The sequence below is a fragment of the Phyllobates terribilis genome, unplaced genomic scaffold, assembly GCF_046119375.1.
Source record: "Phyllobates terribilis strain yellow unplaced genomic scaffold, ASM4611937v1 Scaffold_3__8_contigs__length_932513732, whole genome shotgun sequence".
NCBI lineage: Eukaryota > Metazoa > Chordata > Amphibia > Anura > Dendrobatidae > Phyllobates > Phyllobates terribilis.
This window is the reverse complement of record NW_027362763.1, coordinates 659963437-660035525: the sequence shown is the minus strand read 5'-3', so window position 1 is coordinate 660035525 and position 72089 is coordinate 659963437. Positions and strand designations below refer to the sequence as shown.

At 48.7% G+C, this 72089-nt stretch overlaps 1 protein-coding gene across 1 annotated transcript; it reads left to right on the top strand.

Moving 5' to 3' along the window:
- The first annotated feature begins 14381 nt into the window (after positions 1 to 14381).
- Positions 14382 to 41275, top strand: KCNK5 (potassium two pore domain channel subfamily K member 5). Its single transcript, XM_073671714.1, has 5 exons — positions 14382 to 14914; positions 32991 to 33102; positions 33315 to 33481; positions 35045 to 35213; positions 35899 to 41275. The coding sequence occupies exons 1-5, from the start codon at positions 14729 to 14731 to the stop codon at positions 36693 to 36695; spliced, it is 1431 nt and encodes a 476-aa protein (XP_073527815.1). The 5' UTR covers positions 14382 to 14728; the 3' UTR covers positions 36696 to 41275.
- Positions 41276 to 72089: the final 30814 nt, after the last annotated feature.

Here is a 72089-nt window from a genome sequence, read left to right as displayed (position 1 = left end):
ATATATATATATATATATACACACACACGATACTGTTAAAGTAAAAGTATTGTAGTCCGTGACCCAGCGAGGGCAGGGTCCGCTCCCCTCGGCTCCGTTTGTCACTGCAGTGTATATCTGTATTTTGTATGTCACCTCCTCACATGTACAGAACCGGGAAGCAATGGCGCTCGAAGAATAAATATAATTAATTGTTATCTATGTTGGTCTATAGAGAGACGCTCTCTAATCGAGGGGTCTTATTAGGAGACCCCTTCTTCCTTTACTCTGAATCACACTTCTCTTATCTCTGTCACCTGCTTCTCACTTACACTTTGGATCTAATGAGTTTCCTGTGGATCTCAGCAGTAACACATTATCTTGTCCAAATCATTTCCTTCCTTCCCATTGTGTGGGCGGCAGGGACCCCCCTCGGGGGCATCTTTGGGGGGTCATTGTCCGGCTTGAAGTCAAGTGTCACTGATCACATACTATAGTTACCGTTTTATAAAATGTATCGAAAGTTGGAAAATAAAGAACAACCATTATGTGACAATGTACATTTACAGTGCTCATTTGGGCTACAGAGTATCACTAATATCTGCTCCACCTGCGCACCTCGACATCCAGTATAGAACATAATCTTCCTTTATGGGCAGAATTACCAATGTCCAACCAATCTGGGTGTTAACGGTCCTAATGGAAAGGACTTGGGGAAAGGGTTAAACCACCTTCCTTCTCATCTCAGCCAATCCCAGTCTATAAGGATGATTGAGACGCTGTAAGGATTTACTGGAAATAAAGCTTCATGAAATGTTCTAGAACTTTGTATTATATTCATCTCTCTCTTGCTCCTGTTGATGGGAATTTCTTGTTCTCTTCCATTATCAGAATTCTCAAAGCTGAGGATGTGTTACAGTGGTGGCCAAAAGTATTGGCACCCCTGCAATTCTGTCAGATAATACTCAGTTTCTTCCTGAAAATGATTGCAATCACAAATTCTTTGGTCTTATTATCTTCATTTAATTTGTCTTCAATGAAAAAAACACAAAAAGAATTGTCCTAAAGCCAAATTGGATACAATTCCACACCAAACCTAAAAAAGGGGGTGGACAAAAGTATTGGCACTGTTTGAAAAATCATGTGATGCTTCTGTAATTGGTGTAATTAACAGCACCTGTAACTTACCTGTGGCACCTAACAGGTGTTGGCAATAACTAAATCACACTTGCAGCCAGTTAACATGGATTAAAGTTGACTCAACCTCTGTCCTGTGTCCTTGTGTGACCACATTGAGCATGGAGAAAAGAAAGAAGACCAAAGAACTGTCTGAGGACTTGAGAAACCAAATTGTGAGGAAGCATGAGCAATCTCAAGGCTACAAGTCCATCTCCAAAGACCTGAATGTTCCTGTGTCTTCCGTGCGCAGTGTCATCAAGAAGTGTAAAGCCCATGGCACTGTGGCTAACCTCCCTAGATGTGGACGGAAAAGAAAGACTGACGAGAGATTTCAACGCAAGATTGTGCGGATGGTGGATAAAGAACCTCGACTAACATCCAAACAAGTTCAAGCTGCCCTGCAGTCCGAGGGTACAACAGTGTCAACCCGTACTATCCATCGGCGTCTGAATGAAAAGGGACTGTATGGTAGGATACCCAGGAAGACCCCACTTCTTACCCCGAGACATAAAAAAGCCAGGCTGGAGTTTGCCAAAACTTACCTGAGAAAGCCTAAAATGTTTTGGAAGAATGTTCTCTGGTCAGATGAGACAAAAGTAGAGTTTTTTGGGAAAAAGCATCAACATAGAGTGTACAGGAAAAAAAAAGAGGCATTCAAAGAAAAGAACACGGTCCCTACAGTCAAGCATGGCGGAGGTTCCCTGATGTTTTGGGGTTGCTTTGCTGCCTCTGGCACTGGACTGCTTGACCGTGTGCATGGCATTATGAAGTCTGAAGACTACCAACAAATTTTGCAGCATAATGTAGGGCCCAGTGTGAGAAAGCTGGGTCTCCCTCCAAGGTCATGGGTCTTCCAGCAGGACAATGACCCAAAACACACTTCCAAAAGCACTATAAAATGGTTTGAGAGAAAGCACTGGAGACTTCTAAGGTAGCCAGCAATGAGTCCAGACCTGAATCCCATAGAACACCTGTGGAGAGATCTCAAAATGGCAGTTTGGAGAAGGCACCCTTCAAATATCAGGGACCTGGAGCAGTTTGCCAAAGAAGAATGGTCTACAATTCCAGCAGAGCATTGTAAGAAACTCATTGATGGTTACCGGAAGCGGTTGTTCGCAGTTATTTTGGCTAAAGGTTGTGCAACCAAGTATTAGGCTGAGGGTGCCAATACTTTTGTCCGGCCCTTTTTTGGAGTTTTGTGTGAAATGATCAATGATTTGATTTTTGCTTCATTCTCTTTTGTGTTTTTTCCTTGCAAGCAAATTAAATGAAGAGAATAAGACCAAAGAATTTGTGATTGCAATCATTTTCAGGAAGAAACTGAGTAGTATCTGACAGAATTGCAGGGGTGCCAATACTTTTGGCCACCACTGTATAAGGATGATTGAGACGCTGAGTGATTCCCTGTAAGGAAATAAAGCTTCATGAAATGTTCTAGAACTTTGTATTGTATTCATCTCTCTCTAATTATAAGATCTCCGCTTGCTCCTTTGGATGGGAACTTTCCTGTTCTCTTCCATTATCAGAATTCTCAAAGCTGAGGATGTGTTACAATTGCATCCTGCACTCCAGGCTGATACAATGTATCAATCCAGGTACAATGAGGGAAGATTTATGCTTCCTCACAGAGGATACAATGTTATTATTATTATTATTTATTATTATAGCGCCATTTATTCCATGGCACTTTACATGTGAAGAAGGGGTATACATACAAGAACAATTACAATGTTAACAAATCCTCTGCTGTAAGAAGAGTTAGGTCTATGCCCTGGATGTCTCATCTATTTCTTCATTCACTATTACCAAGCAGAGATCTTGAAACTATTTTAAACCAATCAAGTTTTGCATCAGAACTTTGATGCATTTGTTTATCTTTATTTATTCATAGACATTTTTTTTAAAGACGTGCTCCCATTTTTCAAGCATTTTGCACCAAATCAGTCACTTCTATGTTGAGCTTACCATAGAGGTGGGGCCCTGAGCCCCGGCCCCCCGGCATTTACACAGTTTTACTCATTTTTTTGAAATGTCACAAATCACTTCAGTAGTGATGAAGCATCAAAAAAAAAAATCCCCTCATCCAAAAATGAGTCAAATGTATCAAAGATTTTGTGACACTGATACATTTTGTGCAAATAACGATCAAGCAGCCCCAAGCAAAACGGAGTTTAAAAAGTCCACTCACAATCACTTCCACTCGCAGTCTATGAAAATTTTCAGATTTTCATTCTGAAACACGATGTACAATAAAAAAATTATATTGTGGTGCCGTGTTAGCCAGAAAAATCAATGTAAATACTTTTATGCTCAAAAATGACAGAAGTCTTCTACCAGTGATATCATTCTTCTCGTTAGTCAATAAAGGTATCGCTCCTAGAAGACATTTTTGTCATTTTTGGTCATAAAAGTATTTACAAGATTCTGAGACATCAACTGGAAACCCTCATCACCGAATCTATGACAGCTGCCTGGCCAGACGGCTCACCCTCTCCTCCACGACTTACGAGCCTTTTTCCATCAGGTTCATCATTTCCATTGCAGATGGAGTCAAGCGACAACCGGAAATAACTGATACAAAGTCAAAATGTAGAAACAAATATCACATAACTGCACAAACTGTGCCCCCTCTGCCAGTCAGGACCACGAGGGCCCATGTGATACCACATATACGTCCCATAAACCTATGAGTCCGGCAAGACTGGACAAGTGTGTATGACGCAGATGGTGGTGTGATGGCTTCTCCTTTATAGAAGACCAGACTGAGATGTTGAGACAAGAATACTTCACTTTTCTCTTTACTATTCCAGTGACACAAGTTCTTGATCTTGACAGTACAATTTGCCTTTGATGGGTGCTGCCATTTAGATTGGGCACAATGGCGGTTAGGTTCCACAGTAAATGGCTCTATACTTGGTGGTTGCCGCAGTCTAGGTGGCGGTGTACACTTGTTGGTTGCTGATCACACTTGGTGCTAGAGAACAATTCTGGATCTCAGTCTGAACCATTTTTCATACTTCTCTTAACTTTCCCTCCGGAGTGCCCAATATTACCGTCACAGAGACCACGGGTCCATGTTATCTCCACTCAGCACAAGTAAACTGGATGCCACAGAAACATTCACCAACTCCAGAAAGAGGGTCTCTCTCCTCATCGGGCTGCATTCCTCAGAGAGCTCCCTCGTCATGCTCCCATTCACTACACTACATTATAGGACAGGACTATGTAGGGCACTCTATTGGCCTCAGGACAGCCAATATTCCACTTTTTACCATTGTTCCTTTTGCTTGCGTTCCACACCACTTTTCCCTCACCCTAGTGTTGAATTCTTCCACAAGACAATCTCCTTTGGCTCGTCACCAGGCTAATGTGCCTCACAAGCCCCAGCAAACCTCCGAGGGTTGACTCCTCTCCGGGTGATACAATCATCTGCCTCTCACTATGCTACAAGATTATATTTGATAGAATCCTAGAATGTTCTCGTTGGAGGGGACCTCCAGGGTCCTCGTGTCCAAACCCCTGCTCCATGCAGGAGTCACTAAACCATCTCAGATGTCTGTCTAGCCTCTGTGTGAAGGCTTCCATTGAAGGAGACCTCACCACGTCTTGTGGCAGCCTGTTCCACTCATTGATCTCCTCACTGTCAAAAAGTTGTTTCTAATATCTAATCTGTATCTTCTCCCTTTCAGTTTTATCCCATTGACTCTCATGTTTTTATGTGTAAATGAGAATAAAGATGATCCCTCTACAGTGTGACAGCCCGTCAGATATTTGAATACAGCTATTAAGTCTCCTCTCAGTCTTCTCTTTTGCAGCTAAACATTCCCAGGTCCTTTAACCGTTCTTGCAGACTGCTCACCATCCTGGTCGCTCTTCTCTGAACTTGCTCCAGTTTTTCAATATCTTTGTTGGTGTCTAGAACTGGACATAGTATTCCAGATGTGGTCTGACCAAAGAGGAGTAGAGGGGGATAACTACTTCACGTGATCTAGACTCTATGCTTCTCTTAATGCATCCCATGTGGTTTCCTCAGTAAATCACCTTATGCCCCTCGTTGAAGTTGACCAAGCTTTGTGGGTGATTCCATGATGGCCAATCTCATCTAAAAGTCCCCCAGAAATACTACTATGAGATCCAGTCTTTAGGGCTTTCACATTCGCCTTAAGACCACAGTCTCTCTAGGGATGAACATAAGCCCTCTCCAGTCTCAAGAGATTACCATGAGCGGTCAAATTGGTGATTAGCCCCAAGAGATTACCATGAGCGGTCACACTGGTGACCAAGAGATTACCATGAGCGGTCAAATTGGTGATTACCCCCAAGAAATTACCACGAGAGGTCACACTGGTGACTACCCCCAAGAGATTACCATGAGGGGTCACACTGGTGACTACCCTCAAGAGATTACCATGAATGGTCAAATTGGTAATTACCCCCAAGAAATTACCACGAGAGGTCACACTGGTGACTACCCCCAAGAGATTTCCATGAGCGGTCAAATTGGTAATTACCCTCAAGAAATTACCACGAGAGGTCACACTGGTGACTACCCCCAAGAGATTACCATGAGGGGTCACACTGGTGATTACCCCCAAGAGATTACCATGATCGGTCACACTGGTGATTACCCCCAAGAGATTACCATAAGCGGTCACACTGGTGACTTCCTCGTTATAAGTACAAGTGGTCCGATTAGAAAAGATGGAACTAATTACATATAAGTGCAAGAGACATTGGCCCAAAGCACCTAATGGTACGAAGGGTTCACTGCAGGTGAATGTAGCCACTGAGCCACCTTCCTAGATCCTTCATGTAAATGATCCATACAAAAACCAGGAGTCGTGGAAAAGACTTACCATAAGTCTGATGTTCCTCCTCCATCTTTCCAAGGTTTAAGCCCTGTAATTTCCCCAAGAAGCGGGGCTGATAACATTCTGCAGATGACCAAACTTACGAAACCATTTCCTAAATCTGCATAAACAGAATAACAAATAAGCCAGGTCATTATAGATGACGGCTGGAAATGGCCTCATCGCAGCTGAATGAATGCTGGGCGAGGCGGCTCCAGGCCGAGGTCACTTTTGGCTTTGTCATCGCCCTGCACATTCGTAAGCGTTCGGGGAGTGGTCGCTTGGAGCGATGGACAAGAAATCAGAAGATGATCTCTCTGGCAGGAACAGTCACTGTCCTCGCGTCTAATCAATGTGTTTGGTCTCAGGTGACAATGATGGATTTGGCAAGGCGACATCTTCAGCGAGGAGCTTGATTAAGACGTCTTCAAGACATTCTGAGATGAAAATGAGAACAAAAAATAGAAGAGTGAAGAGTCTAAGAAGATTGAATGATATTCCATGTCCTGAGATGGAAACCACCTACAAGGCAGAACTGTTCACAAAATATGGAGCGCTCCACAAGGCTCCATAGAGGGAGCATGAGATCTGCAAAGGGGACCACTTACCGGAGGAGCCTGGCCCAGGTGTCCTTCGGTACCGGAGGGGCCTGGGGCAGGTGTCTTTTGGTCCCGGAGGGGCCTGGGGCAGGTGTCTTTCGGTCCCAGAGGGGCCTGGGGCAGGTGTCTTTCGGTCCCGGAGGGGCCTGGGGCAGGTGTCTTTCGGTCCCGGAGGGGCCTGGGGCAGGTATCCTTCAGTCCCGGAAGGTCCTGGGGCAGGTGTCTTTCAGTCCCAGAGGGGCCTGGGGCAAGTGTCCTTCAGTCACGGACGGAGGGGTCTGAGTCAAGTGTCCTTCAGTCCCGGAAGGGCTTGGACTAGGTGTCCTTCGGTCCCGGAGGGGCTTGGACTAGGTGCCCTTCGGTCCCGGAGGGGCCTGGGGCAGGTGTCCTTCGGTCCCGGAGGGGCCTGGGGCACGTGTCCTTCGGTCCCTAAGGGGCCTGGGGCAGGTGTCCTTCGGTCCCTAAGGAGCCTGGGGCAGGTGTCCTTCGGTCCCTAAGGAGCCTGGGGCAGGTGTCCTTCGGTCCCGAAGGGGCCTGGGTCAGGTGTACTTCGGTTCCGGAGGGGCCATATGTGAAGACACGGGGTCTCCCATGGGCAGAATACTACTCAGACATCACAGGGTGAGGGTAAAACAGTGTGGCAATATTTTATTGAACCACCAAACAGACAATATAACAGATAGAACAGTCCCAGCAAATACCCAAGATGGTGCAAAATTGCAGAGTCTCACCCTTCCACTGACTCTCCAGAATTAAAGCCGCTGTGACTTCAGGGCTTCCAGGGCCGACTACTCCCACCAGTGGTACCCCGCTTTTGACGGGCCCCACAGAGAGGAGGCAACAACAAGCTTAGGAAGCTGACAGTCCATTGAGGTACGTGGCCAGGAGCTCCGAGAGTTCCAACCTGGCTTCTCCGAACATATCCATGGAACCAGGTGACCAGATGGTCCCAGACTGGCTTTCTCTGAACGTATCCATGGGATCAGGCGACTGGAGGGTCCCACACTGGTTTCCCCAAATGTATCTGTGAAGACACCGGGTCTTCCGTGGGAATTATACTACTCAGACAACACAGGGTGAGGATAAAACAGTGTGGCAATATTTTATTGAACCACCAAACAGACAATAAACAGATAGAACAGTCCCAGCAAATATCCAAGATGGTGCAAAATTACACAGTCTCACCCTTCCGCTGGCCCGCCGGGAATAGATCAGCTGCGACTTTGGGACTTCGAGGGCCAACTACCTCAACAAGTGGCACCCCGCTTTGGGCGGACACCCACGGAGAGACGATAGTGGCAAGCTTAGGAAGCTGACAGTCCATTGAGGTACAAGGCCAGGAGACCCGAGGGTCCCAACCTGGCCTCTCAGAACAACTCCATGGATTCCAGGTGACCTCATTGTCCCAACCTGGCTTTCTCCGAGTGTCTCCATGCAACCAGATGGTCCCAACCTGGCAATCCCAAACAACATATCCATGGTGCCAGGTGACCTCATTGTCCCAAACTGGTTTCCCCAAATGTATCCATGGGTTCTCTGATGCTCAATGGAGCAGTTCTGTATCCTTCCAGCCAGGGTCGTGTAACCTTAGGCTGGAATCCTGTAGAATTTAAATCTGTGTCTCTCTGGATGAAACCATGTTACCAAACTATGGTCCTGAAGAGTCTCTCTGATTCTCCTTGCAGCACGATAGAAATTCCTTTTTATATTTTTCTGTGGCTTGGGTCATCATTCACAGGTCAAGGGGAAAGGTGCAGGGCTTAGGTCTCATTGTTTGAGCATTTAATCTCAATTTGCATAACTTATACTCCTGTGCTTTGAGAGTCACCAAGGCACAGGGTCCACACAATGGTTAAAAAAGCATATTTAGCAAACATTCATTGTTCACACACCAAGAGAAGTCAACATTCAGGGTTATACAAATACTAGTCTGTCCTTCTTGACCTACCAAAGAAAAACACATACATTCAAAAGTCAACACAAACACAATAGTGTATTTCTCTTGGCCTAACAAATCTAGATGTCTGGCTAATTAAGATTAGAAGTTGTATCATCACAGTATCCATGGGTTCTGTGATAGTCAATTGAGCAGATCTGTATTCCTCCAGCAAGGAACGTGGTCCCTTAAGCTGGCATCCTGTAGGGGGCCTGGGGCAGGTGTCCTCATTGCCCGGGGGGGGCCTGGGGCAGGTGTCCTTGGTCTCGGGGGGGGGGCCTGGGGCAGGTGTCCTCAGTCCCAGGGGGGGGCCTGGGGCAGGTGTCCTGGTCCCCGGGGAGGGGGCCTGGGGCAGGTGTCCTCGGTCCTGGGGGGGGCCTAGGGCAGATGACCACACCTCCTAGATGGTAACCGGCATTCAAATATACCAGCTTTTTATGAAGGAGTCCGACCCAAGGTTTCCTCATCTTCCATTTCCTTCATGATATGGGAACGTTGGATGGACACGTTTTGGAATGATCTGTCCTGGTTTTGGTTATGTGAAGCACTGGGGGGCTTTAGGCTGTTTACTTTGTAACCAGCGGTGAATATAACAAAGGGGGCCCAAAGAAAAACCTGACCAACCAACAAGTACCTGAATTATCCCATATTGACCAATGGTCCAGTTTTCTGTAGTTGCCGAGGCCATCACAACAGCATCTCCAGCTCCAGCACCAACACACAGGAGCCCTTGCTGTTCACATCTTATATATTCTTAGATTTCTAAATTTGGAGATTTTCTTGGAATTTGGGGTTATATTTTACTGGATTTTGGATGAGCAGTAATCCCTGCAGGATCCCAGAAAGAGATATATATCCATTGATTTCAGGATAGTTCCAAATTCTAGACGCTGCAGCCGCCATTTCTATGGCTGGGATCTAAATTTGCTCATTCAGGATAAGAATGACAGATACTGAGGCCGCTTGCACACAATCCTGTCACATATCCATGTTGGACCAGACTATAATATGCCGTTGTGGACACTTCTACCTCATCTTTGCTAATGGGTTTGCCATGGTCTCGAGTTGTGTTGTAGGTGGAGAGGCGGCAATGTGTCTGCCATCTTGGGTCTGTGGAAAACTAATTGGTAACAGGATGATAACCCAGGGACGAGCACTGACACATTAACTGATACATTTGCTTCCATGTTAAGTCGATACATAAGACCCTCCATCACCAGCTGTCAGATCTATTAGATTGTAAGCTCTGCGGGCCCCGAGGTCAGGGGAATGTCACAGTAATTTTCCCATCTGTACAGCACAGCCGGATCCCAGCTGTGATAATATTAATACTTCTGATGCTTCATCTTTCCAATGTAAACCATCGAATTGTGGAAAAACACAGGAGACTTGTCGGTACAGCGTACGGACGACGCTTGGAGGACGCTCACAATGCACAAGGGGCGGACGGCAGAATTTTAGCACCTGAGGCACAAGACACTTCATTACTTCCCCATAAACACAACAACAAGCGGAAAGCAATGATTGCTACAATCGTATGGAAATCCGGAGTATTTCAGGTGTAAACACAGCTCGGGGGCCCTGCGACTGAAGAGATGGATTTAAGGTCTCATTGTATTAGACTTATGGGATAAATGAATCATATAAGTCTTATTATCGGAACTTGCCTGGGATAAAGGAATAACCCGACCCCAAGGATCAGCGTAAAGTATCCCAAAATCCCACATGATGTCCCAGAAAATGATGGTCTAGTGTGTGAATATGGACTAATGGAAATAAGATTGTGATACTTTAATGGGGCCAGGAAAGATGGTTTAGGTAGAAAGCGGGATTATATCTGAACATCACAGTGGTAAAGCATTACCATAGGAAAGAGAACAACTGTGAGATGGCAGCTCCTCCTGGACTAAAGGATGATCTAAAGGCAGAGAAAACTTCATGTGATCAGCAAAGGGGTGAAATGCAGCATGGACAGGTGACAGAATACAGGGCATCAAACTAAAGGACACCCGGAACAAGAGCACTAAACCAGAGGACACCCGGAGCAAGGGCACCAAACCAATGGGCAAATGGAGCAAAAGCACTAAACCCAAAGACACCCAGAGCAAGAGCACCAAACCACTGGGAAGATGGAGTAAGGGCACAAGACCACTGGACATACAAGGACACCCAGAGCAAGGGCACCAAACCACTGCGCAAACAGAGCAAGAGCACTAAATCCAAGGACACCCGGAGCAAGGGCACCAAACCACTGGGCACCCGGAGCAAGAGCACTAAACCCGAGGACACCCGGAGCAAGGGCACCGAACCACAGGGCAAATGGAGTGAGGGCACAAAACCACTAGGCACCTGGAGCAAGGTCACTAAACCCGAGGACACCTGGAACAAGTGCACCAAACCACAGGGCTGACGGAACAAGGGCACCAAACCACAGAGCAGACGGAGCAAGGGCAACAAACCACAGGGAAGATGGAGCAAGGGCATCAAATCACTGGACACCCGAAGCAACAGCACTAAACCCGAGGACCCCCAGAGCAAGGGCACCAAACCCGAGGACACACGGAACAAGGGCACCAAACCACATGGCACCTGAAGCAAGGGCATCAAACCACAGGGCAGACGGAGCAAGGGCACAAAACCACAGGGCAGACTAAGCAAGTGCACCAAACCACACGGCAAACGGAGCATGGGCACTAAACACGAGGACACCCTGAACAAGGGCACCAAACCACAGAGCAGATGGACCAAGGGCACCAAACCACAGGGCAGACGGAGTAAGGGCACCAAACGATAGGGAAGATGGAGCAAGGGCACCAAACCACAGGGCAGACGGAGCAAGGGCACCAAACCACAGGGAAACCTGAACAAGGGTATCAAACTGAGGGCAACCTCAACATGGGCAGCAAACTAAAGCCACGTGGAGATAGGGCATCAGACCAGAGGGCACCAGTTCGCAGGGCTCGTGATCGGCAGCCATGGAGCTCTGATCGGCTGCTGATTCAGGGTCCGGAGAATCAATTCGCACATTTCTAGTATCAAAAGTATCAAACTATCAGGACAGGAGAGGTTTAAACTGATTATGGCCTCAATTCAACACAGCAATTACACCAGAATTCTGTCATAAATCGCTTTGAAGTCGTAAAACTCAGCGTTGGGCAATTTTTTTTTGCCAATTTTTGGCATTTTCATGACGGTTTCACCCAACTCTTCCAAGATGGGAGGAATGAGGGCACAACATCTCTGACTGGAGTAAGATCTGTGGCGAGATGCACACCACTTGTCAGAAGCTCCCGACTCACGAAGCGACGTGCGCCTGTTAATGAATCAGGAGCGTCTGACTCCTCGCTACCCGTCTTCATGAATTGGGGTCCAAGTTTTAACCTCGGCTGTGAGCAGTTTTAGGTCTGGTTGTAATCGAGGATATGTCCATACAGTGACAGCAAGCAGACATATTGAAAATGGTGCGGAAAGGATCGTGTGCCTCCTTGTGCAGTAAGAAGGGGGTTTTTTTTAGATAAAACTTGGAAAACTTTCTAACTTTCTGCTGCTAAAATCACAAGTCCAGAACATTAACCCCCCCCACCCCTCCCGAGACATAAGGACTAGACATTACTGCGCAGGGTTAATAATAGAGATATAAAATTATTAGAAGACGAGAACAGCAACAGTGACACCAAGCGGGAACGTGAACGCCATCGACGAGCAAAGCCGAGATCCAAGGGAGGAAATCCCACAACTGCTGACGGATGGTGCACGAGGGGCAGGGGGGCACTTACTTCTACCAATTATATTATGTCATTGTGTTATACAGAGTTCTAATGATCAGTTGGGGAACTACAACTCTCAGCATGCCCTGCTGATCAAACTGCACACAGAGGATTATATTTCCCCCTTCTATTACTCCTCATCTAAATTCTTGCTACTAGTCCCAACATGCCTGCCGCCCCTGAAGACCACCCCGCAGCTAGGAATCCGCAAACTAATGAATCCCCTCCCCCGTAATCCTAATACCAAAGGCAAAATGTCTCTGCAGGGAAGATGCAAGTAACCCCTCACCCCCAGCAGCCATCTGAGACCCCCAGAGTCAGCTATATCCAATGTTTGCCAGAAGCAGCCCCCAACTATACTATAAGCTGAGCCCACTATTGATCGACACACTATCAGCTAGAAGTCAGTTTTGTGGGACCCCTTATACACCCTGTGGGGGTCCCCCATACAACGTCAGCTATTAGCTGGGCCCCCCTCCACAGAATCCGCCTCAAGAGGGGAATTTTAACCACTAAGACCCCAAAAATACTCTGTACAAACCGTCAGACGTGGTCTCCTACTCACCAGCTCAGTGTCACCTGGAAGCTGGGACCTGGATTCCCCCAGTGTCAGTAGAAATGGGGGCTGCTGTTACCCCATAGTTCCACCCAGAAGAGGGGTCCCACTAGTCCCCATAGTGCCACCCAGAAGAGGGGTCCCACTACTCCCCTAGTGTCATCTAGCAGTGTAGCCCCCTCTGCACCAGATGTGGGGAGCAGGTCACTGGCTGTAGACTTCCCCAAGTCATCCAGCAATAAGGTTCCCTCTGGTCAAGGTAGGGATGCAGGGTATTGTATGTAACCCCCAGACCATCCAGTAACGGGGTCCCCTCTGCTCACCGGTGGGGTGCAGGGCACTATTTGTAAATCTCCCCAGATCATCCAGCCATGGGGTCCCGTCCTCTGCTCCAGGTGTGGAGTGAAGGACACCATTTGCAGATCCCCCCTAGATCATCCAGTAATGGTGTCCCCTCTGCTCACCGGTGAGGTGCAGGGCACTATTTGTAGACCCCTAAGTCTCCCAATAGTGGGGTCCTCGCTGGTCACAGGTGGGGTGCATAGCATTGTTTATAACCCCCCCCCCCCATCATCCTCCATTTTGGTCTCTATCACCATGCTGGGTGATCCAGTAATGAAGATCCCCTCTGTTCACAGGTGGGATTCAGGGCAATGTTTGCAGCCCCCCAGGTCTCCCACTAGTGGGGTCTTCTCTGCTCACAAATGGGGTGCAGGGGACTAATTGTAGCCCCCCCAGTAGTGGGGTCCCCTCTGTTCACAGGTGGGTGGCGGACAATAATTGTAGCCCCCCAGTAGTGGGGTCTCTGCTCACAGGTCGGTGCAGGACAATGTGTGTAGCTCCCCCAGGTCTCCCAGTAGTGGGGTCTCTGCTCACAGGTGGGTGCAGGTCAATGCTTGTAGCCCCCCAGTAGTGGGGTCTCTGCTCACAGGTGGGTACAGGACAATGCTTGTAGCCCCCAAGGTCTACCCGTAGTGGGGTTTCTGCTCACAGGTGGGTACAGGACAATGTGTGTAGCCCCCCAGGTCTACCAGTAGTGGGGTCTCTGCTCACAGGTGGGTGCAGGGCAATGTGTGTAGCCCCCCCAAGTCTCACAGTAGTGGGGTCTCTCCTTACAGGTGGGTACAGGACAATGTGTGCAGCCCCCCCAGTTCTCCCAGTAGTGGGGTCTCTGCTCACAGGTGGGTGCAGTACAATGTGTAGCCCCCCCCCCCCCCCAGGTCTCCCAGTAGTGGGGTCTCTGCTCACAGGTGGATGCAGGACAATGTGTGTAGCCCCCCAGTTCTCCCAGTAGTGGGGTCTCTGCTCACAGGTGGGTGCAGTACAATGTGTAGCCCCCCCAGGTCTCCCAGTAGTGGGGTCTCTGCTCATAGCTGGGCGCAGGACAATGTTTGTAAACTTTCCGCAGAGTTGGAGAAGTTGCAGCAGGAGGAGGAGAAGTCCTGGACGAGTCCTCGGTGTCGGTGGTGTCCCGGGGCGGTGTCAGTCCCTATCTCCTCCCTGCTTCACTGTCTACAAATATGAACCCCAGTGAGTCAGTGCAGCATAAGACACGTGTCTGTCCGCAGTGCTGCACCAAATGCTGCTCCTCCCGGCGCCCTCCATGCTGACACTCTCCGCGGCTTCTGTCCCGCAATTTCTCTGCGCAGCCGGAAACTTGTAAAACAAACTTGTTACATTGTATCACAGAAAAGTTGTTCAGCGACAGCGCGCATGCGCGGAGGGTGCACCAAATTCAAACAGCTGGTGCAAGGGGCTCCCATACAAGACGGCAGGAGCAGGAGGGGTCCAGCTGGCACCACCACACACCCCATGCCAGGCTCCAGCAGGGGCACAGGTCCTGAGTGAGTGCAGCAGCCATCATGGTGGATAGGGGGCCCCTCCTCACCTCTGCCATCATCTTCTACCTGTCCATAGGGGCAGCGATCTTCCAAGTCTTGGAGGAGCCCAACTGGAAGCAGGCGACCAAGGAGTTTGATGTGAGCAAGACGAAGATATTAGACAAGTACACCTGCCTGACCCTGCAAGACCTGGAGGAGATCCTGGAGGTAAGAGACCCCGGGGGTCAGGAAAGTATGGGGGCCATCATGTACAACTCATCAGCAGCTCTGCCCCCACCCAGCTCTGCCCCCACCCAACTTCACTGTCTGATGCAATCACATCACAGGGACCTGCTCCTGAAATACTCTGTGCTACTTTGGGTACAGTCTGTTTGCGACTTCAGATATCATTATAAACGACTTGTGTGGTCTGGACTGTGGCTGCTGTCTGTATTGGGGGGGCTCTTCTGGGGGTCCACTGTGGCTGCTGTCTGTATTGGGAGGGCTCTTCTGGGGGTCCACTGTGGCTGCTGTCTGTAATGGGGGGACTACTGTGGCTGCTGTTTGTAATGGGGGGACTCTTCTGGGGGTCTACTGTGGCTGCTGTTTGTAATGGGGGGGCTCTTCTGGGGGTCCACTGTGGCTGCTGTCTGTAATAAGTCTATTGTGGCTGCTGTTTTGTAATGGGGGGCTCTTGTGGGGGCCTACTGTAACCGCTGTTTGTAATGGGGGGGGCTCTTCTGAGGGTCTACTGTGGCTGCTGTTTGTAATGGGGGGGCTCTTCTGGGGGTCTACTGTGGCTGCTGTCTGTAAAGGGGGGGGCTCTCCTGGGGGTCTACCGTGGCTGCTGTTTGTAATGGGGGGTCTACTGTGGCTGCTGTCTGTAATGGGGGAGCTCTTCTGGGGGTCTACTGTGGCTGCTGTCTGTAATGAGGGGGCTCTCCTGGGGGTCTACTGTGGCCGCTGTCTGTAATGGGCGGGCTCTTCTGGGGGTCTTCTGCTAAACTCCGGGGTCCTGACTGGTTATAGAGATATTGAAGGTGGGGTGTGAAGTGTTTTCTGAAGTTGTCTGGTGCTTTGTGTATTTACTTTGTGTGATCAGATGATACAAAGTTGAGGTGTTGTGATGGCCGCACCCCATTGCCAGTAACGAGGCGCCATAATCATAGGGACAGACTGATAATGAGACTCAACTGTCATCCAGTAGAAAGCGCTGAAGTCCAAAGTCACCGCCGTCTCCTTATTACAGGTCCAGGACTGTGGTGTTTTATGGCTGGAGAGATTGTTACTTTGTATCCGCTGACATCAGGGACAGAATGGAACTTTCTCTTTGGGATACATTTATAGAGTTTTTTTTTTTGTAATTTATATTTTGAAGCAAATTCTACAAAAGTCGTGTCAAAATCTGCTTCAAATACTTGTTTTCTATTGAAATCAATGTTCTCCTGATGGTGTGTATTCTTTTTGTTTTTTTTAAGGTAGAAACAAATTAACATTTCAGATCTTAAGACTTTTCTGCTGGGGGGGGGGGGGGACTTTGACTAGTGAATTAATGGAAGTAGAAAAGACACCCACGACGCCACCCCATGCAATATCTGAGAAATGCTCTTAAATTCTAGAGTTTCTCACATTGTTCTGTCCTGCGCTTCCCAATGTCATCCCTCACCCTGTCCTGTCTGCCGCCCATAGACGTGACCATGTTCTTATTGTGTCTAAGTCATTAAAGGAAATATCGTATACCGTAATTTATTGTCCAAGTAAAGTTTATGGAGAGGAAACTAGGGGGTCCCTGGTGCCAGGAGCGTGTATCGGGGGTCTCTTTGCCCCAGAAAGTGCCAAAATCATTAATGCTCCAGGCAAGAACATTATATAGGTCCGGTGCAGTCCAATAGTTCCCCATAATGCGCAGTTCCACCTGCTTTGAAGGTGCTAGTGGCCCCCTGACCTCCAGGGCCCCTGTGCGGTTGCACCAGTGATATGTCCGCCCCTGGCCCCCGGTATCTTCAGCAGAAAACGTCTCTTGTGTGAATCTTTCCCAGTGAGCGTTCTGATGGCAAAAATACTCGAACATTTTATATGAAGGGTTAAACGTTTAATCGTGCGCAGCGTAATGTCTGTGATCATAGGATGAGTTGTCAGAAACAAAACTGGGTGCCCACCACCTATCAGTAGGGTGGGTGCCGCTGCCCCCCCGACATCCTCGCATCCATCCCCATTGTTGTCACTTTGTCTCTAAGCTGAGACTGTCCAGCAGCTATTGTGTAACTACTACTCCCAGCATGATGCTAATAGTTGAGCTTTCACACTAGTTTGAGACCTCTGACAGGGGGGTTTGTCTGTGGATATTTTTGGCTGATTTATAAATGCACTTTTTACAAATATATAAATTTTCCATATTTCTTTTTTTACAGAAATTCTGTGCTTCTTGGTAGTGAAGGGGTTAAATGTAAGGCATTGCGCTCTACCCATTTTAATTTACGGATGTGGGGGGGGGGGGGGGCTACATTGTATAATCTGATAGAGCAGAGCGATGTGGAATAATCATTAGTCTCCAGATCTCTATGTGCGCGGGAATGGGGGTTAGGGCGATCGCCCCTCTTCCTCCTTGTCTTTAACCGCTTCCCTCCTGGCTCGCTGTGAAGGTGCGGTCAGTGAGATAACTTCTTCCTAGGCGCTGAGGTTCCTTCTGCCAATTTGTCAGTTTTTCCTGCTGTCCGTGTCCGAGCCGATGATAAAGTGCGGATAACCTGGTGAAATTACAGGGGGCTCTGGGATCAGTCACCTGCAAAAGAATAATAATAAAAAAAAAAACTTTATTAAAAGTAAATACCAAAGTTACCAAGTTTCAAAAACCTGTAACCCCCCCCCTCCTGCTCCATTGTGACTGCAGGGTGTGCTGGCACTAAGGTCTTCTCTACCTGCGGTAACTGAAGCTATTTTGGGAGAGGACGCAGTTTGTGGAAGTGACGTCGGCGGTTGTTGTTAGGAAGTGACAATACAATCGGCCTTTTCTCTGTTGCTTTCTCTTAGGCTCCTTTGTGCTCCTCGCTGGCCGGTCACCTGCTCCTCGGATTATCCTGTCATTACAATTTTTGGCTGAGGTTGTTGGGTGGCGCTCGCTGGCGTCGTGTGCGGTCATTTTCCTGTACCCAATGGTCAACCAAATAGGTACCCGATTCCTAAGCTGCAAATTTCCTCTTCAGAGAGGAAGAGGACGTGAACTCTATAGCGCCACCTGTTGGAAGCGGCACCGAAAGATGTCTGACAGCCTCTTCTCTCCTCTTTCCAACCTACATAGACATTATATTGGTGATACAATTCTAGTAAGTTTCCATCTTTGGGCCTGTTTTTTGGCTGTCCCGGCTTCCCCCAGTTGCCAATGAGTCTGGTTACATAATAATTGATCAGACTTGGCATTACCAGAGGAGTGGAGTGGCTCAGGGGGGGCAGTGCGGGACCCCCGCCTGGTTGTGGTGGTACCTGGGGACGAGCGAACAGTTGGGTGAAAGTTTAGGATGACTTGGACTTCCCCTTTTAATAAATGGTTGTGGTTTCTGTGTACATTGCTGGAGTCTGCGCTGTAATCCGCCGCCGGGGATCCGAGGACTGAACGAGAAAAACAGGTTCCCCAACTCCTCGCGCGTTCATTGCCTGGCGGTGTGTGGGGAGGGCTGGGACTTGTGGTGCTGCTGCCTCCACCTGTAAACATTTGTTACTAGTTGTCTAGAAGAAACATTGGGCAACAATGTAGCTTGTGTTATCGTGACAGCAACGAATACACTGCCACCGTCCATGGATGTGAAATGGGGACGGACTGAAGACCCCCCACGTCCCTCCCACCAGGAACCAGGGGAACATACTGTATTGGCCCAGAAAGAAAGCTTCAGGATTCCAAAAAGCCAGAAGAAAAACTATGGCCCGCTCCTGGGGTTGTGCAGTTCGGCTCTGGTCACATTCGCATCATTTCTGTTTCTTTAATAAGAACTTTAAATTAGAGAATAACAGAAGTGCCGGACCCGTCCCACACCAGCGTAGTACGGCCGCAAGTCCTGGCCGGACCGTGGCTTCATGACCTGAACTAATAGCGTTTTCGGGATCTCCGCTGCCGCTATTTGGGGCGCTGGACTCCGCCATAGAAGATGCTCAAAGTCGCCCACATTATGGCCGTCTGAACAAGGCCTTAGCAGGTTTCCTCTGCTTTATTTTTTTAAATTTATTTATTTTTTTAACACAAATTTTGTAGGTTTTGCCCCCAAATAAATGACTGTTCTCAGTTGACATTTTTTTTTTTTTTTTCAAGAGATTGCAATTTATTATTGGCGGACTTTCAATATTCACCCTCTGTAGAGACCAAAGAAAGGCGACGTCTTGTGTTTTTGAGGTTCAAGCTCCGCAGGTCAAGCTTTTTAAATGCTGCTGGGAATACGTGCAAGAACGTGTCTACATATCCAACATTTCATCGCAGGTGATGGATCGTCACCCCCCCCCCCCCCATTACTACAGATGCCAGTAATTGTCTTTCCACTGTGCCCTCCCTCTGTCTAAAACTGAATCTGTCAAAACCGGACCTCCTTGTGTTTTCTCCCTCCACTAACCTACCTGTGCCCGATATTGCCATCTCCATGTGTGGCTCCACCATTACTCCCCTGCAGCACGCTCGCTGTCTTGGGGTCATACTTGATTCAGATCTTTCCTTCACCCCTCACATCCGATCTCTCGCTCATTCATGTCATCTACACCTCAAACCTCTCTAGAATCCGACCTTTTTCTTACATTTGACTCTGCAGAACCTCTTACTGTTGCTCTTATTCATTCTCGTCTGGACTACTGCAACTCTCTACTAATCGGTCTCCCTCTTACTAAACTCTCCCCTCTCCAATCCGTCCTGAATGCAGCAGCCAGGATCATATTCCTCTCCAGCTGCTACACCGACGCCTCCACCTTGTGCCAGTCATTACACTGGTTACCCATCCGCTACAGAGTTCAATATAAACTCCTCACTCTCACCCACAAAGTGCTCTACAGTTCTGCACCGCCCTACATCTTCTCAGTCTACCACCCTACTCGTGCCCTCCGTTTTGCTAATAACCTAAGACGTAACATCCTCAATAATCCAAACCTTCCACTCTCACCTCCAAGATTTCTCACCTGCTGCATCAATTCTTTGGAATGCGCTACCCAGGACAATTCGATTAACCCCCAATACCCACAGTTTTGAGCGTGGCCTAAACACGCACGTCTTTAGACTGGCCTATCCTCTCACCCCTCCTATCTAATTATCCCCGTTTTGCCCTTCCAAAATTTTCTTACAAACCAGGACCCCCCCCCCCCATATGATCTGGTCACACCCCCCCCATGCACCTTCTGTATCTGTACTGTACACACTGGCTGGTGACCGGTTCAAGCAGCGCTGTGTGAATCCCCCCCCTATTCATTACATTGATGACTGGACAAGCTCTTCTTACCATTAACTTATTGTGCCCCCCCCCCCTATTTCCTCATAGATTGCAGCCGGACCCTCGCTCCTCCTGTATCTGACGACCTGTGTGTTACTCTGTAATGTCTTCATTGTCTGAACATGTTCCCGCGGATTATGTTGGCGCTATAGAAATAAAGAATAAAAAAAAAATGATGGGAGTTAACCCATTGTTGCCTGAACAGAACATGGCGGTCCCTGCGCGGCTAATAACGTGCAGCCATTTGTTCCTTAGATTTGTTTTTCTTGGCTTTGGTCTTGAGCCTTCACGGCTCGTCTTGCTTTGCGGAGCTGCCAGGGAGCGAGGTCCGCGCACTATGGGGAGCGGCGGCCGTGTGTGACCTACTTCTACTCCTGTGCTCTTTCCAAGAGTGAATATCTAATGTCTCGGGCACCGGAACGTGAAGATGGAATCCTGGGAAAAACCGGAACGTAGTGATGTAATGGCATTGTATGGGCCCTAATACGTATGCACACAGTCTGCCATTGCTCTGCGGTCAGGTTCTTGTGCTCATTCAGATTACACTACGAGCGTCCGCATACACCTTGCAAGGCCACCTCTCTGCGGGGTCCTGCCTGGTGATGTGGGGGTCTCCTGTGCCGTATAATGGCGGTATACAGTGTCGCAATATCTCCATATATAATAGTTGTGTCTTCGGGTTTTATCCACCTCCTCATCAATACCGAGATAAGAATTTCCTTGTCTTCTAATTTTTAGATATTTCTATTAATGTCGGCCATAGATCTGCCACATGACGGTGGTCCTACTCTGTCTAGGGATTATTCTGCAGGTTAAAGCTTCTCTCCTGCACGTGTCAGTCTATACTGCAGTTTAGGAATTCAGTTCATCCACCAGGAGGCTCAGGATGAGCAGAATGCCAGGTTTGCAGAGGTACGGGCCTCCTGTTTATTGGGCAGATGTTTTGCCGCAGCCTCGGCCGCCCGCTTCTTCTGCGCAGTCCCTCTGCACCTGCGGCGATGAAGGGGGAAGTGGATTCTGCTGACCTCGGCGCAGGGCTTCCTGGAGGCCTCTGATCTGCTGAGAAAGCAAGAAACGTCTCCTTCAGCATGTCGCAGACCTAATCTTCCCACCAGCACCACAACACCCAGCCAGTCCTCGCAGGATCCTTTACGCTATTACATGCAGTAATTAGTTCTGATTGTGTTTAAATGCAAACATTAGGAAATCGTATCCTATTGGCAGCAATCCTATAAGAGCTCGCTTCATCCTGAGCCCCCTGGTTCATCAACACTGAGACTTGTACAGGCGGAATTCTAAGAAAGAAGAAAATTAATTATTCCTTTCTGCTTTCAAAACGACATGTCCGTAATTGTGACACTTTTTTGCCTTTTTAAGAGATGTGCGGGATTTGTTGCAGTGTTACATTGTTTCCTTTTTCTCAATCGTGTATCAAAACGTTATCCCCAGTGAGAGAGAAACTGAATGGATCGATACATGAATGACTGCCGTGGATTGAGAAGGGGGGAGACCAGAGGTGATGCCGTCAAGGAGGTCAGAAGAGGGCAGACGCTATTGAGGAGGTGATGGGCATCTCTTCCATGGAGGGCGAAGATCTTTTGTGACACCAAGTGTCATGTTCCTCCTTGTAGAATCCTCTTACAGGATGTGACGCTCCAACTCATCTCCAATATCTTTATTACCTCTATTATTTGGAAACTGTCACCAAGCAGGGCGATGTCTCCTGATGACCATTATGGCTGTTTAGCTTTGCCCGTGTGACGGTCCAGGAGCCCTCACATCTGGAACTTGTGATGGCCCCACGGACGGTGATGGCAGCGGCCGTCCTGTGTAGTGATGTGACGTTACTTGTACACCTTTTATGGAGAACGTCATCCAAAACCTTTCTTTCTTTTCCACCTTTTCTCCGGGATCCCTCGGTGCCGGCAGTTCCAGGAGTGAATAATCTCAGTTGTCACACTACGTCATGGGCCCCTTGTCTTCTCTGGGTGTAGTTGTCCTTTCCTCAGACTGTTCCCATCCTCGGAGTCTCCTCGGTTTTCCTCTGGACCACTTTGTGGCTTCACCCTTTGCTTTGCCGGCTGATGGCCGTCTCTGGGAGGCACATTCCTTGCACGTTAGGTAACCGGGGGAGTTCACGGCGCGGAGATGGGTGTCTATTTTGTAGGGCTCTCGTGCACGAGTCCAGGATTTCCTGACTTACACATCCACATCCTATTCCCATGCTGTGAATGCTCCGCAGGTTGTGTTTATGCTCCTTTCTCAGGGTTTAATGGCTGGTGGGTTGGCGTGGTCAAGTGACTGCATCCGTGATGCCAACATCGTTCTTGGACTGATCACTTTTGATGCTGGTTGGAAGGTAAAGGTGCAATTCTCATCCAGGAAGACAAGTGTCATCCAGCTTTGTCCAATATGGCGGTTCCTTCCCTTTTTTTTGTCCTAGGAGTGAAGATCTGAGATATTCTGAGGACCTGCCCTGAAGAATTTTCCAAGTTTAGGGAACATAGTCCTTTCATGATGGTAGTATACGTCTATTCTGTTGGCTGTGACCCGACGCTCCTTCTGCAGGATGAGTCTGTGGAGCATTGGACAGAAGATTCTGAAGGTTTCAGTTGGGTAAATTCTTGGGTTTATCCGGTCAGACAAGTGTGAAGGAATCCTGCGGCGGTTCAGTAACTGGTCGGGTGATTATATTTCATGTAGGTGCCTGAAAGGCTGCAACTATGATGGTCATGACTCTCAAAGTGGTTCTGCTCCAGCTTTCCGATATCCCCGATGTAACTGGTTCTACATCTACGGGGGACAAGCACAAAGACTTGTATTCCCAGCTGCCTCCTTCATTCATGACCTGCATCCTTGATGCTGAATTCCAGGAGCCCATCTGTCTTCTGGAGTCGCCATACAAAGCCCATCTGACTATAGGGGCAGCTCTCGAGTCTCCTCTGGAATGGAAAAACTGAGTTCAGCTTCCGGCTCGATGTCTGTAACCTTCACTGCTCAACATGTGGCTCAGCTGCCTGACAATGTGTTTTCTCTACCTCTTATCTTGTGTAACATATATGTCTGATCCTGGATTTCCAACCTCCCTGATCTTAACTCCTAACAGGTGTCTACACAGACCGAGCCAGACCGAAAACAACGTAAATAGCATAGGATTTCCCCTTTGTACAAGAATATAACTACTATAATACTGCCCTCTATGTACAAGAATATAACTACTATAATACTGCTACTATGTACAAGAATATAACTAATACTGCTCCTATGTACAAGAATATAACTACTATAATACTGCTCCTATGTACAAGAATATAACTACTATAATACTGCTCCTATGTACAAGAATATAACTACTATAATACTGCTCCTATGTACAAGAATATAACTACTATAATACTGCTCCTATATACAAGAATATAACTACTATAATACTGCCCCCTATGTACAAGAATATAACTACTATAATACTGCTCCTATGTGCAAGAATATAACTACTATAATACTACTCCCTATGTACAAGAATATAACTACTATAATACTGCTCCTATGTACAAGAATATAACTAATATAATACTGCTCCTATGTACAAGAATATAACTACTATAATACTACTCCCTATGTACAAGAATATAACTACTATAATACTGCCCCCTATGTACAAGAATATAACTACTATAATACTGCTCCTATGTACAAGAATATAACTACTATAATACTGCTCCTATGAATCTGATGAGTAAGGAGACCTTTATGACATTCTTTGACCTTTGTTAGTAGTATTGTAGTTTTTCTCCCTCCAGTTACATTATATATGTATCACATGATTCCTCATCATCTTTGATTTTTTTCATATTTTCTTCCTGTTTCTTGCTCGGTTCCTTTTCTCTGGCTCAGTCATGTTACATGTGGGATGTGGAGCCTCCTCAGTTCATTCCACGTGGTGGCAGGATAATTATTTGGTGCAGGGGTCTACACTGGGGGAAGGTCTGTGCAGTTTGTTGGGGTTGACCTGTTCCCAGGGCCGGTGACGTGTCGGGAGGTCTGACAGAAAAGCTTTCTTTGTGAGGAGTTTCCATTCCTTCAGCCCCGCTTTGGGTGTTGATGGAAAGTGTCGGGGGGGGGGGGGGGGGGGCTTCAGAGCTCCTTTTGTGGTCTGCATTGTCTCCTAATGTGAAGCGCTTCCATTGTGTCTCCTGTATGGGATCTTCTTGGTGACGTCGGACATGGGATGTTTTGAGAAATGCATTGTAAGGGTTTGACGTGGGCACTAATGTCTGTAGGCTTTGTGTCAATGTTTTAGTTTCTAAGGGGCCGGATACGTTGTGGGGTTCATAGAAAAAAATCGGCTTGTGAAGTTTCCATGTGTAATAGTTTTGGTATAAGATCTGATCAGCCCCACACCCCCTCCATACAGACCCTTGTAGAAAAAGTAATGACCCCCCCCCCCACAGGGTGAAGACAGGTGAAACCTTTTGAAAACATTGTAGCCAAATAAAATGTATCTTCTTGTCTAGAAAATGTGAGAAAGTCCTCTCCTTGATAGAAGGGCGTATGGAGTGAAATTGTTAACAGATCCCCGTATATTGGGAATATTTGAGGATGGAGTGGATCCCGACTTTCTCCTATTCTCTCGTATCTTATTTCAAGCTTCTTGCATTTCCCTGGTTAGACGCACAGCCTCCATCTATGGGAGAACTACAACGAAAGATAAATATAATCCGGTTGGAAAGAGGAGTCTATCAGAAACGTATCTCTATTCGCAGATTCTGAAAGATCTGGAATCTTTGGTTGGATCCTCCAGGGTCGCCCACAAATCTTCTAATTTAGAGAGAGAGAACATTAGCGATGGTAACCATTCGTTAGTCACTTTTCTTATCTTCCCCCTTCTATGAATGTTCTACTCCGATATTCTAGAACTGCTCTGAAAAGAGTTCTCTGGAATGTTGGGATTTGGGTTTAGGGAATTGAAGTTGAAATACTTTGTTCTTGTTTGATACTATGGAATTACTGTGTCATTTATGTTATTTGAAAGATGGAAAATTTTGCATTTGGAGTTTTTCAATAAAAATGATTTAAAAAAAAAAAAAAAAAAAATGTGAGAAAATTGTTATCATCAAGTATTAGCCTGGACAATAAAGAAACAAGACAGCAGACTAATCAACATCTTCAAAATGTGGTTCTGGAGAAGGAGATTATCAATGCCATGGATGGCAAGGAGAACAAATCAAGTCTGACATGTCACTAGAAGCAAGGATCACTGAGCTACTGTAGAAACTTCATACAAAGAGAGCAATCACTGGAGAAGGACATCATGGTCAGAAGAATGAAAGGAATGAGGAGATCAGCAACCCGATGGCTTGATACCATCAAGATAACGGTGAAGACCCTGGTGACCGATCAGATCTTTCATCCATAAAGTCGCCATGCCCCGAGATCGAGCCGAAGGCCATTAAATAAATAGCAAGCGCTAAATCCATCATAACTGATAACAACATGTTCCTGAGGAGACCCCCTTAAATGAGCATGCTCAGACCCCCACAGACTGGTTTATTGCGTTTTTGACAAATTTACTAGGCAGGCAACAAGTTCTGGTCCAGGGGCCTCGCAATCATGAAGATTGGTGAATGCACTACTGACCCCACCATTGTAGGACCTGCTCATCTCCATGTCCTCACCTGGTCCCTGTCCATGTCCTCACCTGGTCCCTGTCCATGTCTTCACCTGGTCCCTGTCCATGTCTTCACCTGGTCCCTGTCCATGTCTTCACCTGGTCCCTGTCCTCCTCCTCCAGGTGATTCCAGCCTTGACTTTTTTTTTTCTTTTCTTTTTTCTTTTTTTTTTTTTTTTTAAAGCAGTGTATTGACTTTGTGAAAGTGTCAATGGAATCTGGATCATTTCCTCCAGCCGCAGTGTTTGCTCACACGACATTCCCGGGAAATAATGGATCTTGTGTCATGTACTCAAGACTTTCATTTTTACCGTCCCCCCCTTCCTCCCTAACCCTGGTGTATTTGCACTCTGTCACTTTAGCAAAATGTCTGTAAATAATAGAAGTGACGGGGAGCGCTGGGACTGAAACCTCCCTAAATGTAAAAGTAACTTTCTGCAAAAGTTTGAGATCTCAGGGCTTCGGTTTTGCATTAATGGACCCTAGGAGTGCGTGCAGGTGTCATGGGGGCCGCGTGTATCCGCGTGGTGTTTGCCTCATGTGATCTACAGTAACATCTGGTGAGACCTCCGCGGCCCCCCCCCCCTTCCTCCGTGCTCGGATGATGCAACTGCAAGTGTTCACAGATCAGCTGCACCTCAGTAAAGAAATGTCACAATCCACTAATCTGGCGTCCGGCTGCCGGACAATCCGTCACCTTGTGATCCAGAATATGGCCGTGAGATGGAGTCTTCCTGAATTAACGCTGCGTACAGGGCCACGTTCACACGCTCAGTATTTGGCCAATATTTTACGTCTTTATTTTTCACACCCCCCCCCGATCCACGCCGTCCTCCATCTGCTCGTCTTCTGTGGTGGTTGGTAATTATATACAGATTTGGACAATTAGCGAGGCGGCACGCAGACCTTCCTGCCATGTGATGTCCCCATAGAGCCAATATAATCTCGCCATGTGCAGCTTCTGCACTGACGGGGACCTTTTTAGCTTCGATCATCCTGAGCCTCCTGATTCAGGAGCTGACGCAGAGAGAAGAGAAGAAGCCTCAGACTTTATAAACAATTTGTTTTTTTCGCAACTTCTACAATCTTAATGTCGCCCAAAAGAAAGTCTAAGATGCTCCCTATGACTTCTGCCCCCGGCCGGTCTTGTCCTGTGTCTTCAAGTGTCGGGGTGTCTAATCCCTGTGACGCACGGCGCATCATTCCAGGTCTAGAAGTCATTTCCCCCATAGATGATGTCACCAGATTTCACCATGCAGTCTGCATGCGTTATTACACACTCATCAGGTGTAAGATTTCCTTCCGCCACCCAGCCTGATTGACAGCTCCTCAGGGTCCCTCCTCCCTGCTGCTCCGCTGTCGGTCCGGCTGGATTGACACAGTAAGAGGAGACCAGATGAGATCCAGCAGTGGGATTCAGGCCTTGATAAGAATTCATCTGAAAGCGTTGTGGAATTAATGGGGCCATGTAAGGAAGTTAAAATAAATGAAATCCTCTTTATTGTTGATCCGTAAAACAACTCCATTAAATCATAAGAGTTTAAAGTGGCAAACACGTTTCAGAGCTCGGTGCTCCGTCATTGCTGGATCTGATGTTACTGTGCTCCGTGTACAGGACATGCCTGACCGGGGAAATGTAGGTGAGCTGACTTTTGTTTTCAAATGTACATTCACAGTAAGTACACCAGCCTTATCAGGTCTACGATCTATTTCTAATGTAGGCATATTTTATTGTAGAGTCTGAGCATGATGTACATGGTTGAGCCCTTTCTTTTGGCTTATGTTGTGACAGGAGGACCACTCCATCCTCCTGGAGCCTGTACGACCATCACCTATCTCTCCTGAATCCCCCATGTATACGCACGCTCCAGCCCCGAGTCACCGGTCTTCTGTCGGCTCAGGATCTTCTCTGACCTCTGCCCGGAGCTGCACTTTCCATCCCTGTGGATCGTTCTTGGGCCTTTTTACACCAGTTCACGAATCTGTATATATCGCACAATGGGACTCTCTATTCCGGCAGCACACCCATCTCTCCAACCTAAAGTGGCCGCTCTTCAGGTCCTCCGTGTTCTCCTTTTTTAGATCAGGTTGGGGTCCCCATGGCCCCCCCACAGTATCGTTCATCATAATGTTGCAGCTTTTTTTCCTCTAGATGGTTTTGGGTCGGATCTTGAGGGAGAGCGGTTCTGACAACCTGCTCTTTCCATGAATGAGGTTGTCACCAGGAGCAGGTGGAGACCCCCCGCGCCGTCACCTCCTCCGGTTACTGCAGAAGCTGCTTAATCCTTTTCCAGTTTCCTCGGCCAAAACGCTTATCAGCCGGGACAGATCGCTGGGTCATTGCCACGACATCTGCGGATCAGGCTGAGCGGCCGCTCCGACACATTGTATCCGCTGCAGCTTCTGGGGTGGATTCATGTCAGCTCTTCATAAGAGGTGGACACGAAGTCGCGTCAGACGGGAGGGGCAACAGAGCTCTATCTCTGGGGGTCGGATAATCTTCTGTAACGACTATTATTTATTATTATTTTCCCACATATTATAATGCTCCACCTATAATAATTTATCATCCATCCATTCTTGCTTTCATTCCTATTCACTTTCCTGTTTATTCTGCACTTCTGGGAAGGACACGTGGATCGCCAGGTCCAACCCTCTTGAATCCAGGGAGTGAAGTGGACGATGGCGGAGCGGACCTCCTCTCTGCAGCTCCAGACCTGGCGCCGACACTTCTGTACATGAAATGTTTGTTTCAGAGATTGACCATGTAACTCGCTCCTGCTCACACAAATCTGAATCCCTCCAAGGTTCTTGCTCTTTTTCCATCCGGTGCCACTAGGGCAATCTTTTGCTCCCTGTTATCAGCCCTTACAAGCTGATGGGGAAGGCTGACTGTAGGACATCTGGATTTGTGGGTAACAATCTGGGGACAAAGCCAAATGTATCCACCTGCCCAACAAGCTACTTCTCTCTGTTATCAGCCACTATAAGCAGGGGAGAGGCTGACTATAGGACAGGTGTATACAGTATTTTGCTCCCTGTTATCAGCCACGTGGAGACCTGTGATGTATTTTCCATCATTCGTGTTCTTGCTTGGATACCTGCTATTTTTGGTATTTTTCTTCATCGTTTGTTTTTATACTTTTTTTATTTATTTATTTTTTTTTTCTTATGTAAAAATATTTGCTCGCCCCTTTTATTTATCAGCCCGGTGATGACATTCAAGGCTGATGGGTCATTCATTAACCACGACCAGGACATGGCACCTTTTATTAATCACCTTCTCCTGGATGACTGTCAGACCTGGCATGAAACGCGTTGGATCAATGATCACAATGGAGGTTTATTCTGTGTCTTGTGGTTGCTCCACCGTCAGATGGGACGGGGCAGTGGTGCATACATGAGTATATACCCTCCGACCGCCATTTTTATGCCCTGGGGTCCTGACACTGGGGTCAGTAGCTCTGACGTAATTTCTACATCATGTGCCTCATTTTGTGCTGTGACGTCAAGCAGAGGTCAGATAAGCCATTTGCGGTGCTCTGATCTAAATGGAGTCGCCCCCTCATAAATGTTCGTAGAGACATTTATTTTTTTTTTACCAGTTTTACTCATGAACATTTCTGGGGTTTTTCTTTTGTGTAAAACTCTAAACGTAAGTTTCCTCGCAGTGACATTTTGGCTGTGATGTACGACCTTTTATCCAGTCTTTCGCTCGCTCAGTTGATTTATTAGCGCCCCATTAACACTCTATTAATCGTCCATCTTGTGGAGCCGTCTCCTCGCAGCTGGGGATAATAAGGCTGCTTCCTCCATGTTTTTTGATCACTACTTCATTTCTGGCCCCAGAGGGGCTTTTTTACAACAGGAATTTGCTCTATTACATAACGAGAAGCCTCAGACCGGCAGCCAGCTGTTTGCGTGCCTGAGATGTCAGACGTGGCCTGCGATGAGCTGTCGGTGGAGCTGCGGGCTATAGGCTCCTGTATGTAGAAGCTTGCGTTGTCTGCGGTCGCCTTGACGGTGTCCGTGTGGGAGATGTTAAATTGCCATTATTTCATCTCTTATCAGATGACTTATGGGGGGGTTGCATTACCCATAATGAAGGGGGGGGGGGGGTTCTATAGGGCTGTTTGATTCATTCCTTGTAATGAACATCATGATGGAAGAATGACTGTAACCACGTGACCGGGTGATAAGGAATGTTACGGTGTTCCCTGGCACAGAGGGCATCGTGTAGTCTGCAGCCTCACCCAGCAGTTTGTTATGGCATCTGCAGGGCAAGGCTAGCTTCTTGCCTTTGGCAGCATACTCTAAACTAGAGGGGAAAAATGTACATTCGTGGTCCCGCTGTGGGGGCTTCTGTGGGGCCCAATTCTATTAAAGAGGACTCTGCAGGTTCTGGTACTGTTGAGAGGGATCTCCTGGAATCCTGATGGTATTAATGGGACTCTTTTGGTTCTGATGCTTTGAGGGACCTGATCTGATGTCTGTTGAATGAAGAGCTCTGTCTGTCCTGCCGCTATTGAGGGGGGGGGGGGGGTTCTGATCGTAATAAGGGAGTGGTCTATATGTCTCAATGCTATTAGGGGGCTTTTTTGACTTATGGTGCTCTTAAGGGAAGACTCAGCAGGTTCTGAAAGCCTTCGGGGGAAAGGGTCTTGATGTTGAGGAGGAGCCTGTGGGTCTTCATGATATTAGGTGGGGAATCTGCAGGTCCTGGTGATCAGTAAAGAAGGTCTGAGGATGCTGCTGCCATTTGGGATGGACTCTTGTCAGTCCTGTTGTGGGATATTGGTGATTTTATAATCTCTAATATAAATGAAGAAACTTTCTAATCTCTTGGGCGTCAGGTTTCACACTATGGACTTTGATAATGTGTTAATCTGGTAATGTGATGGCTGGACTTTTACCTTGTATGAAAACTTGATTTTTTTTTTTCAATGCATTGTACTTGCAGAAGATCCTGTGCACGTCTATCCACGGGCGATGTTCGCTGCGTCACCTGTACACCTCTTCTCTCCTTAGATTCCCATGCCTCTCCCTTGTTTTACAGAATCCACATGAAGATGAGCTGTCAGCTCCCTATAAAATGAGGTTAACAGACTACAGCTACTTACCCATAAATTTTAAGAGAACAGCCGCTGTGCAGACCTCCGCCTGCAGTGCATATGTCATAATGAAGGCCTAAGCATGCATAGAAATCACAGAAAATACCCCCTCCCAATAAAGTCTTATTTTATCCCTTTTTGGCCCCTAAGTAGAGTTGGGACAAGGTCAAGGATACATAGTAACCAAATATGTGGAACCGTAATGGGGTCTGCTGCAACACCAAGAACGGAGACATGAGATAAGCCAAAATTCAGATCAAACGAGCTGCTTATTATAAGCCTTGTGAGTCTTCTGAAGACTGCAGAAGTGAGGCAACTGACCAGGAAAATTTTTAATTCTCTTGGTAAGAGAAGCACCAAAATATTCTTTTAGATACTGTATCTGATCGAGGCAGAATGACCTCATCAAGGTAGTGGCATTCAGATTTTGTGGCCATTGAATCTTACAGTAACGTTGGTGTCTCTCTCTATGGCAGGAATTTGATTGCTGATGTCATTGGACATGGCTGTGATGTCATTGGACATGGCTGTGATGTCATCAGTGGGTGTGTCCTGTCTATTGAGGACTTCTCATTTTTATATACTTTCCCTTTACTGCTCTGAATCTTCTTCTTTTCTGTAATTGAGCCTGGACGGCTAACTTGCTTGTGGGTTTTTTTTTTCCTTCCCATGAGCCCATTATTTGTCTGTTTACATAACTTTATTCAGAAACATCCGGATAATCGTAAACCTCAAAATAGTTTCTAAATATGATCACATTGCGTCAATGTAATCTAATCTATGTTAAGCTCCATGGTGGAGAATACACGTCCTCCTTCTGGGGTCTCTTCTGTCCTGTGGTCCCCTAGACCCCTGACGTGGGAGAGACCAGTATTTACCATTATAGAGGGGCGATGGCCAGAATATTTCTACTTTTTTTTGTCTTTGCTACTCTAAAACCCAAGAGACTTTTCCTTCCACATCTGGACTCATGTTTGTTTTCCAGTCTCTGAATTAGGATGAGGAAGAAATGAAAAGCCTCACCCCACCCCATCCACCGGCCCTTAGAAACTGTGGGTCAAGTGCTTGGAGGAGCCTGGAGGTCATCTTGTTTGACCGCACATGTGCCACGAGGTCAAGGGCAGGTGTCTGAGCGCTTGGTCTCCGTATCTTGTCTTATAACCCTTCTTTATCACATTAACCCCCTTTTTTATATCTTGCATTTCTTGTAATCTGAATGACCATTTGTGAATCGGTCAAAACTTTAAGATTTTGGAAAAAAAGAAATCAAATTGAAAGGAGTTTCCATAATGTGGAAGATCTCTGCTCACTACAAGTCTCACACATGGACCCAGGGATCACCGGCCGGATCTGGTGTCGATCCTCCAATATATATGGGGAAAATCCAGTAGAAAGTGTCACGATGGGGTTGTTTTCTCTATTCTCGCCCTTTTAAGTGGAAGTGTTTAAAGCCATAACTTTTGGCTCCTTGTGTTGGTGCGGCCCCCACCACTTGTGGGTGATCCGCCCCATTATCAAGTGCGGAGATGATGGATTCGTGGGATCTCTTGGCAGGGAGTTGAGATCCAGCGCTGGGATCATTAGCCGCTAAATAACCACTTTATTCTGCCTTCATTTTAGAGATAAGTGGCACAAAAAGGAGCCAGACACAAAGTGGCACAAAGTCCATTCTTTTATTTTCTCTCCATATAATCTTATTTTTAAGGCAATTGTGAGTTTACTTGGCAGGACTCACATTAACTCCTAAACGATAAGAACTTTTCTTTCCCCCAGAGCATCTTCCTGTAACTTTCTTTTTCCTTTCTTATCTGCAAAACTTTTCCATTTGGTAAATGCCGACTGCTCCATTCCTTCATAGATGCTGCAGTGCATGCTGGGAGTTGTAGTTTTTCAGCAGTGACTATGGTCGTCGTCCCCCCCCCCATGGCAGTAAAGAATGTCTGGCCATTGGCACAAAACACCATTCCAGTCTGGACAGAACCTTCTTGTCTGAGGATCCCTCGGACCTAAGTGGCAGATAAAGGAGAATAACAGCTTGCACTAGAATGTTCCTATGTTTCTGTCCACAGACGGTTTCCAATTCTGCTGGTCAGGGTGTGACGATCACCGGGAACACGACCTTCAACAACTGGAACTGGGCGAACGCCGTTATTTTTGCAGCCACAGTCATCACTACAATCGGTGAGTGGGGGGATACAGATATGGGGGGACACCTCGCATGCGGCTGGTTGATGTGCCCCGTCGTTCTGGGACAAGAAGGTCCGGTGGAGCCGCCAGGGTTCCTCTTCCATGATGGACAATGGCCCCTGATGTTTACAGAGGAGGTTCAGGAGAGCGTGTAACAGTCGCTGGTGAGCCATGTATTCATTGGGTTTTACCATTGTCTCCTCCAGGTTACGGTAATATTGCTCCAAAGACGTCAGCCGGGCGGCTCTTCTGTATATTCTATGGATTATTTGGCGTGCCGCTGTGCCTGACCTGGATCAGCGCCTTAGGGAAGTTCTTTGCTGGACGAGCAAAAAGACTGGGCCAGTTTCTCACCAGAAGAGGAGTCACTCTGGTAAGAAATCCCGTGTCTGGCCACTAGAGGCGCTGTTTTAATAACTGAATAATCAATAGGTCAAATGTGTACAACAGTGAGGCGGCGACACATGCTCTACAGCGGGTAAAGTGGTAACTAGTCCTGTATTATACTCCAGAGCTGCACTCACTATTCTGCTGGTGCAGTCACTGTGTACATACATTACTGATCCTGTGTTACATCCTGTATTATACTCCAGAGCTGCACTCACTATTCTGCTGGTGCAGTCACTGTGTACATACATTACATTACTGATCCTGAGTTACATCCTGTATTATACTCCAGAGCTGCACTCACTATTCTGCTGGTGCAGTCACTGTGTACATACATTACATTACTGATCCTGAGTTACATCCTGTATTATACTCCAGAGCTGCACTCACTATTCTGCTGGTGCAGTCACTGTGTACATACATTACATTACTGATCCTGAGTTACCTCCTGTATTATACTCCAGAGCTGCTCTCACTATTCTGCTGGTGCAGTCACTGTGTACATACATTACATTACTGATCCTGAGTTACATCCTGTATTATACTCCAGAGCTGCACTAACTATTCTGCTGGTGCAGTCACTGTGTACATATATTACATTACTGATCCTGAGTTACATCCTGTATTATACTCCAGAGCTGCACTCACTATTCTGCTGGTGCAGTCACTGTGTACATACATTACATTACTGATCCTGAGTTACATCCTGTATTATACCCCAGAGCTGCACTCACTATTCTGCTGGTGCAGTCACTGTGTACATATATTACATTACTGATCCTGAGTTACATCCTGTATTATACTCCAGAGCTGCACTCACTATTCTGCTGGTGCAGTCACTGTGTACATACATTACATTACTGATCCTGAGTTACCTCCTGTATTATACTCCAGAGCTGCACTCACTATTCTGCTGCTTAATATTTGAAACAGTCAGCAAGCTGGTGGAAAAACAACCCTAAAATTGTATTCTGTCCTCATAATATAATGGAAGGGGGCACTTAGTTTTTCTTAATTCAGATGACTGTGGAAAGACGCTAAACAAGCAGGTAATAGTGGGGGATTTTGGCTCTGAAGCATACGGAATAGTGAATGCAGCTCTGGAGGATAATGGTAGAATTTAATAAACTCGGGCTGTTAAATGTAATTTTATATGAAGAGTAAGGTCTGTTGCGGGTTCGGTGTCTGATTCTTGCAGTTTATGGATCTCGTGACTTTCTGTTCTCGTCTCGGCAGCGGTTTAGGGTGAATATATGTTTTTATCTTAAACTTGCTGATCGTAGCATTTAGTTTGCAGTCTGTGCAGGAACTTTTTAAAAGCTGCTGATCCTGAAGAAAATGTATATAAAGGCGTTGTCAGGTCATTTAACGGGGTCATTGCTGACACATAAGGGGCGGTAAACTGACTTGACCCCTTCCAGTAGTCGGTGGTGGACCCCGGGCGTCTGCTTTACCTTTGACCCTCCGCATGGCTTCTTCCACAAGGTTGACTTTTTACTAGTATGAAGAGTAAATTTTGTAATTTCCTCCTCACTTTATTTCCCTGCAGAGAAAAGCTCAGATCACCTGCACGGCCATCTTCATTTTATGGGGCGTCGTGGTCCACCTCGTCATACCTCCATTAATCTTCATGAGGACGGAAGGGTGGGACTATATCGAGGGTCTCTACTTCTCTTTCATCACCATCACCACCATTGGCTTTGGAGACTACGTAGCAGGTTTGTTCTAAGTGAATTCCACGACATCCAAACATTGTCTCCAATCCTCCACCATCGAACTCCCATCATTCCTTTTTACCCATTATAACCTATTGGTGACCGCCCCTCTTTCCAGTTGGGTCGCCCTTTACCCCCATACAAAATACTATTTAACATATCCACTATCCTTAATGGCCTCAGTTAAAGAAACTTTGCATTTCTTTCCCTATACCCTTTGCTTTGGGAAGAGTGATTTAAAGGTCTGCAGGGGGGAACACGCTCAGTATGGCTCATACCTTTAAATATCTATCTCTGATGTTACTGTGCCCCCTATCTGATGAGGATTGATACTTTTTATCTTCCTCCCAGCATTCCCTGCACAGATCTCCAACTTAAGAGATTCTCGTGGGCGGAGACTTTGGCTCTGCACTCTTGACTGACCTGTAAGAGTTTACAGGGTGACACAATGTATCATCTTGTAACTGTGCCCTTCTGAGAAGGGACTGATGTAGGAGATGTTCACACTATGGGCTTCCTGAAGGCTTCAACATAATGGGGGATCATAGGCCGAGCGGAGTTTGAGGCAGTGGCACCGGCCTGGGCCAGGAACTTTTTTACTGCCAAGGTTGACTGGTGAAGTTTGAAGAGTATGTAAATCACATAATGCTACATATTATATCTAAAACTTTTATTTTTGTCCAATCAGGTGTGAATCCAAAGGTGACGTACGGTGCCCTCTACAGATATTTTGTGGAGATCTGGATTTACCTCGGCTTGGCCTGGCTGTCCTTGTTTGTGAACTGGAAGGTCAGCATGTTTGTGGAGGTCCACAAAGCTATTAAAAAGAGACGTAAAAAAAGAAAAGGCCCCTTTGAAACTGACCCGCGAGCGAAAAGGGACAAGCAAATGCCAATGGCGAATTCGAAGGACGCCAACATCCTAAGTTTCCTGTGTAAAAAGGAGGAAACTTATAACGATCTGATTAAACAGATCGGCAAAAATGGTTTAAAGACTGGTGGCGACAGAATCCTACACGGGGATCTTCCCGGTAACGTGCCGAATAAAGGCAAGGATATGATGGTGGTCTACACTAAACGCAATGGATATGGCTACGATGCTGTAACCTTCTCCAACGGTCTGCAAAACGAGAACGGAGTAAAGCCCCTCCAGGACAAAGAAACCACCATTTTCATTAACCAGCTAGATCGGATCAGCGAAGAGGAAGGCGAACCTTGGGAGTCGAAGGATTATAAACCCTTGATTTTTCAAAATAATATAACTTTTGTCAATGAGGAAGAAGAAGACGGAGATAACTCTGAAGATGAAGAAAAGTCTAAATCTTCTATAGAGGAAAATTTTGAGGACCCTGAGACTCCTACTGGGCTGGATACATTTGCGTGTCTGGACGAGTCTTCGTTTTCCAGTAATGACAATGAGGTTTCTGTTCCATACGAACAACTTCTGAACGAGTACAATAAAATTAATAATAAGGGAGAAACGTGACCTGACCCGTGACCAAGACTGGTGGTTCTTGGACTGGTGCTCGTTGGGCAAAATAATCTTAAGAATGTTTTATTTTTTTGAGACCAGTAGTTGGACAGATCTGGTTGAGGACTAGGCTCTCCAGATTGGGTCAACAGTCTGTAGAAGTGTCCCCTGGGGAGTCTCATCCGAAGCTGATGGTGCATCGCGTGTTGCTTCATTCTTGCACTGGACTTTTTTTTTTAGATTAATGTAGGAAAATAAAATCAACAATGGTGAGTTTTCTTTGAAGATCTTGGTTGGTCAAATCCAGCCAGAATCGGCGCGCCTCCGACTTTGAATTTCTCCTGCCTTCTGTGTCCATTTTATTTCCTCCACGAAGATACTTGAATTTAATAGGTCTTTGGACTTTTTGTATATATGTACATTTTTTTTTATTTTTTTCAGTCTGTCTTCTGATAATATACTGGCGTATACCATATTTATGTACTGACATGTCTGCGTGAAAAAAGAGATGGACCACTTTATTTATATGATAAAACAAGGTCATAGAGTTTTTAGAGTATCGGAAGTTCTTAAAACGATTTATACCTGTAAATAATAATGTGACCCCCCCCCCCCTGAGCTAATGTTGACATTTGCGCTCTCCTACTAGATTTTTTGAGGCCAGTCGGTTGGTGAAATTGTGGAAGTTTTTACTTTTAATTTTTTTATTTTGTAGGATTAGGAACCTTTCAATACAAATAGAAATGCCTCCACCTTCACTCCACCCAAAACGATTGCTCTCGAGTCTTGGGCTTCCGCTCCTCTTTCACTGGAGCTTCAATCTGTTTTCTGAATGTGCCGACGTCTCGTTAATCGATTATTTGTTATTTTGATACGGTACTGGATCGTAAACTTGAGGCTTCCACACCCGTGAATATCTTTCCAGATGTAATCTACGCCCCCGTAGGTTGCTGATAACTTGAGAGGGACCTCTGAGTATTTGACCTTCCATTTGGAATAGTAGAACTTCCTTTAGAAGACTGATGGTAATTAATGGCAGAACCATAGTGATGGCGCGAAACCCATAAAGACACAACTATGTAATGTCCTGTGACAGCAGAACATCTTTGGGGGGGGGAGGGGAGAATGTAGGTACACAACTTCACTACAGTATTTAAAGGGGGTGTCCATTGTTTTTAGAAAAATTTGGGTAACTGCAATAAAAATAAAATCCCCTGTTGCTCCAGCGCTGATGCACACCGGAGATCCCCGCCGGCCTTCGTTTAGCTCCATGTCACCGTCTCCTACATCACGAGACTGTTGTGACCGATCATTTGCATCATGTCTTCTGCTGTACTCACTAACATCACTGCTGAGGCCAGACATTAGCTGTAGTAGTGGAGTGCAAGTGATCACCGGCAGGCAAGGAGCACCGGAGAACTGGCGCTGGAGAAACCAGGAATTTACCATAACTTAGAATGGTTTTAAAAAAAAAAAAAAATTGGATGTCCTTTTTTTTTTAAGTTTATTAAAATACCCAGATCCAACTGTCTTCAAGACGTTTTATCATCTGCTGCCTTCAGGAAGCTCCCAGCTGCCAGCTTGTCCGTAGGGTTGTTGCGCTCCTGATTGCTTGTCCGTGGGCTTGTTGCGCTCCTGATTGCATGTCCGCGGCTTGTTTCGCTCCTGATTGCTTGTTGCGCTCCTGATTGTTTGTCCGCGGCTTGTTTCGCTCCTGATTGCTTGTTGCGCTCCTGATTGTTTGTCCGCGGCTTGTTGCGCTCCTGATTGTTTGTCCGCGGCTTGTTGTGCTCCTGATTGCATGTCCGCGGCTTGTTGCGCTCCTGGTTGCTTGTTGCGCTCCTGATTGCATGTCCGCGGCTTGTTGCGCTCCTGATTGCATGTCCGCGGCTTGTTGCGCTCCTGATTGCTTGTCCGCGGCTTGTTGCGCTCCTGATTGCATGTCCGCGGCTTGTTGCGCTCCTGATTGCATGTCCGCGGCTTGTTGCGCTCCTGATTGCATGTCCGCGGCTTGTTGCGCTCCTGATTGCATGTCCGCGGCTTGTTGCGCTCCTGATTGCTTGTTGCGCTGCTGATTGCTTGTCCGCGGCTTGTTGCTTTCCTGATTGACAGGATCAGTGAATTGTTTGTGCTGTTATTTAGAAACGTGCATCCTGATTTTGTCGACAGAGACGTTACCTCTGCACCAGTGATCCTGACTGCTTCGGAGCAGAGCTGTGCACCTTTCCTAGGAAACCGTTCACTGCTGATAGGTTCCCGGCCACCTCTGGATTCTAAGTTTTGAGAACCGAGAGGATTTTTAACAAGTACAAGTACTTTGTTTCATCTTCTTAAATGGGTAAAATTGCAATCACTTTTAATTGTGGCAACGAGTTGATTAGTACAGCTGGCTTCATGCGGGTCCTAAATATTCTTGTTTTTTTTTATTATTCCTAATCTGCCTTGGGGTCTTCAGATATAAGGTTACATTGCGAGCCTGGACACCGGTCTATCCTCTGTTCACACTCGAGTCGCTGTTGCAGCACACTTTCCACATTTGTAGCAGCTTTGTGCTTGGCCTTTGGCTGCCGTTAGTCTACATGTTACATAGGACGGTCACAATTTTATTTTTAATGGCAATTTTCTTCATGTGTATAGATTGATGTCAAAGGGCCATTGACGGCCTCTGAGTGTTTTGCACCCCTTCTTGTCTGTAGGTCCCTGTCCTGTACGATTCTGTAGATACATCCCCTTTTAATTCATGAACAACCTGCTGCTAGTGGCTTTTCTTCACCCTCCTCCCCAACTTCCATCTTTCCCTTCTTTTTGTGTATTTATTGTATTTGGACCTAATCGATGTGTGACGAGATTGGGTAAATGTGAAGCGTCGCGTCATTGGGGTCTACGACGTCCATATTAGAGGTACGCGGGCGGGAGCGTCGCTCCTCACTTTGGCTCCTTTTGATGTCTCGATCTCCTTCGTTTGGGGATACACTCCTCCATCTTGCAATGTGACCATTCTTTTTTTTTTGGGAATGTTGTTGTACTGTAGGTTTTATATGACGGACGATCCGTCCTGATCACAAACACTCCCCGGTTGGATGTTGCACATTGTCACCGCTCCTCAGCTGTTATATGGGGGCACATTGAATGGAACGGGGAAGCGCTGGTTTTATCATTACTATGGAGGCTCTTCATTGTGGGTCATAAATGGCCGATAATAAGGTCCCTAGATATTGAAATTGATCTTATTTTTCAGGAAGCGATCAGCACTGATCAGCTAATTATTGTTCTACGCTTTTTTTTTTTTTTTTTTTTTTTACGTACTCTCCCAATTCTGACCAAGGTTCCCACCTTGTATGAGCTGACACTAATGAACAAGGACCTTGGTCTATATCCCATTTGTGTAGTGTATTATATATCGCTGTGCGGGGTCTGTATAACCCGGGGGGGGGTCTGCCGAAGCCTCCTGAGGGGCCGCTGCTTGTTGCCTCCTTCTTTCGGTGTTGGACATAATTGATCGACAATCACAAACTTTTTGCAAACTGTAAAAGTTTCTTTTTTTGTTCATCTAAACTGTTGATTTGCCATATTGGGATCTGATCCAGCCACTTCTAAAAAAAAAATGTAATAGTCGGCTAAATAAGCACTTAGTCCATTATAAGCCATGGCCGGTGGATCCTGGGAGCAGATCCGGGGACGGCCTCCTCCTCCTATTATACCATGCGAGTCCATATAAGTGACTATGAGGGACCCCTGCATCTGCTGATGGTGACCCAGTCTCCATCTGTAATTACACTGTGTGCTCCCCAAACCAGCTTTTGTTTTAAATTTAGGTTGTCATGTTACATGGATTAAAAAAAAAAAAAAAATTCCTTTTTAAAATCTTGCAATTTTTACACTTGCTATTTGGGCTTTTTTTGGATTCATACTTTTTGTCTTTTCAAGAAGAGTTTATAGCTGTTTCCTTATTGGCAGTGATAAGATTTCAAGAACTGACAAAGAATCCACCACTCACAAGATGTCACAGCTCACCTCCTCCCCTTGTACCTTTTTTTTTATACATGACTGGTAACACCGTATCCACCATTCGCAACAGGTGATGTCACAGCTCACCTTCTCCTCCTGTATAATGACTGATAACTCCTCTATAATACAGTAGATAAGACAGGAGCCACCATTCACAATTGGAGATGTCACAGCTCACCTCCTCCTCCTCTATTCACAATGGCATTTGCACACGCTGATTAGATGCTTCAATACATTAAGGTCTGTTCATTGCAGCTAATGTACAAGTGTTTCCTGAAACAAGCAGCAATGACTTCAGACAACGCCCCAGTGTGAAAATTGCAACATTTCTTGCTCCTTTGTTTAAAAAAAAAAATGTAACAATTGGTCATTTTCTGATGACACATTTTTTGCTCCTCCCAAATCCAGATTCCCCCAATTTCTGTGCTCCCGAGTACAATGTCTTCCAGTCTTAGTCTTCCGCGTCGTAGTCCTTGAACGTCTTGTGTCCTTTGTGTCCTGGACTCACTGTATGTAAATATCTCGCTACTTTTATGTAAATAATGTAATTTATTTTAATATTTTTCAATAAAAAAAAATAAAAAATTGATAGAGAGATGTGTGATTTATTCTGTAGCCTTCTCCTGATGGTTGTATTTGGTTATTAACCCATGATGTTCTTGTTAAGAAGTCATTTTACATTTAATCATTCATTTAAATTACAGTATGTCACCTAATCTGAGGTCACCACGATGTAGGGGCAGAGACCCTGAGTCCAGCGATGTGTCACTTACTTGGCTGCTTGCTGCAGTTTTGATAATCTCCTGCTGATAAAATGGTGATTTTTTTTTTTTTTTTTTATCACTAGAGGACTAGTAAACCGCCTGTCATGTAATCCAAGCCAATCAGTGCTGTAGTCGGGGTTATACAGAGCTGAGCACTGTTAGATCTGTGGCGCATAACTGTATCAAAATTAACACAAGCAGCCCAGTAAGTGACACATTGCTGGAATTGGGCTCTCTGCCCCTACATTATGCTGCCCTAAGATGGAGTAACAAAGATTCACTTTCATTTTTTTTTTTTTTTTTTGGCCTCACCCCTTCCAAGATGATATCTACCAATTTTTTCAAGAAGTTAGTGGATCTGGCAGTTGGGGGTGACATTGCCCGCCTAATGGATTCATCAAAAGTTACGCCCACACGATGAGCCAGAAATGTTACTCCAGTCCCTGACTGAAGTACTGTAGCTTTCCTGGCGAGGAGGAGGAACTGATAAGTAGTGTGCGCCTGTTTAATCAATTTGGCGCGTCTTGCCCCCATCCTCATCCCTTCTTTTAAGTCTGGTGTGCACAACATTCAATCTTAATGAATCTGTCTCAAAAGTTTGCAACATTTTAAACTTTTACATCAGAATTCTGATGATTCGGGGCCAATGTTTCCATATCTGTCCCTGATGAGGACTGCATCTCTGTAACCTTATATCAGTGCTGGAGCCTTAGAAGAGGATAGGAATCATCCTTGAAAATTTGTGAACCCTTGAGACTTTTGCTTCTTTATTTCACTCGCTTGTATAGCACCATCCTATTCCACAGTGCCGTACAGACATCACTGTCCCCATTGTGAGCCCCAAGCTTTATCATGTCTGTAGTGTGGGAGGAAACTCACACAAACATTTTAAGTGCTCCTTCCGAACTGTTTGATTTCCCTCTATCTCCTCCCCACTTACTTTGATTGACAGCTCCTGGCTTCAAAGGACCATAGAATGGAGGAGAGAGAAGGAAAACAAGCAGGTGTGAAGGTACACTTAATGGTTTGGTCGTGCCATGACGCACTGAGAGCCTGGACTTGGCTTGAACAGTCATTTTGTACTGACAGGATCCATTTTTAAAGGTAAAATTAGAGTTTGGTGTTTTCAATCAATAGGGTGACCATCAGGTGAGAGTGTGCGACCTGATGTAAGCAGAGATAAGAGATCGAAGTCTGATCTTAAACTTCCACAAACGTGTTGTGATCATGACCTGAACAGAGAAGATTTTTGAAGACCTCAAAAGAATTAATTGCTGACTCTCATCGGGATGGAAAACTTCACAAATAGTGATGAGCGAGCACTAAAATGCTCCGGTACTCGTTGCTCGGGTCGAGCACATTAGAATATTCGGGTGCTCGACCCGAGCAACGAGCCCAATGTAAGTCTATGGGGAAACTCGAGAATTTTTCAGGCTGCCCCCCCCCGGCGGTCTGCTAATCGATGGGAACAGTGCTCAAATAACATGAGAACAGCATGGGGAAGACCCCTGGAAGCATCTCTGACTCCCAGGTCACTGCTGTCAACAACGTGGTCAGAGTATTACGCCACTTTTACGGACTCGCAATAAAAAAACTAAACCAAAATGGATTTTCCTGTGAAATATGTTAAGGAACATCCTTTCCAGGGTAATGACTTGTATATAAGGCAAAATAAATAACCAAAAACAAAAATGCTCCTCCACACCTTGGGCTATGTTCACACGTAGCATTTATGATGCGTTTTTGCACCGCTTTCAACCAAGACAAATGCATTCAGTGGGAAATGTCATTTGAACATTTTACTACCTTATCTGGCCATGTGGTGTGTGACACGTTATCAGACACATGCATACAGTGCTGAAAAGTCATGGGAACAGCATGGGGAAGACCTCTGGAAGCATCTCCGACTCCCAGGTCACTGCCTAAAAGTGTGCCCATCATAAGTGATCCTTGGCGCATGCGAAGATGCCTCCCGCCATGCACCTATCATTGCAGACTTGCAATAATCACCGTCCACGTCCTTGTCCCAGTGCTGCGTTCAGTTGTCCCTACCCCATTCCTTGGAATGCAAGCGCAAGTATGCAGCCAGCCACCCACAGGCTGCAATACTACACTGCCAAATTTTTGACAGCTGCTTGCACTTAAAATGTGGCCTTTTAGGCTCATGGAGGCGGAAGCTTTTCATAACCTCATGCCAGCGGCGACTGGGTATTCATACTCTGTCCCCAGCCGCTACTGTTTCTCCCGGTGTCGTCTCCGCCTTCTACAAGCGTGGGTCCCTGAATATTACTGCTGGTACTTTTCTGTGGGAATTTGCTTGCCTCCTACCAGCCTGGAATATTTCCAGTAAACTATGGCACGACGCCATGGTATTAGCACTGCCCCCAGTACCAGTAGTGAAGCCATCCCCAATTTCCTTCTCAGGAATTTTATTTGGTAGACTGAGTGGCTGCCCAAATACATTTTCTCACAAAGGAGCTGATGATAGAGTGGCAGTAGGTGCAAGTTTCTCCAGCCTGTTACATATTAGAGGGTGAACGGCAGCACATTGGATCAGTGGTTAGCACTGAAGACTTGCAGCGCTGGGATCCTGGGTTCAAATCCCAGCAAGGACAACATCTGTAAGGACTTTGTATGTTCTCCCCGTGTTTGCGTGGGTTTCCTCCTCAGTAAAAAAGCAGCTATATAGTGTCCGGGAAGCTTCCCACACACTTTTCTTAGCCAGGACTGCTGCTCGGCAGGGTTGGACGGTCCCACCAATGAATCCTCTGGTGTGCCCTGGCTTCTCCATCAGGAGAGTTCATGATAGCGATAACTTTGCAGCTGCTATGGGGCTCTTGAGCAGGGGAGAAAGGTTAGCCCTCAGAATCAAATCCTCTGGTGGGCACAATGTTTTTCAATCTGAAACAGCTTCTCAGTGGGAGTTGTATTTCACCACAGCCATATTCTTTAGCTCGGTGAAAGGACTGGCAAAGAGGGAAACCGTATCTACTCCGGCTGTCATTTCTCCGTCACCAGGTTCCGCCCATTGTCACACACGACCATGCCTGGCTGTATGTTCAGCGGTGAGAGACACAGATCAGGCTGCTGTGTTACAGCTTTCAACAACTCTGTGTAGCGTCGGCGTCCCTGCCCTCTACTAGGCAGGGACGCTGTTCCCCTCACCTCTCCGCTCCGGGTCCGGCGTCTTCCTCCCGCTCTGCTGGCAGCGCGCGCTCCTTCCCGGCCACGGTGCTTAGGGCGCGCGCGCGCTCCCTTCCTCTTAAATGGGCCGCGTGCGCCGTCCTAAGGAGTCCCCGGCCAATGGCCGGAGGACTTCACCATATATAAGGCACCTCCTCCAAAATGGAGGTGCCCGAGCAATGTTGTTGCACTGTTCACTACTCTGCTTCAGCCCTCAGGTCCCGTTGCCTGTTACCTGCCAGTTACCTGCCAGTTTCCTGCCAGCTTGCTGCCTGATTCCTGCCTGTCATCCGCTTACCTGCTTGCTAGCCTGAGGTCCGACGGTCTGCCTTCCGACTCCTGTCAGTCTGTCTATGGACCAGCTTGCCCGCTCACCTGGGAGCGCTCACCTGCTACCTGTCTGTTAGCCTACCTGGAGGCTCCGCCGTCACATGCTGTGACCACCTGCTTATCCAGAGACTCTCGCCTGCTCACCTGGGAGCACTCCTCTGCGTCCACCTGTTAGCCTACCTGGAGGCTCCGCCGTCATATGCTGTGACCACCTGCTTATCCAGAGACTCTCGCCTGCTCACCTGGGAGCACTCATCTGCATCCGCCTGTTAGCCTACCTGGAGGCTCCGCCGTCACATGCTGTGACCACCTGCTTATCCAGAGACTCTCGCCTGCTCACCTGGGAGCACTCATCTGTCATCCGCCTGCTAGCCTACCTGGAGGCTCAGCCGTCACAGGTCGTACCTACCCTATACCCAGAGACTGTCCCGGTCACTTGCTGTGACCTCCTGCCCGTTCACCCAGAGACTGCCCCGGTCACTTGCTGTGACCTCCTGCCCATTCACCCAGAGACTGCCCCGGTCACTTGCTGTGACCTCCTGCCCGTTTACCCAGAGACTGTCCCGGTCACTTGCCGTGACCTCCTGCCCGTTTACCCAGAGACTGTCCCGGTCACCTGCTGTGACTACCTGCCCGTCTTCCCTGGTCACCACCCGCTTCCTTACAAGGACCGCCCCCTTGTATAGTAGCTCAGAGGTTCCGCCTCCCAGACCCGTTACAGTTTGCTCGGGCCATGGAACCCGGTGGTACCCAAGCTCCCTCGCTCTCGGACCTATGTCATGAACTGTCCCGTCAGAGGTCCCAACAGGAGTCCATCCTGGGTCACCTGCGGAATGTCAACTCACGCCTGGACACTCTGACTGCTCCACCAGCAACCACCGCTAGTGTCATGACACGCAACCCGGCAGCGCCGCTGCCCACCAATACCATGGTATCCTGCTCCGGACCCCGGCTTTCTGCACCTCCTCGCTTCGGAGGCGACTCCGCTCAGGCTCGGGGCTTCATAAACCAGTGCACCCTGCACTTTGAACTCCTGTCCCACCAGTTTAATTCCGACCGGGCCAAAGTAGCCTTCATCATGTCCCATCTCACGGGGGAGGCACTGGCTTGGCTGAATCCTCTATGGGAGAGAGGAGACCCCCTGGTGTCCGACTTGCCTGCCTTTCTCACGGCTTTCCGGAAAGTCTTCGACGAACCCGGACGGAAGACCTCATCCGCATCGTCTCTGCTACGCCTCCGTCAGGGAAGTCTCACCGTGGGCCAATATGCCATACGGTTCCGTACCCTTGCCTCGGAGCTGGCCTGGGATAACGACGCTCTGGTATCTGTCTTCTGGGAGGGTCTGTCCGGCCGTATTAAAGATGAACTCGCCGGTCGGGACATTCCTACCACTCTCGATGATTTAATAACTCTTGCCACCCGGATTGACCTACGGTTCCAGGAGCGTGCCAAAGAGGTCACCCGTGAGAGGAGGTTTCCACGTCTAGCTCCTTCCTTCCAGAAACCCGTCACTCCCTCCGTTTCTCCCCAGGTACACCCTCCTGAGCCTATGCAGGTCGACGAGACCAAGATGGTCAAAACCCGTCAGGACTTACGCCGTGCCGAGGGGAGCTGCTTCTACTGTGGCAGTAAGGAGCACCGGATCCGTACCTGCCCGGAGAGGTCGGGAAACGCCTGTGTCTAGGTTCGCTCAGAGAGGTCGACCTAGACAAGAATAAATCCTCTCCATCTCTGCTGCTGTCAGTCTCAATCGTCTGCGGGGAGAACCGTTATTTCAAACTAGCCCAACTTGACTCTGGAGCAGCCGGGAATCTTATTTCACAGTCCCTGGTAGAGAAATACCACATCCCCACCAAACCTCTGGCTGTACCCTTGTCTGTTGCTGCCGTGGATGGGGGCCTCTTACCACGTCCCATCCAACTCATCACCGAATCCGTTACTCTGCAGGTGGGAATGCTGCATTCTGAGAGCATCTCCTTTCATGTTCTGCCTGGACTCTCTCACGCCCTCTTGCTAGGCCTACCTTGGCTCCAGAGACATGCACCCGTGCTTGACTGGCAGACCAGAGAAGTCCTTCGCTGGGGACAGGTCTGTCATAAGACTTGTCTGGTTCCCGTCCATCCCGTCCGTCCTTCTCCTACCCCAGCTAATCTACCTGGACTTCCGATTCCTTATTGGTCATATGCTGATGTCTTTAATAAAAAGGAGGCAGAGACACTGCCCCCTCATAGACCATACGACTGCCCTATCGACCTGTTACCCGGTACTACTCCTCCCTGTGGGCGTATTTACCCATTGTCCGCTGCTGAGACCCGGTCTATGTCCGAGTATATTGAGGGGAATCTGGCCCTGGGATTTATCCGGAAATCTACCTCCCCGGCGGGAGCAGGCTTCTTCTTTGTTAAAAAGAAGGACGGCTCTCTCCGTCCCTGCATAGACTATAGAGGCCTAAACCAGATCACGGTGAAGAATAAGTACCCCCTTCCGCTCATTCCGGAATTATTTGATCGTCTGAGGGGGGCTAGAATCTTCACCAAACTGGACCTTCGTGGGGCGTACAACCTGGTCCGTATCCGTCAGGGGGATGAATGGAAGACGGCATTCAACACCCGAGACGGCCACTACGAATATCTGGTAATGCCCTTCGGTCTCTGTAACGCTCCCACCGTCTTTCAAGAGTTGGTCAATGACATCTTCCGGGACCTTCTCTACTCCTGCGTGGTGGTGTACCTGGACGACATCTTGGTCTTCTCTCCGGATCTCCAGACTCACCGGAGGGATGTTCGTCAGGTCCTGCTCAGGCTCAGGCAGAACCACCTCTTCGCTAAATATGAGAAGTGCCTCTTTGAGCAGACCTCGCTTCCGTTTTTGGGCTACATAATTTCTCAGACCGGCCTACGAATGGATCCTGAGAAACTGTCTGCCATCGAGAAGTGGCCTCGTCCGGAGGGGTTGAAGGCCATTCAGCGGTTCCTGGGCTTCGCCAACTACTACCGCCTCTTCATACCGCACTTCTCTTCCCGGACTGCCCCAATTTCCGCGCTCACCCGTAAGGGCACTAATCCCAGAGAGTGGCCGCCCGAAGCAGAGGAGGCCTTTCTTTCCTTAAAACAGGCCTTCTCTTCCGCCCCGGTGCTGCATCGCCCTGATGGCAACAAGCAGTTCTTCCTGGAGGTTGACACCTCCTCCTCTGGAGCCGGAGCGGTACTTACCCAAAAATCGTCTTCCGGGAGAATGGTAACTTGTGGCTTCTTCTCCAAACTCTTCTCCTCTTCTGAGCGCAACTATTCCATAGGAGATCGAGAGTTATTGGCCATCAAGCTGGCATTGGAGGAGTGGCGTTACCTGCTCGAAGGGGCTCTTCACCCGGTAATAATTTACACTGACCACAAGAACTTGGCTTACCTCCAGCATGCCCAGAGACTTAACCCGCGCCAAGCCCGGTGGTCCTTGTTTTTTGCTCGCTTTGATTTTGTTCTTCATTTTCGCCCGGCTGACAAAAACATCAAGGCGGACGCCTTATCCCGATCCTTTCTGGTGTCTGATCTCGAGGAAGAACCGAAACACATCATCGATCCCGCCAGAGTAATGCAGGTGGCTCCCGTGAGTCTAAATCGTCTCCCTCCCGGTAAGACGTTGGTATCAGTACCTGATCGGGAGAAGATCCTACACTGGGGTCACTCGTCTAAACTAGCTGGCCACGCCGGTCAGAAAAAGACCCTCCAGCTTATTACCCGGCACTACTGGTGGCCTACCCTGCACAAGGACGTAATAGACTTTGTGTTAGAACCTTGCTCTTAGGTTTTTTTCCTTTGCTGGTCACATGACCTTGTTGGCCTATTTAATCCTGCTCCGCCCTACTGGCTTTGCTGGACTTCATTGTATATCTACTTTCTAGCTAGCCTGTGCTCTGTGTCTTGCTCTGTTAGTTTGCTTGGTCTACTGACCTCTATGTTCTATAAATTTTGTTTGTTCGTCTGTCTGCTACTATTTCTGTTAGGAGGTGTCCCATTTTCCTCCCAGTCCTTAGTACTTGTAGGGATTCCTTCCCCACATCTATAGGTCTCCGTACAGACTAGATTAGGACTTTAGCAGGTCTGATCGCAGGATCAGGTCCCCTGTTACATCGTAGGGATTAAGCTGAGTTCTATCGTAGGGACAGATCTCCTCTCTTTCCTTAGCTCTGGTAGCAGAACATAACACTTTGTTTCTGCCTGTGTGTCCTGCGCCCCAACAAGGTTCCGAGACATCTGCCTGCCGGTCGCCTCCTTCCGCTTCCAGTACCTGCTGCCCCCTGGCAGCATATAGCAATGGACTTTATAACTGATCTCCCCGTCTCTTCCGGTTGTACGGTCATTTGGGTGGTCGCTGACCGCTTTTCCAAGATGGCTCATTTCGCTCCCCTGCTAGGCCTCCCGTCTGCACCCGAGCTAGCTATAGACTTTATCCGCCACATTTTCTGTCTTCATGGACTGCCCCTCCACATCATGTCGGATCGTGGGGTACAGTTCACCTCACGCTTCTGGAGAGCCACTTGTAAACTGCTAGACGTCACCCTGGACTTCTCCTCCGCTTACCACCCTCAGTCTAATGGTCAAGTGGAGCGGATCAATCAGAACCTGACCAGTTACCTCCGGCACTTCGTTAATGCCCACCATTCTGACTGGGTGGATCTCCTGCCATGGGCCGAGTTCTCTTACAATAACCACGAGAGCGAGTCTTCCTCCAAATCCCCATTTTTTGTAGTCTTCGGTCAGCATCCTCGGATCCCTTTTCCTGTCTCCACCTCTGTGGACAACCCGGCTGCGGAATCTCTCGTTAGCAAATTTTCCTCCATTTGGGAGAGTACCCGATCCGCACTCCTTCAGTCGTCCGAGCGGATGAAAAGACACGCTGACAAAAAACGCCTGGATCCTCCACAATTTCGTCCTGGAGATAAAGTCTGGCTCTCATCTAAATATGTCCGACTCAAGATTCCTTCTTACAAGTTAGGGCCTCGGTTCATCGGTCCACTGGAGGTTATCAAACAGATCAACCCGGTGGCCTATAAATTGAAACTCCCGGCCAACTTGCGGATCCCTAACTCCTTCCATGTATTTCTCCTCAAACCCGTGGTACTTAACTCTTTTTCCAAGTCTACAGGCACGCCTCCTGCTCCGGTTTCTGCTGAAGACGAGTTTGAGGTAGAGAACATTCTTGCCACCAAAAGGGTAAGAGGAAAGACCTTTTTTCTTGTAGATTGGAAGGGGTTTGGTCCTGAAGAGAGAACGTGGGAGCCCCGGGAGAACATCCATGCCCCTCTCATCCTTGCTAAATTTCTGTCTGGCCTAAAAAAGGGGGGGCCTAAAGGGGGGGGTACTGTAGCGTCGGCGTCCCTGCCCTCTGCTAGGCAGGGACGCTGTTCCCCTCACCTCTCCGCTCCGGGTCCGGCGTCTTCCTCCCGCTCTGCTGGCAGCGCGCGCTCCTTCCCTTCCTCTTAAAGGGGCCGCGCGCGCCGTCCTAAGGAGTCCCCGGCCAATGGCCGGAGGACTTCACCATATATAAGGCACCTCCTCCAAAATGGAGGTGCCCGAGCAATGTTGTTGCACTGTTCACTACTCTGCTTCAGCCCTCAGGTCCCGTTGCCTGTTACCTGCCAGTTACCTGCCAGTTACCTGCCAGTTACCTGCCAGTTTCCTGCCAGCTTGCTGCCTGATTCCTGCCTGTCATCCGCTTACCTGTTTGCTAGCCTGAGGTCCGACGGTCTGCCTTCCGACTCCTGTCAGTCTGTCTATGGACCAGCTTGCCCGCTCACCTGGGAGCGCTCACCTGCTACCTGTCTGTTAGCCTACCTGGAGGCTCCGCCGTCACATGCTGTGACCACCTGCTTATCCAGAGACTCTCGCCTGCTCACCTGGGAGCACTCATTTGCGTCCGCCTGTTAGCCTACCTGGAGGCTCCGCCGTCACATGCTGTGACCACCTGCTTATCCAGAGACTCTCGCCTGCTCACCTGGGAGCACTCATCTGCATCCGCCTGTTAGCCTACCTGGAGGCTCCGCCGTCACATGCTGTGACCACCTGCTTATCCAGAGACTCTCGCCTGCTCACCTGGGAGCACTCATCTGTCATCCGCCTGCTAGCCTACCTGGAGGCTCAGCCGTCACAGGTCGTACCTACCCTATACCCAGAGACTGTCCCGGTCACTTGCTGTGACCTCCTGCCCGTTCACCCAGAGACTGCCCCGGTCACTTGCTGTGACCTCCTGCCCGTTTACCCAGAGACTGCCCCAGTCACTTGCTGTGACCTCCTGCCCGTTTACCCAGAGACTGTCCCGGTCACTTGCCGTGACCTCCTGCCCGTTTACCCAGAGACTGTCCCGGTCACCTGCTGTGACTACCTGCCCGTCTTCCCTGGTCACCACCCGCATCCTTACAAGGACCGCCCCCTTGTATAGTAGCTCAGAGGTTCCGCCTCCCAGACCCGTTACACTCTGCAGTGCTGGGCGGTTTGTCGCCTAAGCATTAAGCATGTTATCTTCAGCACAGCCTGTTGCCGCTTGGCCAAGGCAGTGCTGCAGTGCTGTCAGCTTGTGACTGATGTGGTCATTTCGGAGATGGAAGAGGAGGTGCATGAGCTGAACAATGTGATTGCATTGAGGTTACAATGGCGACTCTGTTTTTAGACTAAAGAAAGATCCTACTGTTTTGTTTTTACGTTATTTTTTTAAGGCAAATGCATTCACCGGGAAATGTCATTTTAACATTTTACAACCTTATCTGGCAATGTGGTGTGTGACACATCATCAGACACATCCTGTTTAATTTATGATGGAGGAACTCTGAAAGACACATAGAGCAGGGCCACAGTAACGAGTACAACATGTTCCCATTAGAAAGGAGAGAGTCTGCTATACAGTTATAGGGTATGCAGTGAGTCCAACGCTGACCAATTTTAGGAAAAACCCCACTAACAATTTAAAGACACACAGAGCAGGGCCACAGTAATAACAAATTCCCATTAGAAAGGAGAGAGTCTCCCATAGTGTTGGCCTATGCAGTGAATGCCGTTCATTCCACGTATCCAGCTTGGATACCCAATAATTATAAGGCACAGCGGAATCACGGAGGACGTTGGTACGGTCGGCAAGGTACTCCCTCAGCATCTTCCCAAACTTTGCACTCCTTGTGAGAGTACCCCGCACCTCAGGGCCTGTGCGATGGGAGGGTCTGAGAAAACTCTCCCAGAACTTTGACAGTGTTCCCCTGCCTCTGCTGGATTGAAGTTGTGTCTCTCTCGCCTGTACTCCTTGGTTGTCCAACGAACTGTGACCTCTGCCGCCAGCGTTTTCAGATGGGAATTTTCTTAATAGTTCCGCAACAAGGGCCTTCTGGTACTGCCCCATTTTTGTAGACCTGTCCGCCTCAGGAATAAGAGATATAAAGTTCTCCTCGTTGCGTGGGTCTAGAAGTGTCACCAACCAGTAATGACTGTCACCCAAAATTTGGAGAATGCGAGGGTCATGGGAAAGACAGCCTATCATAAACTCAGCCATGTGTGCCAGACTACTAACAGGCAAGACTTCTGTGTCCTCACCAAGAGGATGACTGACCATGCTCTCCTCCTCCTCCTCTCTGTCCTCTGGCCATCCACGCTGAACAGACGGTATGACAGCTATGCAGGTAGTACCTTCTATAGTGCATGAAACTAGCTCCTGTCCTTCCTCCTCCTCCTCCTCTTCCTCATTGTCGCTCAATCCATGTTGGGATGAAATGAGGCTGGGCTGTGTGTAATCACCCTGTACGGTTCCTTGCTCCTTCTCATCGTGCTCCGCCTGCAATGCATCCTCTTTGATTGTGAGCAGAGAGTGTTTCAAAAGACAGAGAAGCGAGATGGTGACGCTAATTATGGCGTCATCGCCGCTCATCATCTTGGTGGACTCTTCAACGTTTTGGAGGATGGTACAGATGTTTGACATTCATGTCCACTCCTGAGGTCTTATGTGTGGAGTCTGAACTGAATACCGACGGCCTTGTTGATGCTGGTACTCAGCAACTGCCCTCTTCTGCTCACAAATCCTTCAAAACATCTGCAGTGTAGAGTTCCAACATGTGGGGACATCACACACTGTTACGCTCGCGCCCGGACTGACTGGCGTGAGCGTGATTAGTGATCCCACTGTACCATGAACCGTGGAGTGCCTGGAAGGGCGTAACTAAGTATCAACCCGATCCGACCAAGGTCGCACGGCGGCTTAGTCGACTCCTTGGACCAAGGAGGAACCAAGCAGAGGACCCAGGTGCGACTCCAGGTCAGACCCCGGTCACAGTTGTTAACCCATACGGGGAATGCAGGAACAGGCAGGTTAGACTGGCATACAGGCAGGTGGGTATTGGTAAGTACGGCTGGTATGCAGACAGGTGGGTACTGGCAAGTACGGCTTGTATGCAGACAGGTGGGCACTGGCAAGCACGGCTCGTATGCAGACAGGTGGGCACTGGCAAGCACGGCTGGTATGCAGACAGGTGGGCACTGGCAAGCACGGCTGGAGTGCAGACCGAGAGGTACTAGCAGGTTGGAGCGCAGGCTGGATAGGGTCCAGTACAGACTGGGAGACAGGTACAGAGCCGCAGATGTGGTAGACAAGCAGAGTAAAGCGAAACCGCCGGAGCGGAGGACAAGGCAGAGCAGAAAGGAACTTCTGCTGCGGTGAGCAAGCAGAGCGGAGTGAAAACCGCAGGTGCGGTGGGCAAGGCAGAGCAGAGCGGAACCGCCGAAGCGGTGGACAAGGTGGAGCAGAGAGAAACCGCAGGTGCGGTGGACAAGGCAGAGCAGAGCGGAATCGCTGGAGCGGAGGGCAAGGCGGAGCAGAGAGAAGCCGCCGGAGTGGTGGGCAAGGCAGAGCAGAGAGAAGCCGCCGGAGCGGTGGGCAAGTCAGAGCAGAGAGAAACTGCTGGTGCGGTGAGCAAGGCAGAGCAGAGAGAAGCCGCCGGAGCGGTGGGTAAGGCAGAGCAGAGGGAAACCACCGGAGAGGTGGGCAAGTCAGAGCAGAGAGAAACCGCCTGAGCGGTGGGCAAGACAGAGCGGAGCGAAACCGCAGGTGCGGTGGACAAGGCAGAGAGGACAGGGCTCTGTTCACATGGAACAGACTGGAAAATACAAGAAGATACGGAGGAAGGGAAAAGGGACAAGCAGAACCAGATACACACAAGGTACTTCCTATGAAGTAGCGAGTGGACACAAAACTCACAAACAGAAGTACAGAGACAACGAGTTGGAGTTAGGTGCAGGTTCAGATACTGCAGGAAAAGGGAAGGTACGGACATAGAGACAAACAGGTAACAGGCTAGGATACAGTTCAGACAAGAACTGCTACTGCAATGAGATGCAAGAAAGAGCCTGGGTATACAGCCCCCAGAGATGGCAGAAACGGACAAGAAGCAGAACTGAAACAGGCAACTTCAGAGTCAAGGAGCACACTGAATGTTAGTGTTGCTTAGGCACCTCCTACTGGGTGGAGGGGGTTTAACCCCTTAAGGACCAGAGCTTTTTCCGTTTTTGCTTTTTCGTTTTTTGCTCCCCTTGTTCCCAGAGCCATAGCGTTTTTATTTTTTTGTCAATATGGCCATGTGAGGGCTTATTTTTTGAAGAACGAGTTGTACTTTTCAACGCCATTACTAGTTTTACCATATCATGTACAGGAAAACGGGAAAAAAATTCCAAGTGCGGTAAAATTGCAAAAAAAGTGCAATACCACAGTTGTTTTTTATTTATTTTTTTTACCACGTTCACTGAATGCTAAAACTGACCTGCCATTCTTATTCTACAGGTCATTACGAGTTCGTAGACACCAAACATGTACAGGTTCTTTTATATTTAAGTGGTGAAAAAAAATCCAAAATTTGGTAAAAAAAAAAAAAATAGTGCCATTTTCTGAGACCTGTAGCGTCTCCATTTTTCGTGATCTGGGGCTGAGTGAGGTCTTATTTTTTGCGCGCCATGCTTACGTTTTTATTAATAACATTTTGGGGTAGATCCGATGTTTTGATCACCCGTTATTGCATTTTATTGAAATTTTGCGGCGACCAAAAAACGTAATTCTGGCGTTTAGAATTTTTTTCTCGTTACGCCGTTTACCGATCGGATTAATTCTTTTTTTATATTGATAGATAGGGCGATTCTGAACGCGGCGATACTAAATATGTCTATGTAGGGTTTTTTTTTATATATTTTATTTTGAATGGGGCGAAAGGGGGGTGATTTAAACTTTTATATTTTTTTTAAATGTTTTTAAAAACTTTTTATTTCACTTTTTGCTTGCTTCAATAGTCTCCATAGGAGACTTGTCTGATCGCCTCTGCTACATACAGGGGACGAGCAGATCCCCTGCATGCAGCAGAAATGGTCCTGTGCTATGAGCGCCGACCACTAGGACCAGATCATGACAACCACAGGCGTCTGCTGCAGACCCTGGGTTGTCATGCCCACCCATCGATGACCCGCGATCATGTGACGGGGTCGCCGATGGGCGGGGCTTATGACGCACTACCCGGAAGCGCGCGTTAAATGCCGCTGTCGGAGATTGACAGCGGCATTTAACATGTTAACAGCCACGGGTGGATCGCGATTCCACCCGGGGCTGTTGCGGGCACATGTTAGCTGTAAGAATCAGCTGACATGTGCTCGGTTCAGTGAGGGCTCAGCGCAGCAGCCCTCACTGAACGTGGGGGTACGCAAATGTGCGTACTAATACGGCAAGGGTAGTAAAGGGGTTAAATATCCAGTGACTCACAGCAATAGGCTGGAGACGCATTAGGGGTGCGCCCACAGCAGCTATAAGAATCAGGAAGTAACCGGGCCGCCGCCCTAAGCAGTCAGTCAAGAGACATGCACACAGCATGAACTGGAGCAAGATTTGCAGGCTGGACAGACAGGTAAGATTGCGGTCTTGCATAGTGGGAGGTGGTGCACTATGCAAGCTCGCCGCCAGGGATGTTACACACACCAGTCTGTGAGCCGGAAGCTGCAAACGTTGCTGAAACACGACAAGGGCGGCAGAAGCTGTAGCTGACTTTCTAAAATGGGCACACAGGCGGAGTACTTTTAACAAGCAGATCTGGCAGCTCTGGGTAGGATTTGAGAAACCGCTGAACCACGAGGTTAAGCACATGGGCAAGGCATGGTACATGTGTGAGCTCTCCTCGCCTCAGAGCCGCCACCAGGTTCCAGCCATTGTCTCACACGACCATGCCTGGCTGTAGGTTCAGCGGTGTGAGACACAGATCTGCCTGCTCTTTCAGAGCTGTCCACAACTTTTCAGCATTCAGCTGTTTGTCACCTAAGCATATTAGCTTCAGCACAGCCTGTTGCCGCTCGGCCAAGGCAGTGCTGCACTGCTTCCAGCTTGTGACTGATGTGGTCATTTCGGAGATGGAGGCTGAAGAGGAGGAGGAGGCTGAGGAGGATGAGGTGCAGGAGCTGTAGACCGTGGGGGCAACCCTTATTGACCTAGGGCCTGCAATCCTTGGCGTCGGGAGGACGTGTTCCGTCCCAAGGTCCGACTGGGTCCCGGCTTCCACTATGTTAACCCAGTGTGCCGTCAGTGAGATGTACTGTCCCTGCCCACAAGCACTTGTCCACGTGTCCGTGGTTAGGTGGTCTTTCCCAGTAACTGTGTTGTTGAGGGCACGGCTAATGTTTTGGGGCACGTGCTTGTGTAATGTGGGGACATCACACCGGGAGAAATAGTGGCAGCTGGGGACCGAGTACCAAAGGACGGCCGCCGCTATCAGGTTGTGGAATGCTTCCATCTCCACGAGCCTAAAAGGCAACATTTCGAGCGCAAGCAGTCGTGAAATGTGAGAATTTAGTAGTGTGGCCTGTGGGGCGTTGGCTGCATATTTGCGCTTGCGTTCCAAGGACTGGGGTATGGACAACTGAACGCTGTGCTGGGACAAGGACATGGACATGCTTCCTGATGCTACTACTTGAAAGTGCGCAAGGACAGGTTCAGGGCAGGAGGCATCTTCGCATGCACCATGGACAGGGGATTGGCTTGCATGCACAACAGCGGAAGAAGCAATGGTGCCACCTGCAGACACTGTTCCTGGAACCTGGAGTTCGGCCCACAAAGTCGGGTGCTTTGCTGCCATGTGCCTGATCATGTTGGTGTTGGTCAGGCTGGTCGTTTTGCCAACCCTGCTGATGCTGGCCTGGCAGGTGGTGCAAATGGCCTTTTTGGGGTTATCGGCAGAGTCTTTAAAAAACAACCAGACTCGGGAAGACCTAACAGTTGTACTGGCAACTTCCTTTGTGTTAGTGTTACGGGGAACGGTTGCCTGCCTTCTGTCTGCTGCCACCACACTGCTTCTTCCTGCCTGTTGGGGCGCTCTGCCTCCCTCCCCCTGTGTGCTGCTGTCTTCGCTCTGCATGTCCTCCTGGCAGGTTGGGTCAGTTACTATTTCATCCACCACCTCGTCTTCCACTTCTGCACCCTGGTCCTCCTCCTGACTTTCTGGCAATTGTATCTAATCATCGTCCACCTCTTGTGACACTTTCCCACTGTCGCCTTCGTGTGACCGTGGCTGCTCAAATATTTGGGCATCGCTACATGCGATCTCCTCTTGCCCCGCTTCAAGTGGACCGGCGAGAGGCCCGAATCTATAAATGGAAAAGTGAACAGCTCTTCAGAGTGTCCAAGTGTGGGATCAGTTGTCTCCGGGCACTCGGCATGGTGAGAGGAAGGAGGATCAGGGTGAGGAATATGCGGTCCAGACTCACGGCTACTGAGACTTGACCGTGTGGAAGACAGGGTGGTGGTGGTGGTGCCCAGGTGACTGGAATCATTATCCGCTATCCAACCAACAACCTTTTGACACTACTCTGGGTTCAATAGTGGTGTGCTGCGGTCCCCTAGGAATTGGGACAGGAAGGTCAGGCGAGAAGATGTGGGTGTTTGTTGTGGCACAATTTCAGCTAGCCATGGCCTCGGCCTCTGCATGCACCATTACCATCACGTCCAGTTCCCCGTCCCTTGCCACGTGCCTTGCCCATTTTAAATGGAGGACAGTATCTTCCACGCTCACTACAAATGACTGAGTTTGGAGCGAACTTATATGTGATCCGTGTGACGGAGAAAACAGAGTTTTAAATACCTGGCCTGTAGGTAAGTAGCTTGACCAGCAAACTGCGGTGAATTGCTTCACTGACACACTGAAAGAAATTTTTAATGGAGGCCAGAAATGGCAGTATTTTCTGACAATGTACAGTACAGACCAAAAGTTTGGACACACCTCATTTAAAGATTTTTCTGTATTTTCATGACTTTGAAAATTGTACATTCACACTGAAGGCATCAAAACTATGAATTACCACATGTGGAATTATATACTTAACAAAAAAGTGTGAAACAACTGAAAATATGTCTTATATTGTAGGTTCTTCAAAGTAGCCACCTTTTGCTTTGATGACTGCTTTGCACACTCTTGGCATTCTCTTGATGAGCTTCAAGAGGTAGTCACCGGAAATGGTTTTCACTTCACAGGGGTGCCCTGTCAGGTTTAATAAGTGTGATTTCTTCCCTTATAAATGGGCTTGGGACCATCAGTTGTGTTGTGCAGAAGTCAGGTGGATACACAGCTGATAGTCCTACTGAATAGACTGTTAGAATTTGTATTATGGCAAGAAAAAAGCAGCTAAGTAAAGAAAAACGAGTGGCCATCATTACTTTAAGAAATGAAGGTCAGTCAGTCCGAAAAATTGGGCAAACTTTGAAAGTGTCCCCAAGTGCAGTTGCAAAATCCATCAAGCGCTACAAAGAAACTGGCTCACATGAGGACCGCCCCAGGAAAGGAAGACCAAGAGTCACCTCTGCTTCTGAGGATAAATTTATCCGAGTCACCAGCCTTAGAAATCGCAGGTTAACAGCAGCTCAGATTAGAGACCAGGTCAATGCCACACAGAGTTCTAGCAGCAGACACATCTCTACAATAGCTGTTAAGAGGAGACTTTGTGCAGCAGACCTTCATGGTAAAATAGCTGCTAGGAGACCACTGCTAAGGACAGGCAACAAGCAGAAGAGACAAGTTTGGGCTAAAGAACACAAGGAATGGACATTAGACCAGTGGAAATCTGTGCTTTGGTCTAATGAGTCCAAATTTGAGTTCTTAGCTTCCAACCACCGTGTCTTTGTGCGACGCAGAAAAGGTGAACGGATGGACTCTACATGCCTGGTTCCCACCGTGAAGCATGGAGGAGGAGGTGTGATGGTGTGGGGGTGCTTTGCTGGTGACACTGTTGGGGATTTATTCAAAATTGAAGGCATACTGAACCAGCATGGCTACCACAGCATCTTGCAGCGGCATGCTATTCCATCCGGTTTGCGTTTAGTTGGACCATCATTTATTTTTCAACAGGACAATGACCCCAAACACCTCCAGGCTGTGTAAGGGCTATTTGACCAAGAAGGAGAGTGATGGGGGGCTACGCCAGATGACCTGGCCTCCACAGTCACCAGACCTGAACCCAATCGAGATGGTTTGGGGTGAGCTGGACCGCAGAGTGAAGGCAAAAGGATCAACAAGTGCTAAGCATCTCTGGGAACTCCTTCAAGATTGTTGGAAGACCATTTCCGGTGACTACCTCTTGAAGCTCATCAAGAGAATGCCAAGAGCGTGCAAAGCAGTCATCAAAGCAAAAGGTGGCTACTGTGAAGAACCTAGAATATAAGACATATTTTCAGTGGTTTCACACTTTTTTGTTAAGTATATAATTCCACATGTGTTAATTCATAGTTTTGATGTCTTCAGTGTGAATGTACAATTTTCATAGTCATGAAAATACAGAAAAATCTTTAAATGAGAAGGTGTGTCCAAACTTTTGGTCTGTACTGTATATGTGATCTGTTTGACAGAGAAAACAGCGTTTTAAATAGATGGATTTTTAGTGGTGTAATATGGAAAGGACCGGGCTGTATTCTGCAGTGCCAACAAGCAAATGGCGCAGAAAAACGGTGTTCTCTGGATTGCTTTTTAAGCAAATAATGAGCATTAAGATCCAAAAAAAATTATTCCTGGCCCCTGAGACCTGGGCCTTTGTTTAGAAATATCTAAAAGCAGCAGAAGGCAGAACTGGAATGGAGCCTCTTGTGCTATATGCACTGCAGTTTGCTATATACCCTGCCTGCCTATACACTCTGCCTGCCTGATATCTCTGCACATGGATTAGTCCTCAGTGTAATGTACTTGTTTTCTCCCTACACTACCTAATACACGATCAAATCTCTCCCTAGCTCAGCAGCAGCACCTCTCCCTACACTGTCTGATCCGGAGTGACTGTGACGAGCATGGCGGCGCCAGGTCTGATATACACCTGATGATGCTGTGCGGCCAGCCAATCACTGTAATGCCACAACCAACATGGCTACGGCATTACAGTGAGTGACAGGCAATCCCTGCATGTTCATTGACTCTGTAAAGAGCGCCAAACATGCAGGGAGGGGACCCGAGCTCCCACCGAGCAACCCCGGAAATACTCGGCAAGCACCGAGCATCTCGAGCAGTGAGATGCTCGGGCGAGCACTGAGCAGTAGCGAGCATGCTCGCTCATCACTACTCGTGAAGAAGATCATATTATCGGTCGGAGTGCGATACAACAAAACATCAGACTGCACTCGTTAAGTTATGCTATGAGGCCGTGCACATGTCTGATTCACGCACCCCCACCGGAAAGAGCCAGTGTGGGGGAGAAATATGATGCATGCTCAAGTTTGATACGATATTCAGCTCTCACTCGGATGTGCAAGTCAAGACGTCCATGGAAAATATCAGACTGCACTCAGATGACATCTGACAGCAGTCAGATTTCCATGGACTGACAGAATGAGGAAGATGGAGAAAGGTTTTTCTCCATCTTCTCCTCATCTGAGAGAATCGAATCACACGAAGATCAGAGTGTGATTTGCATAATCCACACAATTCTCTCATATGAGCGAATACATGCTCCTGTGACCCCAGCCTCTGGTGTATAATAGTTCAGGAGGTTATAGAGGAACCCAAGGTCACCTCTAAGCAACTAAAGGCCTCTAACATTAGCTAATGTTTCATAAGTCCATGATTAGGAGACACTGAACAACAATAATGTGCATGGCAGGAAGGCAAGGACCATCTCTGGAATAACCCCTTACTAAAATATCCTTTATTTATAAATATAATATTTAAAAACTGATCACACAAATAAACGAACACAAAAGAAATAAATATCAACCTGGGGCTGTTGAATGTACTAGGAGGTCCCTATCAGGAACCCTCACTTTGCCCCTGCCTGGCTGCGGAGGTCGGCACCCTACAAGGAGATCGAGATTGGTGCCCCCGCTCATACTAGGCTGACCCTATTAGCCCCTTACCAGCCCTATAGCCTTATCCCTATAGATACAACACTTAATGGTGGTGTCAGTATAACCCCATTCCAAACTGGTGAGGTAAAAGAGTAATCAAGTCTAGAGGTAATAAATATTGGCGGCCAAGTATAGGGATTCAGGTTGGTCCTTGTGTCCAAAAAATATTTGCAGCTCAAATGCAGGAAACAATATCCCTTTTTACATCAATATGTATAAGCTCTTTAATAAGATGAATGAGGGTGACCACTTATCTTATATTGACCCATTACCAAGGACCTGACGCGTTTCGCTCCTATTTCATTTCAGGGGTTCATCAGGGGATGTTGGTAAAAGAGCAGAGCTGCTCTGATAGCACTGAGTGTGCAGAGGGAGACCCGGGGGAACCTGAGCGCCAAACGTCACGTGGTGCGATAAACGAGGTAGAGAAGGGGTCTCACGTCACCCTAAACTGCTCAGATTGAGTGCTCAACTCTCCCCAGTAATGGCTGATAACAGGGAGTAATAGATTGTAGGTTTTTTATTTTAGAGAAGAATATACTACATGACATAACTACAATACATTACAGAATACAAAACATAAGAACAAAACTCAAGAACAGAAGACGACAAAAACCCGACACAAACCACAGAAAATAGAAGCAAAATAAATCAACCCCCCAAAAAAGGGAGAAGATTCGACCTACTGAAAAAAAAATATATAGAAAATTAAAGAAACAGAATAACCATCCCCACAGGAATATATACATATACTTTTTTTTTTTTATATATATAAGCAATAAATAAATATTCTAAAATCCTATAAAACCCCCGGCCCAGCTTCATTCATTCTACTATATACAATCCCACACAACGCTCACACCGTCCTATATACACATAAAACACCGTCCTATATACAAGATTATATACAATAAAACACTAGAAACACAAAACACTAAACCTAATATAATGTAACACCCAACGTATATACAACCGGAAGCTAATACTAACCTACTGGTCCCACTGCTTTACCTTACAGTCACACCCTTATCGCACCTCATTCACACCACGGAAAACCAAAAATAACAATATATACACAATTCAAAACAATAAAGGGAAGACTTAAAGAACAGAATATAACTCCAAGTAAATCAAACTTCTGTGAAATCAAACTGTCCACTTAGGAAGCAACACTGATTGACAATCAATTTCACCTGCTGTTGTGCAAATGGAATAGACAATAGATGGAAATTATTGGCAATTATCAAGACACCCTCAATAAAGGAGTTGTTCTGCAGGTGGGGACCACAGACCACATCTCAGTACCAATGCTTTCTGGCTGATGTTTTGGTCACTTTTGAATGTTGGTTGTGCTTTCACACTCGTGGTAGCATGAGACGGACTCTACAACCCACAGAAGTTGCTCAGGTAGTGCGGCTCATCCAGGATGGCACATCAATGCGAGCTGTGGCAAGAATGTTTGCTGTGTCTGTCAGCGTAGTGTCCAGAGGCTGGAGGCGCTATCAGGAGACAGGCCAGTACACCAGGAGACGTGGAGGGGGCCGTAGGAGGGCAACAACCCAGCAGCAGGACCGCTACCTCTACCTCTGAGCAAGGAGGAGCACTGCCAGAGCCCTGCAAAATGACCTCCAGCAGGCCACAAATGTGCATGTGTCTGCACAAACTGTTAGAAACCGACTCCATGAGGGTGGTATGAGGGCCTGACGTCCACAGATGGGGGTTGTGCTCACAGCCCAACACCGTGCAGGACGCTTGGCATTTGCCACAGAACGCCAGGATTGGCAAAGTCGCCACTGGCGCCCTGTGCTCTTCACAGATGAAAGCAGGTTCACACTGAGCACATGTGACAGACGTGACAGAGTCTGGAGACGCCGTGGAGAGCGATCTGCTCCCTGCAACATCCTTCAGCATGACCGGTTTGGCAGTGGGTCAGTAATGGTGTGGGGTGGCATTTCTTTGGAGGGCTGCACAGCCCTCCATGTGCTCGCCAGAGGTAGCCTGACTGCCATTAGGTACCGAGGTGAGATCCTCAGACCCCTTGTGAGACCATATGCTGGAGCGGTTGGCCCTGGGTTCCTCCTAATGCCGGACAATGCCAGACCTCATGTGGCTGGAGTGTGTCAGCAGTTCCTGAAAGATGAAGGCATTGAAGCTATGGACTGGCCCGCCTGTTCCCCAGACCTGAATCCGATTGAGCACATCTGGGACATCATGTCTCGCTCCATCCACCAACGTCACGTTACACCACAGACTGTCCAGGAGTTGGCAGATGCTTTAGTCCAGGTCTGGGAGGAGATCCCACAGGAGACCATCCGCAACCTCATCAGGAGCATGCCCAGGCGTTGTAGGGAGGTCATACAGGCACGTGGAGGCCACACACAATGCTCAGCCTCATAAGGAGAATGCCCAGGCGTTGTAGGGAGGTCATACAGGCACGTGGAGGCCACATACAATACTGAGCCTCATCAGGAGCATGCCCAGGCGTTGTAGGGAGGTCATACAGGCTCGTGCAGGCCACACAGAATACTCAGCCTCATCAGGAGCATGCCCAGGCGTTGTAGGGAGGTCATACAGGCACGTGGAGGCCACACACAATACTCAGCCTCATCAGGAGCATGCCCAGGCGTTGTAGGGAGGTCATACAGGCATGTGGAGGCCACACACAATACTCAGCCTCATCAGGAGCATGCCCAGGCGTTGTAGGGAGGTCATACGGGCACGTGGAGGCCACACACAATACTCAGCCTCATCAGGAGCATGCCCAGGTGTTGTAGGGAGGTCATACAGGCACGTGGAGGCCGCACACAATACTCAGCCTCATCAGGAGCATGCCCAGGTGTTGTAGGGAGGTCATACAGGCACGTGGAGGCCACACACAATACTCAGCCTCATCAGGAGCATGCCCAGGCGTTGCAGGGAGGCCATACAGCCACGTGGAGGCCACACACAATACTCAGCCTCATCAGGAGCATGCCCAGGCGTTGTAGGGAGATCATACAGGCACGTGGAGGCCACATGACTCGCCCCCTGGGCCGTGGGGCACTCGGATCCGGGCAATTAGGGAAACGATGGGAGTAGTAGTGGCAACCCGGTTCCGTGGCTCAGGGTGGTCAGGCCAGTGGTAGTCCGTTATATTGATTATGTCCGACTACGCCACCCGTGGATTGCGGTTATTAGGAACCGCCGCTGCATGCAGACCGCTGGGGCTGATGAGGTGTGCAGCTATGGTAGTGTGACTCCCCACGGGAAGAGTGCGGCCCCAGGGCAGTATAGTAGATGGTGGGAGTGATGGTAGTGCTGGAGGAGCAAGGAGCACACAGACAACAGGTTGCAGTCCAGGGTCTTTACTAACAGGTAAACTGACCCACAAACAGTCCCAGCTAGGAGGGGACCTGGATGTCTGAGAGCAACGGGGAAATTGGCCCTGGTCAGGGTGAGGGTGTAGGCCTACCGTGCTTTCTGCGCTCCTTCTGACTATCTCCTCCTGATAGGATAACAGCCCACGTTTCCGAGCTTTCGTGCTTTCTCGCCTGTATGGCCTGCGACGTGGGTTCCTTTCTGCTCCCAGCCTTGTACGGCTTTACTGGTCCCTTCGGTTGTGGCAGGGCCTCCAGGCTTCTTAGGCCAAGGAATGTACAGTCCCTTGCGAACTGGTTCTCTGCTGGGGGATGTAGAATCCTTCCAGCCTCAGACACCAAAGTCTGGTAAAATAAGTCTTTATCTGCCAAGACAGGCTCTCTTCGCCTCTTGTCTCTGGCTGGTGGCTCTCTCCTACTGCCACACTTCCTCTTAGGTGCAATCAACTTTCTGTCCCTGCTCCACTCTGGGACACGTCTCAAAGCTGAGACAGGCAATCCAGTTCTCTCTAACCCTGTCTCCAGTACCAGCTTTTATAGGGGCAGCCTGCTCCCCCTACTGGCCTGAGACAGGAGGCATTGCATGCTAATGTTCCCCTGACCAGAGAACCTCCCCCTTGCTCTCAGACACAGCTTTATTACACTTGTGGCATCCAGGCCAGGGTGACACATTCCCCCCTAGTGAAATTTAGTACTCCGGGACTAAACAATAAACAAAGACAATATGCACAACAATAAAACATTAATAGACAGACGACGCACAAATTGAGTTCTTAAGGTCACAGTGTGGTCTGTGACCGGGTGTCCATGTGTAACATACCTGGCGGCGTCCTTGCATGGTGGTCCATCTCCCACTGTGCAAGAGAGCGCACTTGATCTCCTGTCCAGAATGTCTCTCTGGCTTCCCTCCATGCTGTCTGTTTGTGTCTGTTTCTGCTGCTTAAGGGCGGCGCCCGATCACTTCCTGCTTTTTGTACCTGCTGTGGGTCACACCCCTTGTGCGTCCTCAGCCTATTGCTGTCTGTCACCTGGTATATAGCTCAGCTGCGCCCATCTATCCCTGCCTGAGCATAGTGTTTCCTTCAGTGTGTGCTTGCACTCTGAAGGTGCCAGGTCCCGTCTCTTGTCTCCTGCTTTTTGTATCAGTTCCCGTGTCTGAACTGAGTCCTGTATGTCTCCTGCTTTGCGGTATCAGCTCCCGTGTCTGAACTGTGTCCTGTATGTCTCCTGCTTTGCGGTATCAGCTCCCGTGTCTGAACTGAGTCCTGTATGTCTCCTGCTTTGCGGTATCAGCTCCCGTGTCTGAACTGACTCCTTTCTGTGTTCTCTTGTCTGTCCTGTCTGAACACGCTCCTAGCCTGTTCCTCTCGCCTTCTAGTGGCCGATTTCCTAGACCCGCTCCTGTGTCTGGTCTGTCCTGTCTGAACACGCTCCTTGCCTGTTCGTTCCGCCTTCTAGTGGCCGATTTCCTAGACCCGCTCCTGCGTCTGGTCTGTCCTGTCTGAACACGCTCCTTGCCTGTTCGTTCCGCCTCTCTGGGGGCCGTATTCCCAGACCCGCTCCTGTATCCCTCTGCAGTGTCGGTCTCCTCCGTACACTCAGTTCCAGTCTGAACTCTCTCCTGTCCTTTACCTGTTTTGCCTCTATGTCCGTTCCCTTCCTTTTTCTGCAGAGTCTGAACTCGTACCTAACTCCTGCTTGTTGTCTCTGCAAGTACTGTGTGAGTATCTGGCTCTGTCTTTCCCTTCCTGTCTGTTCCGTGTGAACAGAGCCCTGTCCTCCCTGCTCAGCCTTGTCTGCACTCTAGCTGTGCTTGCCTGTAACCCTCTGCCTGTATTGTTCCTGAGTCCTGGTGTGTACTGGGTCCTATCCCGCCTGTGTTCCTACCTGCTAGTGCCTCCCTGTCTGCACTCTAGCTGTGCTTGCCTTTACCCCCCTGCCTGCATACCCGCCTGCCTGCATACCAGTCGTGCCTGCCTATACCCACCAGTCTGTGTGCCAGCCTACCAGCCTGTTCCTGTATTCCCCTGTGTGGGTCAACAGCCGTGTCCGGGGTCTGTCCTGGAGTAGCACCTGGTCCCTCTGCTCGGTTCCTCCTTGGTGCACTGGCGTCGTATGCCGTCGTGTGACCCTGGTCGGATCGGGTGAATACTTAGTCACGCCCCTCCAGGCATTCACTCTCCGGCACGGTCCAGTGGAATCACTACCAATCACACGCACACGCCGCTTAGCCCGGGCGTGTGCATAACAGCATGCTCAGGCCATGGTTCCCGTTGAGCCCCACGGCCTTCGCTCTTTGAGAAGTTTTTCCAGCGAATACATGCATTAAAATAAATAAATAAATTTTTTTTCCCCCTTTAGCTGAGTTCCAGGCGAATTACGCACCCGTCCAGATGGATCTATCAGCTCTCGTTCCTGCGGATCCGCCACGTTACTATGGGGATCCAAGACAGTGTCGTGCATTTGTGGAGCAATGCATGCTACACTTTAAGGCCTACCCTCTCTATTTTCCTTCCGATTGGGCTAAAGTGGCCTTTATTATGTCTTACCTGGCGGGTGATGCCTTGGAATGGATCAACCCCCTATATGAAACACAGGATCCGATCCTCCTGGACCTAATGGCCTTCCTGGTGGCCTTTCTAATGGTCTTCGATGATCCTAACCCGGAGGCTCCTGCTGAAGCTTCACCTCCCAATATCCCGGAGCAGCCCCGATGGGTAATGTGTGTGGGTAGCGCAATAGTCCTCCAGCCCAATGAGACTACTGGCCACCCAGAATCCTCACAGGGTGACTACGCTTTCCGGAATACTTCTCTAAACCTCAAGAGGCAGTCCAGACGTGCTAGACTTAGAGGCAAGCCGTCACGCCAGGGTCTGTCCTCCCTGAGACCTCCTGACCCCAACCTTGAAGTCCCTACTGAAGCTTCATCTCCCTGTATCCCGGAGAAACCCCAATGGGTAATGTGCGTGGGTAGTGCACCAGTTCTCCTGGCCGAAGAGACTTCTGCCCATCCAGACTCCACACAGGAGAACTTCCTGCACCCGGCATTAGATGCTTCTTTCTCTTTAACCGGTGTGCATGTCCAAGGATGCTCCAAAGCTGTGGTTACCTCAGAGTCTGTGCACCTCTACTACCTGGCGGAGGATCCCCTGTTGCCTCCTGAACCCTCCGGGATACCACTCGATGACAAATGGAGAGAGACTTCTCTACACCCGGTACTCAATACCTTGTCCGCTTCGTCCTGTGAGCCTGACAATGGGTACCCCAAAGTGGTAGTTACCTCCGAGTCTCTACACCCCTCCGACCAGGCGGAGGATCTCCAGTTGTCTCCTGAACCCTTCGGGGTGCTACCTGGTAGCGAAAGGACAGAGACTCTCCTATACTCTGTACCTGATACCTCGCTCGCTTCGTCCAGTGAGTCCAACTTAGTGTACTCCGAAGCAGAGGTTACTCCTGAGTCTCTACACCCCTCCGACCAGGCGGAGGACCTCCAGTTGTGTTCAGAATCCTTCGGGGTGCCACCTGGTGGTGAATGGACAGAGACTTTCCTATATCCTGGATCTGATACCTCGCTTGCTTCGTCCAGTGAGTCCGACCTAGTGTACTCTGAAGCAGAGGTTACCCGTGAGTCTCTACACCCCTCTGACCAGGCGGAGGACCGCCAGCTGTCTCCAGAACCCTTCGGGGTGCCACCTGGTGGTGAATGGACAGAGACTTTCCTATACTCGGTACCCGATACCTCGCCTGCTTCCTCCAGTGAGTCCGACCTAGTGTACTCTGAAGCAGAGGTTACCCGTGAGTCTCTACACCCCTCTGACCAGGCGGAGGACCGCCAGCTGTCTCCAGAACCCTTCGGGGTGCCACCTGGTGGTGAATGGACAGAGACTTTCCTATACTCGGTACCCGATACCTCGCCTGCTTCCTCCAGTGAGTCCGACCTAGTGTACTCTGAAGCAGTTGTTTTCTCTGAGCCTCTGCACTCTTCTGACCCGGCGGAGGACCTCCAGTTGTTTCCTGAATCCTCCGGGATACCACCAGATAACAAAGAGACAGTGACTTTTCCTCATTATGTACCTGATAACCCGTCTATTTTTTCCTGTGAGCTTGACAAGATGTACCTCGAAGCAGAGATTACCCTCAAGTCTCTGTTCCCCTCCAACCCAGTGAACGACTGGTCCTCGAATTCCCTGCGGAAGATTCTGGCAGGCCTGAAGAAGAGGGGGCGTAAGGGGGGAGGTACTGTAACATACCTGGCGGCGTCCTTGCATGGTGGTCCATCTCCCACTGTGCAAGAGAGCGCACTTGATCTCCTGTCCAGAATGTCTCTCTGGCTTCCCTCCATGCTGTCTGTTTGTGTCTGTTTCTGCTGCTTAAGGGCGGCGCCCGATCACTTCCTGCTTTTTGTACCTGCTGTGGGTCACACCCCTTGTGCGTCCTCAGCCTATTGCTGTCTGTCACCTGGTATATAGCTCAGCTGCGCCCATCTATCCCTGCCTGAGCATAGTGTTTCCTTCAGTGTGTGCTTGCACTCTGAAGGTGCCAGGTCCCGTCTCTTGTCTCCTGCTTTTTGTATCAGTTCCCGTGTCTGAACTGAGTCCTGTATGTCTCCTGCTTTGCGGTATCAGCTCCCGTGTCTGAACTGTGTCCTGTATGTCTCCTGCTTTGCGGTATCAGCTCCCGTGTCTGAACTGAGTCCTGTATGTCTCCTGCTTTGCGGTATCAGCTCCCGTGTCTGAACTGACTCCTTTCTGTGTTCTCTTGTCTGTCCTGTCTGAACACGCTCCTAGCCTGTTCCTCTCGCCTTCTAGTGGCCGATTTCCTAGACCCGCTCCTGTGTCTGGTCTGTCCTGTCTGAACACGCTCCTTGCCTGTTCGTTCCGCCTTCTAGTGGCCAATTTCCTAGACCCGCTCCTGCGTCTGGTCTGTCCTGTCTGAACACGCTCCTTGCCTGTTCGTTCTGCCTCTCTGGGGGCCGTATTCCCAGACCCGCTCCTGTATCCCTCTGCAGTGTCGGTCTCCTCCGTACACTCAGTTCCAGTCTGAACTCTCTCCTGTCCTTTACCTGTTTTGCCTCTATGTCCGTTCCCTTCCTTTTTCTGCAGAGTCTGAACTCGTACCTAACTCCTGCTTGTTGTCTCTGCAAGTACTGTGTGAGTATCTGGCTCTGTCTTTCCCTTCCTGTCTGTTCCGTGTGAACAGAGCCCTGTCCTCCCTGCTCAGCCTTGTCTGCACTCTAGCTGTGCTTGCCTGTAACCCTCTGCCTGTATTGTTCCTGAGTCCCGGTGTGTACTGGGTCCTATCCCGCCTGTGTTCCTACCTGCTAGTGCCTCCCTGTCTGCACTCTAGCTGTGCTTGCCTTTACCCCCCTGCCTGCATACCCGCCTGCCTGCATACCAGTCGTGCCTGCCTATACCCACCAGTCTGTGTGCCAGCCTACCAGCCTGTTCCTGTATTCCCCTGTGTGGGTCAACAGCCGTGTCCGGGGTCTGTCCTGGAGTAGCACCTGGTCCCTCTGCTCGGTTCCTCCTTGGTGCACTGGCGTCGTATGCCGTCGTGTGACCCTGGTCGGATCGGGTGAATACTTAGTCACGCCCCTCCAGGCATTCACTCTCCGGCACGGTCCAGTGGAATCACTACCAATCACACGCACACGCCGCTTAGCCCGGGCGTGTGCATAACACCATGTCACCAATACAACGGGGAGACTTAACCAGGTGGGGGTCTGTCCTACCCCAAGTCCTTCACAGTCTTAGTTCATTCCTGGGTTAGGCTCAGAATGCAGTCCACACAAGGTCCCGGTTATAAAAAGTCCATAACCTGTGAGTCCTTACGGTTGCTGCAAGAAACTGAAACACACTATCAATAAACATGCAGGTAACTTTGGCAAACAATTCAACATTTGGCAACAAGGTTATTTACAATTTAGTACACTCTATATTCTCCAGCGAGCGGGTATCTGTCCCTTTGTGCTCCTGGTTGACCTACGTAGCCCACTGTCTGGTGGTGGACCAACCTGGCTTTCCCCACTAGCGTTAGGGGTACAGCTACCAGCTGGGTGTACAGGTAGGGCAGGCAACTGTCTGCGGGTTCTTTGGCTTACCGCAGGCATGGCAGGCTCACTGTCAGCAGAGGGTTGACTCTCCTGGGCTGCTGGAACAGGCTCTTCTGCCTCTGGACCCGCTTGCTCCTCTTCACCTTCCGGCTCTGGTGTTGGTTGTTGCTGTGCCGGTTGCAGGAAATGCAGGACAGGTACCACTATGGCATCATTTATGCGCGTCCAGGACTGAGGGAACTCTCCGAGAACGGTGCTGATCATTTCTTCCTTGTCCTCTGCGGGTTCAAGGTCACTCTGATCCTCTTCTGCACTACGGAGTTGCTCGGGGCACCTTTTGAGGTGGTCTCTGGAGACGACACTAGTGGTTTCTCCTCCGTCCTTGGTGATTACGCACACCTTTGGGTTGTCGTGGTCAGACTGCAGTACGGTGTAGGGTTCCCTTTCCCACTGGTCGTCCAACTTATGTAGCCTTCTCTTCCGCTTTAGGACTTGCTCACCAGGTTCTAGGGGACTAGCAGGGGCGTGTTGATTGAAGAGTCTTTCTTGCTTCTCTCTCACCTGGGCCAGGCTCTTCTCCACACTCTCCTGTACCTTCTTGTACTGCAGTTGCCTTTCCGTATCCCAGTCCGCATCCGGGGAGGTGTCCTCAGGTATTAGGACTCCCATCTCCAGGTCTACGGGCAGCTTACCCGGTCTGGCTCGCATCAGGTAAGCCGGGGTGCAGTTTGTAGCGTTCACCGGGATATTGTTGTATATGTCTACCAGGTCCGGCAGTTTTTCTGGCCACAGGCTGCGGTCCTCCAGGGGCAACGTCTTCAGGAGATCAATGACTATATTGTTCATCTTCTCACACATCCCGTTGGTTTGGGGGTGGTAAGGCGTTGTCCGAATCTTCTTACAGCCATAGAGGTTGCAGAACTCCTGGAAGATTTCAGCTTCAAACGCTGGACCCTGGTCTGTCAGGACCTGTTCCGGATACCCGTGTGGACGGCAGAAGTATTGCTGGAAGGCTCGGGCCGCTGTTTGGGCTGTCAAGTCCTTTACCGGGACCACCACTAGAAAACGGGAATAGTGGTCCACGATTGTCAGGGCGTAGATGTATCCGGACCGGCTTGGAGCCAATTTGACGTGGTCCAGAGCTACCAGCTCAAGAGGCTGCGTGGTGACGATGGGCCTCAAGGGTGTCTTCTGGCTGGTGCGGTCCTTCCTCCTCAGGTGACAAGGGCCACAGTCTCTGCACCATTTTTCTACAGCTCCTCTCATGCCGACCCAAAAGAACCTTCCTCTTAGTAGGAACTCCAGTTTCTTCCAACCGAAGTGTCCCGCTCGGTTATGGTAAGCC

Excerpts from the sequence above, each read along its gene's own strand:
- KCNK5 (XM_073671714.1), top strand. The coding sequence starts at position 14,729 with ATGGTGGATAGGGGGCCCCTCCTCACCTCTGCCATCATCTTCTACCTG. Across the intron at positions 33,482-35,044 it reads CCAGAAGAGGAGTCACTCTG|AGAAAAGCTCAGATCACCTG; the intron begins GTAAGAAATCCC and ends ATTTCCCTGCAG. Across the intron at positions 35,214-35,898 it reads CTTTGGAGACTACGTAGCAG|GTGTGAATCCAAAGGTGACG; the intron begins GTTTGTTCTAAG and ends TTGTCCAATCAG.